Consider the following 63656-nt stretch of genomic DNA (forward strand, 5'->3'; position numbering starts at 1 on the left):
TGAACTCTGATGATTTCTTTTACCACTTTCTTTTGGTCAGAAAGGAAAGCTTTGACACAATAGCACTTCTCTTTCAAAACATGTTTTGATCTGTTACCTTGTAGAGAATTTCAAAGTCCAGTGGATTATAGCACAGCATCATAGCCAAATGGTGAGGAAATGAGAGTTGAGGTGCAGCAATCTAAATGTGAAGTAAAGGCTAGACTGGAGTAAAAATTCTGATTTACATTCTTTGCACTAAATCACAAGAATATAGTTTTGAGGAGTACTTAGAGCAGAGCAGCAAATTCTTATAAATTATTAGGAATAATTAATTTCAAATATTTTGCTGCTCATAGCAACCTTAGAGGACAGAGAGTAGAATGGCTTGTTAGGATATCCAAGCTGTAAATCTTTAGGGAGACGGACCGCCATGAGACTCCCAATACACTGGTGGGCTTTGACTACTGACTTTGGGTTAGCAGTCCAATACTTAAACCATTGTGACACTAGGTTTCCTTACACGTATGACTTGTGCAGGATATTTCTCAATATAAATCATTAACACATTTATTTCATACATTTTCTTATTTGTCTATTTTCTTTTTTTTAAATGTTTTCATTATTATTGCCTTTTATTATCTGTATCTTTTTTTTAATTTTAACAATTTATTGGGGCTCATACAATTCTTTTCACAGTTCATACATATACATACATCAATTGTATAAAGCACATCTGTACAGTCTTTGCCCTAATCATTTTTTTCTCTTTTCTTCTTTTACATTTTATTAGGGACTCATACAACTCTTACCACAATCCATACATATACATACATCAATTGTATAAAACACATCCATACATTCTCTGCCCCAATCATTCTCAAGGCATTTGCTCTCCACTTAAGCCCCTTGCATCAGGTCCTCTTTTTTTTTTCCCCTCCCTCCCCATTCCCCCCTCTATTTGTCTATTTTCACTGTGACTGTGTTTTCACTATGACTATTTCAATAAAAACAGTGAGAGCAGCAAAATTTTTTTTTCACAAAGAAAGGATGAATTCTATAATTCTACTGAGGCATAATACCCACATGATGGTTGACAATGTATATTGATAGGGTATTTGAATATATATATATATATATCCTATATTTCCTGATAAATTATATATATATGAATCATGATTCATTTAAATTGCAGGTGCCTACAAACTTCTCCGGATCATGGAAAACAGGAACAACCTCACGGAATTTATTCTCTTGGGACTTTCTCAGCAAAAAGAAGTTGAAATTCTCTGTTTTTTACTGTTTTTACTTTGTTACATCGCAATCTTGGCAGGAAACCTCCTTATCATGATTGCGATCACCTGTAGTCAACTTATAAACCAACCCATGTATTTCTTCCTGAGTTTTCTCTCACTCTCAGACCTTTGCTACACCTCCACTGTGACACCCAAGCTAATCATTGACTTGCTGGCAGACAAGAAGACAATTTCCTATCATGGCTGTATGACACAGCTCTTTAGCATGCATTTCTTTGGGGGGATTGAGGTCTTCATCCTCACAGGGATGGCCTATGACCGCTACGTGGCCATCTGCCAGCCGCTGCACTACACCGTCATCATGAGCAGACGGAGGTGTGATGCAATGGTGGCAGCTTCCTGCGCTGGAGGTTTCCTGCACTCTTTTGGTCAGTTTCTGCTCACCATCTTCTTACCCTACTGTGGCCCCAACGAGATAGACCACTACTTCTGTGATATCTATCCCCTGCTGAAACTGGCCTGCACGGACACCAGCAGAATTGGCCTTTTGGTCATTGCCAATTCTGGTGTGATGGGTCTAGTGACCTTTGTTGTCTTGTTGATGTCTTATGCTGTGATCCTGTACACTGTCAGGTCCTACTCCAAAGAGAATCGCCACAAAGCTCTTTCCACCTGCACTTCCCACATCACTGTGGTGGTCCTGTTTTTCGCTCCCTTACTCTTTATTTATATTCGACCAGCAACTACTTTACCAGAAGATAAGGTGTTTGCTCTTTTTTACACTATTATTGCTCCCATGCTCAACCCTCTGATCTACACGTTAAGGAACATGGAGATGAAGAATGCTATAAAGAAACTATGGTCCCATATTTTGAGATGAAGAATAGATTGAAAGCCATTCTGGCTTCTCACCACAGAATTGACTGCACACATCTACTCCTCTCTCATGAAATATCTCTTTAGTTAATATTTGACATTTAAACTAGTGTGTTAGTTCTATTTTATGTCAACTTGTACTGGATAAAAATGCAGGGGTTGAGTCTAACCTATTCATCAGGTCACAGCCTAGTGATGCCTTCTTGGTGGTGGGAGGAGGTGTTCTTTCAAATAAGAGAAACTGTGTGTGTGTGCATGTGCGTGTGCGTGTGTGTGTATGTGAGAGAGAGAGAGAGAGACAGACAGAGAGAGAGAGAGAGAGAGAGTAATATAGGTGGGAAATTTTCATGTCTATGGGAGAGGTGACCATGGGAGAGGACAGGCTTCAGGCTTCAAAAGCAACTGTATACAAGGTCAGGAGGTAAGGGCCAGGCTAATAATGATCTGAAGAGGTGGAAGGCAATACAGCAAATCAGACTCACATCTAAAGAACTGGATTCAAACTCAGCTAGAAACAAGAACTAGTTCCACATTGTCCACATACTTGCGGAGATCTCATTACAGGGGGATTACTCCTTCTTACTTCCAGACCACTGAAAATCATGGCCCAGCCATGATGGACATAACATTTTAGCTATCCCAGGGTGCTTATAATTAATACAGCAGATAATAAATGAACATCTACTACAGGAATTATGTGTCTTCCTACACTTAAGTTCTGAAACCAATGAGAATAAAATGTAATATTAATGATTTTTAAAAGTACTAGATAAGAAAAATCTGAGCATACAGATCTAACACCTAAAAATGTTACTGAGATAAAAGAAAATCTGAAAAATAGATCCACCCATAAATACTTATTGAATGTCCAAAGCAGTTTCAATGATAAATAATAAAATGTATGACAATGTTTCAGGCAGATAATAAAGATAACGTAACTTTCTAAAAATCTAAACTCATCACTTAAGCTGTTTGAAGATAGATTGATAGTATAGCCAAGATATAAACATCTACACAATAGAAAAAATTAAAGATTCATTCTTTTATTAAGTTCTTATGTGCTAAAATGAATAACCCAAGATGCCCTATTTTTTAATTTTATTTTAAATATACTATTAAATATGCCTCAGGAAGAGGAGGGGAGGCACTCAAGAAAATGGACTGATGCCGTGGCTGCCATCCTGGGCTCATAAAGAACAGCAATCGTGTGGATGGCACAGAAGGTGCCAGTGTCTTGTTCTGTAGTGCACAGGGTCACGATGAGTTGCAACTGTCTAAATGCCACCTAAAGAAGCAATAACCATTTACAAGTTTATGTTTGGTTATGGACGTGCTCATCATCTGTCTCATCTGCAGCCTCCTTACGGAAACAGACCATCTTTTTTCCATTGAGTTTTACTCAGTGCAGATGTTAGCAGCTGGAAGTGCTGCCTTCAAGGGATTTCACCAAGATAATAAACATTTTAAACAAATGAATGATTAAGACAAAATTCAAATTTGTTATATTCTACATTTTACTTAGCACCTATACATGAAATTTAATCATAGTTTTAGGAATGAATTTTTATATCATGATAAAGTAGTAACTGCGAACCTCAAAAAGAAACCTATAGGAAAAGGTGGTCTTCTGGATAGGGCAGTTGTAAAGAAAAGGGATTGTTTGGTTTTGTGTGTGTGTGTGTGTGTGTTTAGCCTAAAACATTACTCATATAATTATATCATCAATGAAGCAATACATTTAAATGATCAAAAATCCAAACTCTGTAAGTGTTGTTGCTGTTCGTTGCCATGGATTCAGAAAGAGCTATTGCCAGGTTTTGTGCCATTATCACAACACTTGGATATCTTTAGGTCCATTGTGGTAGCTGTTGCATCTACTTCAATGCATTGTAAAACACCAACATTACTAAATATGAAGTCCTTCCCTACTGGTTGACCTCTCTTGATGATGTATACAAGGTGATCAAACTAAAGTCCCGTAGGATCGATATAGATAATTCCCAGAATCTAGAGATATGTATATCTGGACATATTTTTAAATGTATACTCATTAGCTTGAGTAAGTGTTACAATATAGATATGCTGTAGTAGTATGGTCTTTGCGCTGCTAACTACAACACCAGCAGTTTGAAACCACCGGCAGCTCCACAAGAGAAAGATGAGGCTTTCTACTCCTGTATGTTGGAAACCCAAAAGAGCAAGTCTACCCTTTTATCTGGAGTCTCTATGAGTTAGGATTGACTTGATGGCAGTGAGTTTGTTTGTTTGCTTGAGCAATATTAAAATCACATAAAATTATGTACATAAAATGAGAATTGACTATGGCTAAAGTCACCCAACATCACAAAGCTCGTGAATGATAAAGATGTGATTCAACTAGCCAAACTGCAAGATATTAGAGATGTCTGACATCTGAACCCATAGAGGAGAGGGCAGAGAACCATTTCACATCTTATGCAGACTTCATCATTAGTGTAAACTTGGGTGAGGCACGATTCCAACCTCCCCCCCCAAGATGTAAACCCTTTCTCCTTTATCTCTTTGGTCTACTATTTTCCCCAAGACATACACTTCCATTCCTTACAAGTGCAATATGCCTATAAAGTGGGTCTGCTCTTCTGCTTGGTTTGTCATGATGCTGCTACTCTGACTGGCGTGGCATTCAATATCTAAGATCAGCGAAGGAAACACACTGTCTTTGCCACACAGAGAATGGGAACTAACCCACCAGCATGAATGATATTTTAATTAAAAGTATTCTCCTAATATAAGTTGTTTTTAAAAAAAGACAGGAAAGGAAAATAAATAATTTTTTTAAAAGTATTCTATAACTTATTGTGTCTTTGTTTTTGTTGAGAATACACCCACCAGATCCTACTCTGATTCAACAATTTCTGCACATTCAGTTCAGTGACACTGATTCCATCCATTAAACTGTACAGTCATCCACCCCCTCTTTTACTGAGCAATCCACCCACTAACATAAATTCACTGCCCTCTACATTTACTAGCAAATATTTCAAGTTGCTGTTGACACTTTTATCCTATATAAAGAGATGTTAATGGATTACCATGATCAAGACAGGGTTGTTTAAAAATTTAAACCAAATATATCTCACCTACTATCTAAATCTGATTTTAAGATATTGTGGGATAATATTTGACAAAATATACAGCATACATTTGGCGATGGGGAATCTATGAACTAAACATTTTTATACAGAAATATAAGATGAACTATCTGTTTTTTTTCCTTTACTTAACTATTTAATTGCCTCCTCAGTTTTTTCCTTTGTTTTTTTTTCATCGTATTATTAGGAGTTCATACAACTCTTATCATAATCCATACATACATCAATTGTGTAAAGCACATTCGTACATTCATTACCCTCATAATTCTCAAAACATTTGCTCTCCACCTAAGTCCCTGGCATCAGCTCCTCATTTTCCCCTCCCTACTTTTCAATGTGATGCTAAAAGTTTAAAACTTTCAAAATAAAGTTTACTCATAAGTAAAATAAGCAAATGATTAAAATAAGCATTTCAAAACTGTAGTTCATGTAGTTTTTCTCTAGGACAAAAAGATTCTCACAAAAAATATGTTTTGATGATTGAAATAAATTATTATGATATTATAGTGTAAGGTTACTTTAATGTGTATGAAGATCAGTTACACAACTTCTATGCTTATGTACATTTATATTTCTTTTGTTATTAAATATTTTAAAGTATAAAGTAAATGCAAACAAAAAAGTTTTGTTCAAGATCTTTATTGTTTTATTATAGTAAATTTATAGATATTTCTACTAACAACAATAATAAACCAATTTTAAGCAATTTATTTTCTATGCACAATACTTATTTCATAATATCGTCACAACTATTTTATTTTTCCATATAGGTATTTCCTATGCAAATGATATTTATTGCTTAGACCCCGTGGACTATTTTTCTTTTTCTTGCTTTTTTATAGTGACTAGGAAAGAATGAGCTGAGTGTAAAAAAAAAAAAAAGACTCAAAATTTCTGGCTCTATAAGAACAACCAAAGCCATTGCCACTGTCTTGATTCTGATTCAGAATGACGTTATAGGACATGGTGGAACTTACATATAGGGTTTCCAAAGCTGTCATCTTGATGGGAAAAAGTATCTCATCTTTATTTCATGGAAAGACTGGTCAGTTAGAACTACCGATGTTCTGTGTTGTAGCTGAGCATTTAGGCGCTCAGCCAGTAGGCTCCACAGTCCCTTTAAATCTGAGGTGATAGATACCAACAGAGTTTATGTAAACTTGGAGATTCATAAATGAATACAAAACATAGTAAGGTTAATAGTCTTCCTCTGATTAGCTGCTTATGAGTAAAATCCAAAGAAAGACACACCAAAGAGGTTTATAATAGTTAAACAAGGGAATGACGCTTCTAAGTACCAGGGGACAATATAAATAAGACACACAGATCAATACAGGACAAAGAAAATAGCTCCAAGTAAATGATAATATTAATGAGCTGATTCATGCTTTAAAACACTGACAATTGGGCAAACTCACTTGAGCAGGGAGCTCACGAAGAGGAGCTGTGCCTCTCATGCCAATTGCCTTCCAATCACAAATGGATTCTGGCACCAAACTTTCCTCATGGCGTTCTTCATCTCCAGGTTTCTCAGGGTGTAGATCAAAGGGTTGAACATGGGGGCAATGATGGTATAAAAAAGAGCAAACACTTTATCTTCTGGAAAAGTGGTGGCTGGCCTAATGTAAATGAAGAGGACAGGCACAAAAAACAGAGCGACGACTGTTATATGGGAGCTGCAGGTGGAGAGAGCTTTGCTCCGGCTGTCAGCTGGGTACGCCCTGACGGTGTATAATATCAAAATGTAAGACAGCACCAAGACCACAAACGTCACCAAGCCCATCATGCCTGAATTGGCAACCACTAAAATGCCTACTGTGTATGTGTCAGTGCAGGCCAGTTTCAGCAAAGGATACACATCACAGAAGTAGTGATCTAGCTCACTGGGGCCACAGAAGGGGAGGGTGATGGTGAGGAGGCACTGCACGAATGAATGTAGAAATGCCCCCGTACAGCAAGTAAAGACCAGCGCATCACATTTCCTTCTGCTCATGATGATGGCATAGTGCAGCGGCTTGCAGATGGCCACGTAGCGGTCATAGGCCATTACAGTGAGAATTAAGACTTCAATTCCCCCAAAGAAATGCATAGCAAACAGCTGTGTCATGCAGCTAGTATAGGAAATCGTGTTTCTTTCTGCCAATAAGTCAGTGACTAGCTTGGGAGTCACTGTTGATGTGTAACACAGGTCTGAGAGAGCCAGGTAATTAAGAAAGAAGTACATAGGCTGGTCTATTAGCTGACTGCACACGATGGAAATGATTATCAGCAAGTTTCCAACCCAAATAGTTATGTAACAAGTTAAGAATAATAGGAAACAGAAATTTTTTATTTTCTTGTTCTGGGAAAGTCCCAGCAGAATAAATTCAGTGACGTTATTGTTATTTTCCATGGTCAAATGCAGCTAATTCTCAGAAGTTGTAACTGGAAAATACACAGGTAAGACAGCAAAATATTGATGAAGCATGGTGTTATTCAGAGTGAGCAGGGTAGAAACAAATTTATTCAACCACCCATTATGTATTTTATTTAAAGTCATTAATTCCACACCTTGTATTGGTCGGCTTACCATATGATTTCACTTTCCAATCAGGTTATTTCTGAAAGTAAAAAGGAATGCTAGTAACAGTTATGATATCTCAAGGCTTGTTAAGATGTACAGTCATCTTCTATATGAGATAAAAAACGAACTTAGAGGCGGTACATTTCTTGTCAAGGAATATATTTTCCTTCTGATAGTTTGAAAGAAGACCCAAATAGAGAGTGTATTTGTAGGTTCAAAATAGGTCTTAATTCACCGTTTTTACATTCTGTTTGTTGTGAATGTTTGTATCATTATTTTTTAAAAATCTCATTCGATATTACTTATCTTGATTATTGAGATGCATCCAATGTAAGTACCTCATTTGACTCATGCACAGGTCAACCCACTATTAAAAGCTTAATATGCATCAACAATATTATGGAGAAAAACAAAGAAAAAGAAATTTCAAGTTCTGGAGGCAGGGATAGCTCTACACTTGGGATTTTTCTAGGGGCTTTCATGTTATTCCTTCCATCACTTGTCTTTTTATTAAAAATATGTCAAAACAGGGATTAAATTTTCTCCACAGTTTTTATGTTTCCTTCTGTTACTATTATAAATTTTCCACTCAAGTGAATCTTTCTTTTTGTGATATATTGGCCTATCCTCTTTTCTGCCTTAAATTTATTTCACATTGGTATATAAGAGCCTCTAATATTAAAACATAAAATCATACATTTCATACACTTAATTGACCAGCTTATACTTCTCATGCAGAGAGCAGCAAAGGTAAAAGTAGTGATGAACTTCCACTTTAGTGTGTCCCTTATTATTATTTAAATTTGTGCCTCTTTTCCTCTAAATTTATCTTTCCTCCTTTACCTAAAATTTAAGTTGTTGACTTCAATGATTATGTAATAAACATCCTATATAATACTGAATCCTATAATTATTTCCTACAAAATTTTTCAATACAAGATCAAATAAAACTGTTTTATTTTCAAAGCTAAAGGACAGGACACTACTCATTCAATTTATTTTACTTAAGTAATGAGAAATTGATATTTTTAATGCTTCTGAAAGCATGAAGGAAAGGAGACATGCACATTTTAAATGGATTAAAATCTGCATTATTAGAGGGGTTAATGTAGTTTATATTACATACATATGTGTATAAATTAAAATTATTTTGTTTGCAAGCAATATTTAACTTCCTATAGTTTGGGTGAATTTTCACTTACCAGCTGATTTGCTCATAGATTAATCCCTTTTAGTTCCGGGAGTCAAAGGCAGCAATCCGGGCTCAGAAGTCAGTCCTAACAAATGCTTCTCTCTATTCCAAGTATTAACACATTTTATCACCCAATCCACCTCTGCTGTTCCCAAGTTTGCTACTTTCCTGTATTCCCTGAAGAGAGGAACATTCTCTCCTGATTTCTGACACTAATAGAATTTAAAGGTCATCACTGACAATTACATTGTAAATGCACCCTTCTGCTCCCAACCAAAAGTTATTTCCATTTTGGCCTTAGGGAGTATAATTATATATAAGCTTTCTATTTAATATCCAAGTGGAATTCAAAGTGAATTAACCGAGACATATTTATCGCATTCCGTAGTTTCACTTTATTTTCATAAGATGAGATGTCTCTTAAAAGAATTGGTGACAAAATCCTTGACTCAAACAATGGTTCCATGCTTTTCAAGTTCTGAGCACAAAGTTATGTTAAGGTTCCTGATGTTTTCGCTGTTGTTAGGAGCTGTGGGGTTAGTTCAGACTGAGAACAACCCTATGACAACAGGACAAAACACTTCCAACTCCTGTGCCTGTCCCAATCGAGGCTATTTGGGACCCCTTTGATGCTGCCACTGTGTCAACCCATCTCATTAAAGGGTTTCCTCTTTTGCATTGATCTTCTATGACATCAAGCATAATGTCTTTCTGCTTGTCTCTCCTAACTGCATATTCAAAGAAAGAAAGATAAAGTTTCTGCACTCTTACTCCTAAAACACATCCTAGCAGTATAGTCCATGGTATACCCAATATTCTCTGGTCTTCCTTATGCATTTTCTAGGTTTAAAGACAGTATATTTGTCCAATACAATGTATCTTTTAATTTCTTGGTTGCTGCTACCATGGCTGTTGATTGTGGATGCAAGTAAAATGAAGTGGCTAACAACTTCAATCTCGTCTCCATTTATCATAATGCTGCTTGCTGGACCAGCTCTCGGGATTTTGTCAAGTGAATAGTTCTATATACTTTGTGAATTCTGATCACAAACCAAGGGTCAACATGGAATGTAAAATTCGGAATAGTGTTGACTATTTTTATGTAGTAACACATTCTAAAAAACCAGTTGGGCGTAAGGTCTGAGCACAGGCCAAGTGGAAATGACAAAGAAGTCTTCCCCAAACCAAACTCGCTGCCATTGAGTCAATTCTGACTCATAACAACCCTGTGGGACAGATTCTGGCCCTGTGGGTTTCCAAGTCTGTAACTGTTCACAGGAGTGCATGAAGGTTTCAAACTCCTGACCTTTGGGCACCAGGGTTCCTAGAAATAATAATGTCCAGATGTCACATCTCCATCCATCTGGTTCCTGTTCATTAGTGCTCAATGTGTCAAATCTATTCTTGGGTTAGCCTTGAACTTCAGGTAGGATTTACTCAAAAGCATAATCTGGGTCTGGGGTGCTGTTTTAATCTTCAGCTTCATATTGAAGTTGCATATGAGAAAATTATGGCCTATTCCATAATAGGCCACTGGCTTGGTTCTGACTTATGAAATTGAGCTTCGTAATTTTATCTTTCCAAAGATGTATTTAATTTGATTCCTTTGTATTCCATCTAGTGGGCCCACATGTATAATAATTATTCATGTAATTGAAAAACAGAATGTACCAAAAATAAATCACTGATCTTAAACATTCTTTCATGTAATTTTCTATGTAATTTCTATCATCAAGTTTATATTTCCAATTATAAAACCTCTTGTTTTTCCCCAACTTTTGTATTATTATAACTAGTCACTGTCAATACTTCTTGATTATATTCATGTTTGACCAATTTTAGGCTGACAAAGTGGGTAAAAACATTAGTTTCTTCATCTTTGGCATTAATGGTTTCTGTGTACATTTGAATAAAAGACATACTAACTGATCTTCTTTGGGAGTATATGAATATCAGCCTATCACTGGCAGTATTACACTTCAACATATAATCTGAAATGTTCTTTTTGAAGATTAATTCAATGCCATTCCATTCAATTTGTCATTCTGGCAAATAATAATAGTCAACATTAACTCACGAGACCCACTGTGTGGCAGATTGAAATGATCTTTATACTCATTAGAATGTTGTGTCCAGTGTTACAGGTAGGGCAATCCATCTCACTGACATATTTTTTCATTCCCATTGACAGTCTGCTTTATCAAACTTGAAGTCCTTTTTAGCAATTGGTCTTTCCTGATAATGAGTCAAAGTTAAATAAGACAAAGTTTCTTTATATTCATTTCTGGTTGTATTTCTTCTAAGATTGATTTTGTTTTTGTCACAACTCACAGTGTATGAAATATTCGTCATAAACACTACATTTAGCTCATCAACATTTCTTTTGTATTCCTATTTCTTTGGCAGGATTTCTCATGCATGTGTAGGAATTGGAAAGATCATGGCTTGGATCATGCTCACCTTAGTTATCAAAATGGCATATTTACTTTTTAATACTTAAAAGTTTTTTTTCTGTTACTGATTTTCCCAGTGCAATATATGATTAAAACATTGCTATTGCTTCCATGAAGTTTCTATGGTTTAACATATGTATAAAATAATCACTGAAAAATAAACTGAAGGCTTATTGTGACCAGTTTTTCTATATATTCCATCTACTGCCATCAAGTCAATTATAACTCAAAGTGACCCTATAAAGAGTTTCTGAGGATGTAAATAGTAAACTCCTTAGTGGAGCAAATACCTCATCTTCATTCTGTGCAGTAGCTGGTAAGTTTGAATTGCTGACTGGTCATTAGCAGTTCAATGCTTTTGAGTACCATTTACACTCCTATATTTCTATAGGAAGGCTATTTTGATCCCAGAAAAAAAGCAAATGGCTTGAAAAACCTGAGTATAATTCAGGATAAAGAGCTGAGGAGGGACAATCAACTATTAGTTAATTTTAATATCAGTGATTGAACCCTGCCTTCCCCTTTGACAAAATCAACTGACAGATTACTTCTGGCTTAGCTGCAACATTTTGGCCCTTCACCCACCCGAAGCCAAGAGATATTTTGGGATTTATATAAAGGAGTAATGGCTTGCTGAATATTGTTAATTACCAAAATAAGATTAATTTACATTAAAGTAGAGCAGTTTCTGGAAGACTTTCGCATAATTAGTATTCAGTTTCATAGGAAAATTTTAAAGTCAAAGTAAAATGGCCATTATTAATTTTTCTCTTAACACTGGAAAGGCTAGCAGCCTGACCCCACCCAGAGCCTCCTTTGAAGAAAGACCCAGTGATTGGTTGATAAAAAGAAAACCAAGGCTTTAAAATTCCTATGGAGTATAGTTCTATGCTGCGATGCTCGGGTCTCGATGGTAAAAAGTTTGGCCTTTGTTTTTTGACTTCCATGGACATAGGTTGTTGATCTAAACAGAATTAAATCATTGACCAGATCGATTTATGATGATGGTATTTATCAATCCAATTGTGAGTATTTTTAATCATTTTAATATTCATGTGTGTGTGATCCTGCTATATTTCCTATCAATCTTTCCCTATCTATTTTAATGGAGTCATCATCATCACATCCAACCAGCAGTGCAGTACTTATGCTCTCAGATGTCGGTGAAAACAAATATAAAATTCTATCTAAGGGTCTGCTTTCTAGGGCCACTTCTGGCACCAGAAATTTTAGGATGAGTTTCTTAAGAAATATAAACCAATCACAATCTTTTCAGCTAAAGATCAGGAATGATATGGAAAAATTGAGGCAGGTATTTGGAGAGAATATTGTGGGAATATAATACAAAAAAAGTCAAAATTACCCAAACTGGAAGAGGCCTGTGAAAATGCTGAAAATACTAAGCTCTGACCTATGACTATCTTTTGCATGCTCTTGTGTACATTTTGCAGTTCATGATCCATTCATTTTAAGGCTTATTATGGAGTTTTAAAGCAAAGTTTAAAATAGTTTCAAGGCAAGCTACCTTCCTTCCCAACACAATTGATAGCGTCATGGCTTCCTCGTGAGGGTAGCCATCTCCATATTTCTAAGCCTGGAGATCAGAGAACCGAGCATGGGGCAGTGCTAGTGTAGCAAAGATCAAAAACTTTATCTCATGGTTGAGTTGCAGCTGGCGTAATGTAAATGAGGAGGCTAGGCACAAAGAACGAGATACATACAGTAGAACCCCAGTATTTGACTGCATCAGTACTCAGCATAATGGGATTTTGACGTGAAATGTCGAGAAGATTTTGCATCAGAGCTTGACCAAAACTTCGGAAATTGACCCGAAGCATGCGATTTTTGTAAACAAAAGCATTTCGCATTTCGGTCACTCGGCAGAAGTTGGCGCTGTCATGTGTTGTTTAAACCATTTGCAGCTGCGTCCCAAGTGTTTTGCTATAATGCTCTTAGGGTTTGTGGCTTTTTGCACTATACTGTAGTTAAGAATTTTTCAACGTTGTGTTTCTTTAAAATTAATATTATTTTGATATTATTTTAGCAGTATTTAAATTATATTATTTAACTCTGAACAAATTTGCTTTGACATTTCCGTAATATTTTGTATGAAAAGGGAAGGTTAGGGTAAAAACTTGGTGGTCGAGAACGGATTAATCCATTTTCAGTTATTTCTTATGGGAAAAATTGATTCAGAACTCGACTACATCACATCTCGGAACTCCTCGATTGGATTAGCATCTATGTCTGGGGTCCTACTGTCAAACTGTTAGGTGAGAACTGTGCACAGAAAGAGTTTTGGTCTGACTCTCTGTGGAGGTATATAAGGCACCATCAAAATGATAATGGCTTGATTTGATAACAAAACAAACAGACGTGAATTGGCAATTACCCAGAGACCAACGCTGTGTGTATTGGTGCAAGTCCGTTTCAGGCCCGGAAACACATCGCAAAGTAGTGACCTCTCTCATGAGGGTAAGAAGATGGTGAGAAAAAACTGACTGTCAGGGTGCATAAATCCCCATGGACAACAAACTTTGACAATTGTGTCACCTCCCTGTCTGTTCCTGATGTCAGTGTAGTTCAAAACTTGTGCATGGCCACATAACATGCCGAGGCCATTGCTGGTGGACTGAAGGACTTGATATCTCCAAGGAATTACAGCGTAAAAAGCTGTGCCATGCAACTATTAAAGGAAATCGTCTTTCTTTCTGCCAGTAGGTCAGATATTAATTTGGGTGTGACTTTGGGTGTAGCAAAGGTCCGAAGCAAGGGAAGGAATGAAGAAAGAAATAGACGGAGTTGGTACAACAGGTAACTGAAAATGATGGAAATTAATATGATTAAGCTTATTATCCAAAGGACAATGTAACAAAATAAGAATAATCAAAAACAGAGAATTTAAAGGTTTTGTTTTGGGAAAGCCCCAAGAGAATAAACGCAATGACTTCTTTTCTTTTTTTTCCCCTTGGACAGTGCAGAGTAGTCACCTGAAAAGACATACTTGGCAAGATATTGTCAGAAATATTTATAATATCAATAATATACAAGCATTATAAAAATTGGGTTTAATTGAATTGATTACAGTGCTTCAAATATTAAAAATCTAATATTGTATTCTATTATTTTCTATGGGCCATCTCATGAAGACAGAATTGTTTGGGCAGCCATGGTACTTTCAATATTCTTCACCAGAACCATCATTCAAATGCATCGTTTCTTCTGTCATCCTTATTCAGTGTCCAGCTTTCACGTGCATAGGAGGTGACTGAAGAAAACATGGCTCTGGTCAGGCACACCTTATTCCTCAGAGCAACCTCTTTGCTTTTCAAGACTTTAAAGAGGACTTGTGCAACAGATTTACTCAATGCAATGTGACCTTTGCACTCTTGGCTGCTTTTTCCACGAGTATTGACTCTGTAGCCAAGCAAACTGAAGTCCTTTACAAGCTCAAATTTTTCTGCATTTATCATGATGTTACCTAATGATCCAGTTGTGATAATTTCTTTGTTTACATTGATTTCTAATCCATACTGAAAGTGCAATCCTTGAACTTCATCAGTAGGTACTTCAAGTTCTCCTCGCTTTCCATTAGCAAGGTTGTACAATCTGCACATCACAGGTTGTTAAAAAGACTTCCTCTATTTATGACACTAAATTCTTCTTCGTATAATCCAGCTTCTCTAATTATTTTTTTCAGTATTCAGACTGAAATGAATATGGTGAGACGATATAACCCGGAGACATACCTTCCCTGATTTTAAACCATGTAGTATTCCCTTGTTCTCTTTCCACTACTGTCCCTTGATCCATATACAGGTTCCATATGAGCACAGATCCAAAGTGTGTCATTATGTTGTTGTTGGAGGCTATGGAGTCACTCACACGATTGTCTCGTGATCCATATAAAGATTACATGTGAGCACCAAATCCATAGTTTGTTATTATTATGTTGTTGTGAGGCACTATAAAGTCAGCTCTGACCCATAGTGACTGTGGATGACACAACGAAACATTGCATGGTCCTCTGTCGTCCTCAACAAAATCCACTGGAGATCAACATATCCCTTGTTCCTTGTCTCCTTCTGAATCAGCAGCCTTAATTTCTTACAGCTCACTGTCAAGGTAAGGCTGAATCCACTCATCAAAGTTTTACTTGCATGGCGCTCTTCTGTAATTTGTGCATTCTTTTGAGTCACCTTTATTTGGAATAGGTACAAATATGAATTTCTTCCAATCATTTGGCCAAATAACTGTCTTTCAAATGTCTGTCATAGGCGAGTAAGTGCTTTCACTGCTTCATCTTCGTGTTGAAACACTTCAATTTGTATTCTATCAATTCCTGGATTTTTTGACTAATGCCTTCAGTGAATCTGTACTGCTTCCTTCAGTACTATTGCTTCTAGATCATTTGCTGTTTGAAATTGAGCAACATGCAATCAATATGCATGTTGCATTTCAATGCATACGAACGTGAAATGCTTGGATGTTGACTAGTTCTTCTTGGTGTAATGCACCTGAGTCATCTTCCTATCTCCTTTTGATGATTCTTGTATCAGTCAATATTTTACCCATAAAATATTTTAATACTACAACTCAGTGCTTGAATTTTTTCTTTATATCTTTCAGTTTTAAAAATGCTGAGCATGTTACTCCTTTTTGATTATAATACTGTTTTCTAGAATTTCTCTGTGAGATTTTCTATTCAGGTATTTTAATTCATCATTTCTTCCATTTGCTTTAGCTAATCTAGTCTCTTCTGATATCTATTTTTATCTTTTCTCCTTTTTCCTGTCTTTTTAGTTACTTTTTGCTTTCTCCATGCATGATGCTGTCGAAGTGTTCAATGTCTCAAATCTGTTCGTGAGGTGCTCTCAAATTAAAGTGGAATAAGTTCAAGTTCATACTGTGGCTCTCAAAGACTTGTTTTATTTTTTTCATCATTAGCCAAAAATTATATCTAAGCAAGTGATGATATTTCACATTTGGCTTTCTGGCCTGGTTTTAACCGCTGATATTGAGCTTCTTCATTTTCTCTTTGCAGTTGTAGTCAATTTTATTTCTGGGTATCCCATCTAGAGAAGTCTACATGTATATCTATAATTTGTGTTAGTGACAAAAAGGTATTTCTGAGATAATTCATTTAACTTGAAAAATTCTATAATGTGATTTCTAGCTTCATTTCTATGACCAAGACAATATTTCCCAACTACTGTTCCTGCCTCTTATTTCCAACTTTTGCTTTCCAATTGCCAATAATTATCAATGCTTCTTGATTGTATGTTTGATCAATTTTAGACTAAAGACATTAGTAAAATTCTTCAATTTCTATGTCACTAACTTTATTGGTTGGTCCATACATTTGAATAGTGTTTGTCTTGACAGGAATTCCTTGTATGCTGATAGATATTATGCTATCACAGAAACAATATACTTCAAGATAATTCTTGAAGTGTCCCTTTTGGCAATGAATGAGGCAGTGTTCCTCTGTGAAAATGTCATTCCTGGTATAGTAAACCATTTGACTGATTCCAAATGGCCAACCACAGCCCACTTTAACTCATGAATGTCTACAAACTTGATTCATTTCATTTTTGATGACTTCCAGTTTTATTAGATGGGAGAAATACAGGGCTTTCTACTTCCACAAACAGTAACAGCCTCAGCAACCCAGACGGTCGCTGTGAGCCATCATTTAATCCAAGGCATTGGGAATTTTCTTTGACGTATATATTGTATATTTAAGTTCCAATTATTAATTGATGTTTGCAGCTGTTTCTTCTTATTTTGAATTATGCCCCACACCAAATGCAGGTCCTGAAGACTTTACTCCGTCCAGTCCCTGTCCTGCTATGGAGACACTCAGAGAGCTGAAAGAGACTCGTGGAAACCCATGCCAATGTTGAGATTCTTCTACTGCCACTGGATCCACAAGATCTTCTACCCACTGGCCTGTGATTATCCTGCATTCGGCATCATTACATGTGCTGCATGAGTCTAAAGAGGAATTTATGAACTAGTATCAGACACATGGGCTAATATTGGATTTATGGACTTAATCTGGACTAGGCTGGGATATTTACTGAATATACAATTGATCTTTTGTTTAAAGTTCTTTCCTATACACATACGAGTGTCTATGAATTTGTTTCTCTAGTCAACCTGGACTAACACAATCACTATATGAGGGGGTCCCTCCCAAAACAAACCAACAAACTGGGAGAACAGCTCTACTGGGTGGAGCTTTAATAGTAGCATCAAACAACTTGCTCTGAGTTAGTGAACCCAGTGACATAGCCTGGGAAGGTTCTCTCTGGTCACAGTGATATTTTTGTATGTGAAAGCAGCTTTGATCGAATCTCATTTTTTTGTGTGATGGCCAATTTAAGAGAGCAGCATGCAGCTGTGAAATTTTGTTTCCTGCTTGGGAAAAATACCAGAGAAACTGTTGTAATTTTGAATACAGCTTACAAGGACAATACTATGAGGAAATCTCAAGTGTACAAGAGGTTTTCTCATTTAAAAATAGGTGAAATGTCGATTGATGACAAACCTCATTCTGGACATCTGTCAAGTTCCCAAATGTACAAAAATGTAGACTCATAGTGCATTTGGAGTTTGTTTTACCAGGTCAGAATGTTAATAAAGCTTTCTATTTAGAGGTTCTGAAAAGACAGTATAACAGTGTTCAACAAGAAAGTCCTGATTTGTGGCAGATAGGGACTGGTTTTGTCACAATGACAATGTATCTGCTCACGCAGCGATATCAGCGTGCCAGTTTTTGGCAAAAACCTAGCATGCTTCTCTTGCCCTATGCACCTTACTCACCTGATGTTGCTCCATGTACTCCTTTTTTGTTACCGCTAATGAAGAGGGACATAAAAAGACAGTGATTTGACAGCATAGACAAGGTGGAGGAAAACGAGGGAGGTGCTGTCAGCCATCCAAACAGATGTCAGAAAAATGTTTCCAAGAATGAAATCACAGATTTGGCAAATGTATTAAGTGTAGTGGAGAGTACTTTGAAAGTGATAAGGTTGTTTTGTAATAAGTAAGCAAGTAAATAATTAAATAGCTTTGGAAAAAGTAAATCCTGTTTTCCTTGCGGGGGTACTCCCTCGAGTAGGGGAAAAAGGACCGGAGACACAATAAATCGAGGTAAGATAAACAGAGATTCTAGTTTTGAGATAAATCTCTGTGAGTTTTAGTGACCTCCTTGGGCCTCAGTTTCAGTTTTACATTTTGTTAGTTGAAGGGGAGGAGCAAGTGTGTTTATTGGTTGTTGAAGTCAGCTTATTTGTCCTTTTAGTTTGGGTTTATTTACTCTAATAACTTGTATTTTTTACTGTGTTTACTTGCTACAACCAATACTAATAATGATTACTTCTTGTTTTTAAATTTCTTATCCAAAATAGAAACATTTCTTTGACAAAGACTTTCTGTTTGTCCTTTGAAAACATCACAGTACACCTTCAATGAACAATAATTTCAACTTATTGCTGTCTTGTGCTGAAAAAACACTCGTCCATTGTGAACACCCATGTTCATTGAAAAATGATTTTCAGTAGCTAAATAAAAAAAGGCAGAAGAAAAGAAGTAACCTCAATGCCCATCGAGGGAAGAATGAGTAGACGCTGTGGTCCCTGCACACCATGACTGCTGTGCAATGTGAGAGAGTAATGTGGTACATTTTAAAGGCTTCATCACCTGGCTGAACCTGGAGGGAAGTATGCTGAGTGAAATTGGCCAATCACAAAAGCACAAATATCATATGAGCCCACTGTTTAAAAAAGTCAGAATAGATTTTCTTACTAAAAGAAACATATTCTGATGGTCACCAGTGGTAAAAGGGGAAGGAAGGTTAAATTACTGGACAGAGGGCATTAGAAAATATTTAAAAGCAACAAAAACATATAAGATGGTACGCTTATGACCACCGATATTAAATTTTAATGTAGGTGTCAAAAGTACTCTACGCAATTCAGAGGGGATGGCTGTCTTTGGGACTCAATCAACCCTGGAGGGCCAATTAGAACTGCTCCGTGGGTTTCAGAGATGGTAGCTCTTTACAGAAGGAGAACGTTTCATCCTTCTTTCTCAGAGTGGGCGGTGGTTTTGAACTTCTGTTCTTACAGTCAGCAGCACAAGGAGTAACTAATCTGCCACCTGGGCTCTTTTAACTTTGGCAGGTCATCTGTTGTGTCAAATTTGGAGTCATAGCTGCATTGAACAGACAGCTCTCATGTAGGCAGCATGCAAGGGAGGGAGGAGAAATAACTCAGCACAGGTTCTTCTGCTTCAATTGTGAATCTGTGCTTTCTCTCTTTCCCCTGGGAAAGGCTCATCATTATCCCAGTAGATAACATTTTTCCACTTAAGCTTCTTGAATTCACAGTTTCTTCCTCACAATCCATTCACTATGATTGTGGTGAAGGGGGATTCATTCCATTATAGAAACACATGATACACGTAATCCAATCAAGCCATGTGTTCCAAAAAGCAGTTCCCAAATCAAAAGAAAACTCATTCCCATTGAGTCAGTATTTATTCATCATCATCTTGCAGTACAGAGTAGCTCTCGGGCAGGTTTCAGAGACTGTCACTGCTACAGGAATTGCTGACCTTGGGGCTGGTAATTCAACGTGTAACCACTATGCCACCAGCCAGGGCCACTGGTTCAAAGGCAAGTGGGATACTTTGAACAACCAATCAGGTCAAATCATAATCTCCGTTTCCATCACTAACATTGTTCCTGTTTTACGCAGACTCTCATGATTAACTAAATGGAAATTCTAAAGCTGGATTGCTGTCTTTATTTTGACGTGTTAGAACCCTTTGCATGCTGATTGGACTTACCTTCTCGAGTGTCAGGTTCCTCAGGTGGATTTCCTTTAGGTCACCATTACTGAACCCGGTGCACAGCTGGAAAGACATGGTTTATAATGGGTGTGCGAGGTAGAATTAACTCAGCCGCCTGTGACTCAGCAGCCTTGGTCATTACACATTCCCCTGGGTCACATGACTTGTTTTGTAGATAAAGACTTGTGATGTAAACAAGTTTGATGGACATTTGCTCTGAGGGCCTTTTTTATTTCCATAATTTCTATAAAATGAAGGTATTAATATTGCAAAAATATGTTCTTGCATTTTCTCCTGATTCTTGTGAAGAACTGTTCTTTGCACATAGAAATCTACTGGGAACACAATCAATAACAGATATGTTTTATTCAGGTGCCACTTGCAATGTCATTCTGTTTCTTTTCTTTCATACTAAATGGAAGCATTTTTGCACAAAAAGAATTATGCGAAAAACAATTCTTTTCCCCTCTTCCTGGGCTCTATTCCTTGCCCACAGGAGGATTATTATATTTATACCTCCACCATTCATCTCAGGATAAGTTAATATGTGTTCTTTTTTGTTTAAATTTCCCCCAAATCAGATGTAGCCATTCAAAGATTACCATTTATCATATTGGGCGGGGCTGAAATCTACCAACTTTTTCAACATTCTATTATCTAAACTCAGGTGATATAGCAATCACTATAAGTAAATGTTAACAATTACTATGGTTGTCATTGTTAGGGCCAACTATACACACAGAATGGCCCTATGTACACAGAATGGCCCTATGCACACAGACTGACCCTATGCAAACAGAATTGCCCTATGCACACAGAATGACCCTATGCACACAGAATGGAACACGGCAATCGTGGGCAGTCCTCACAAACCGTGTCATGGTCAAGCTCAGCATCGCAGCCACTTTATCAGATCCTCTTGTTGAGCCTTTTCCTCGTTCTTGCTGACTTTTCTCACACTGTTACTAGGCCATTACAAGTTCTGCTCCTGCTTAGCGTACTTCCAGGTGTTAGCTGGAGAGTGGGGCTAATGAAGAAGAGTCCCCAGGTCTACAAGCATGAATATTTAATCCCCCCTTCGCTCTTCACTTTAAAAGGAACCAAACATTGTAGACACCCTTACATAATGTATTTTAGTGTCATCATATGATTTAGTTAAATATTCTACCAGCAAAACCAAGAATAACTTTCGGTTTTTGTTTTACATTTTGGCCCCTCTGTCTCTACACAATGTCAAAAAGTTGGCTGGCTTCCACGTATAAAGTTCACAAATAAAGGATGGTAAAAACTCAAGTTCAGCTTCAGGATGATCAACCATGTATGGTACAGCCTTTATTATTTTACTGAAGACCTTCTCACACAGGCGTGCTCCTCCCTTATCTCAGTCCCACAGTGAAACTCTCTCCCTCCATTCCTAAGCGCTATAAAATGATAAAGTTGATTTTATTTATTTTAAAGCTACCAGAGCTCCTTGATTTCACTCCCAATGCATAAAGCTTTTATTTTTACTTTTTTGATTTTATATGGTATCCAATGCATAAAGCTTTCAGTATTATATATTTTATATGACAGATCAATTATGTTTTTCTCTTGAAAAATACCTTTTGACACCAAACTATTGTCATGGCCTTTTTCATCTCAGTATTTCTCAGAGTATAAATTAAGGGATTGAGCATGGGAGCAAAAATAGTATAAAAGAGAGAAAATATTTTATCCTCTGGGTAAGTAGTAGGAGGTCGAAGGTAGGCAAAGATTGAAGGCCCGAAAAATAAGACGACCACAGTGATGTGAGAGCCACAGGTAGACAGAGCTTTGAGTCTTCCTTCAGCTGAGTGATTTCTTAAGGTGAATAATATAATGACATAAGACCCAAATAAGAGAACAAAGGTTACTAAGGCCACCATCCCTGAATTAGCAACTATAAGGAAACCAATGATGTAGGTATCAGTACAGGCAACTTTCAGCAAAGGGAAAATAGCACAATAGTAGTGGTCAATTTCATTGGGGCCACAGAAAGGTAACCAGATTATCATAGAGATTTGGGAAAACGAATGGACAGCCCCGCCAGTCCAAGCAGCCAAGACTAAAAGATTGCATCTTGTCCTGTTCATGATTGCCATGTAGTGGAGCGGTTTGCAGATGGCAACACACCGGTCAAACGCCATCACTGTAAGGATGAAGACTTCAATCATTCCAAAGAAATGCATGGAAAAAACTTGTAACATGCAGCTGTCATAGGAGATGGTTTTTGTCGTCACTAACAGGTCACCAATGAGTTTGGGTGTCACGCAGGAGGTATAGCAGATGTCCACGGTTGATAAGTGGCTGAGAAAATAGTACATTGGTTGGTGAATAAGGAAGCTGCATTGAATAGAGACAAGGACCAGAAGGTTTCCCATCAAGAGGACAACATAACAGAGTAAGAGGAGCCCAAAGCAAAAGAACTGTACATGGTGGTCATAAGAAAGTCCCGTGAGAATGAATTCTGATATATTTCTCTGACTCTCCATGTAGAAGCAGTATTTAGAAAAGGGATGCCTGACTTACAGACAAGTCCTTATTTGCCTTTTAATAGTCTATAAAGCCTCCCCTCCTTTGAAGTCATTGAAATGAACCAACCCCTCACCCAGAATAAATTCTTTATCACAGTAACTTTCAGTGGCTGACTGTGCAGCTTTTAAATGATGGAAAAGGCGCTTGGTGTTTTCGTCTATGAAAGGAACGCTGAATAAGAAGTGTATCCACTGTTGGCACACACCTACAAACTCCACTTACAGACAGATAAGGAAAGAACTTGTAAGCAATCTGGGAAGACCTGTATGAAATGTATATATGCAATGCACGAATAATAAGGCATCTGAAAGACAAGAGGACAAACATGTGGATGTAAACATGAGCAGTGTGGTCACAATCACATAAAAATCCTCACCAAATCATGCAAGCTAATTCACAAATTATGTTTATTCTTGGAAATCATACTTGTGTTCGCTTAGATGTTCCCTCGTATCCCACTACATTTCATGTGCCAAAATAGACATTTTCTACAGATTTATCAAGCTTTAAATAGAAATATTTCTAACATGGACTATGTTCTACATCATTATTTATAATATTTAGATAAAAATAACAAGCAGGAAATTATGTCTGTGGAAAGTTTTGGTTGTGTGTGGTTTTCACACACACCATTTGTCTATTGATAAGTTTTGACGGCGGGTATCATTCACAGACACTTAAATTCATTGTGTGTTTTAACTTTTATCAGGTTTCCATCCTCTAGTATGACAGGGCCACCTCCAAGAACTGTTTGTATTTAACTTTTTAAAAATCCAGCTGCCATTAAAAAGCATTTATTAACTTACAAGCTACTTGACTTGACATATGGGTAATGTTAAAAAAAGAGTGGGGGGTTCCAGTGGAGTAGAAATATTGCAGTTGGGAAAACAATTTTACTGGGTATGTTACAAAACCAAAAATATTTGGAGCAGCTGCAGTAAAATGGAGTTTTTGTCAATCTGTGACTCTGAAAAAAATGGAACTAATTAAATCAAATAGTTCTCAAAATAGATGTCTACATCCCTAATCAGATCTCATAATGGAAAGCACAAAAATAAAACTGCAGCATAGATTTTAGGGGGGAGGGGATCGGGACATATTTTCATGTGGATAATATGTTGGTGACAAAATTGAATTCAGCTAAGTGACCTGATGATACTATTGATTATGAAGACACGGTTTGAAATCAGTAATCTATATTTTTCGTGGGAGTATAATTCTGTTGGAAAGTCAGTTGCTATCTTTTGTAGTATTGTTAAGTAATCCTGTTGGACTCTTAGATTGCAAATTACTATGTAAAAATGGATTCTATTATTGGGGGGGATTACAAGAAGCATGTGGGAAAAGAGCTATAATAATTCAATTCCATTTTTCCACAGTTTTTGAAACCCTCGTAGAGAAGTCCGCTCGGGTTGTTGCTAAATATTCATCCACATGGTTTCCCTTTGTGGGATTAGCGCACGACTTTCTAGAAACTTAGCAGATGCTGATGAACCTCAATGATTATAAGAAGGACCTTTGGAAAGGTGGATTTTCCTTCAAAGATTAAAGGCTGGCAGGACACTGACAACCTGAAAATTTCATTCATTTTAAATACATTTCCCCAGAGCCAAGGCCTATTTTTGACATAAAACCAAATAAACATTACACAATAATATTTTTGCTATTTTCAGATTATGATATGCACATCACAATTTATAGCCTCAAAATAATGGAGCGCCTTAAAAAACAAGGATAATAAAGGTGACTCTCTGCACATCTCTTCTAAATGATCTTCATTAGCTTTGAATTAGGCAAATGACTGACACTCACCGACCCCACAACTAATGACCTTATTAACTTGAAAATCTGAAAAAAGGTATCAAATCCCGAACAGATGAGTTAAGCAAATCTAAGTCAATTATTTTAAAACGTGTTTTGCATTGCTTACCTTTCATTCATCAGAGAAAACCACTTTTGTCTTGCAAGGAGCTTGATGATACAGTTACCCGGGAAACTACCCTGGATTCATCGAGAAGTGTATTGTAGTCATCCCAAAAGAAAGGGGGTTTTAAAATGCTGAATCCACTCTCTGACATGAGCTGGACCTCAAAAGAAAACAGGAGCATTTTGAAATATCTGCCGAAGCACTGCCATGTATATTTATCTAAGATACATCTCCTTTATGCCCGATCCTTAAGGGAATTTTATTTGGAAGGGCCAAATACAAACCGAGGAAAGAACATATCTTATTGGACTTTTACTAAAACAAATAAAAATCTGTTTGCCCCAATGCATTGCTTAAATCATCTGCACCAGAGAACAATAACCAATGTTATATAGTTCAGCCTCCTGGGAATTTTCCTTTCTTACGATGTTTATTTCAGGCTGCAAATTGACTTCCCACTTCTGCAGGTACCACACTCTGGACACTGTCTCTAGAGGTCAGGGCTTTTATTCAGACACAAAGAAAGTCAGGAAATTCTGGCAGCTCTGGCTAATCTTTCCTCCAAAGGACAGGAGAGAAACTTGTGCAGCCCTAAGGGAACAATGTGTTTTGCACGGGGGCCAGTCTATTTCTGGGGAGGAGACGCACAAAATATTCAAGAGAAAGATATGGAATCCTAATGCAAGTAAGGCTGTGCCATCTGCATATCACATATTGTTAATGAGTCTCCCTTTAATCGTGATGCTGTGTTCTGCTTCATATACTCCAGTTTTTCATATTATTTCCCCAACACACACAGCAAATAAGGATGAGAAACGATACAGTGCGGACACAGGCCTTTCCAGATTTCAGTGCATGTAGCATCTTCCTGTTCTGTTTGAACGGTCTATGTACAGATTCAACATGAACAGAACATTTAGTGTTCTCGATTTCCCATTTGCAATGTTATCTATAATTTCTTAAATCCCATACCACTGAATAACGTTATACTGTCCAAGAAATACAAGTAGCTATTTGTATAATTCTCAGCCATCTCTTCTCTGACATCAGCAATGAATCTTTCATGTTACCACCTTTTCTGAAACTGGTTTGAATTTCTGGTAGTTTTATAAACACGAATTACAGAAACTTAAAAAGATGTATATCTTCAGTAAAATTATTCCATCATGTGATATGATGATTTTCTTTAATGTGTTCTACACTCTGTCGGATCAGCTTTCTCCATGCCCCCCTTAAGCCAAAATGTTATTTATTTAATATATTCATCACAAGGGTGCAGATGGAAAAAAACTTTTAAAAAGAAACAAAACAAAAATAACACCGCGACTTAAGAGACAGAGGTCTACACAGAAGTCAATGGGCGGAAGGACAGGCCAGGGGAGAGAAGACAACGCAAAGATAGGGCAGTCAGGGCTCCTGGCTTGGTTTGAGGAGGTTTTCTGCAGGTATTTCTTATAAGACTGTGAAGTTCCCCCCCCCCCCCCCCAAGAACTCAGCAGCGTGTGTGTTCAAAGGAGTGTTGATGTGGGGCATTCTCAGCAGCTCTGAAAGGAGAGAATAGTCCTGATATCAGAGAGGGTGGACCAGTTGTCCTTCAGGATGTCCAGGCAGATGGTACCAAGAGTGTCCACGAAGGGGTGGTAGCAGGGAGGGGTGAGGAACTTCTCTGTGGGCACATTCTGACGGTAGCCACTGGGGAACTTCAAGAGAGAGCTTGTCCCTCAGGTCTTCATGGACGGTGCCAGCTTCTCCGTGGATGGTCCCTACCCACTTGTAAAGGTTGTCTGATTCTGGGAAAACAGAGATTCCTTTGTTGTCAGATAGGAGGAGAGTCATTAGCTCGTATGGTAGCCTCTTGCCCATAAAACTCGGGGTGGCGCCCCTGCTGGGCTTGGCCCCATTTGGGACTGCTAGGACTCCCACTGCAGCTGGGTCACGGTTCTGGTAGGTCATTTGCTTGATGCTGTGAGAGACAGAAACTCAGAAGACTGGACAAGGATCACCTTTCTTTGGAATGTGTGCTCTTTAATTGATATAGGTCCAGCATTGGACATGTTGTCAGGTACTGAAAGCCTCATCATTGTCAGAGATGGTGTCAGAAGATGAGCCCCTCAGGTCAGAAGGCACTCAGAATATGACTGAGGAAGAGCTGTCTTCTCAAAGTAGAGTCCACCATAAGATGCCAGTGGAGGAAAAGCCTGGGAGCTTCCTTGACTGGTATGGAAAAAAAACATCTGCAAACATCTCTTAATAATGGAAACTTTAAATTTATGAAATATGAATCTGGGAAAATTGGAAGTCATCAAAAATGAAGTGGAACACATAAAAATCAATATTTTAGGAATTAGGTAACTGACATAGTAGGTATTTGCCTTCTAAAATTAGAAAATCATATTATTTACTCAGCTGTAACTGACAGATGAACAGGAATGACTTCACATTCATCATTAAAAAGGTTATTCCAAGATCAACTTAAAGAACAATTATGAGTGTGGTAGGATAGTATCTATCTGAATTAAAGGAAATCCAGATTATGCAAATTTTATTTAAATTTCTATACCTATCCCAAAAGCTGGTGATGCAGACATTAAAGAAATTTACAAATATCTTCTGTCTGATATCAGTCAAACACACAAGATGCATTAACAAGCATCAGTGATTGGAAAATGAAAAATGGAAACTAAGAAGGAACAGGGGTTGGACAATATTGGCTTGGTGAAAGACAACAAGCTGGGTATCACATGATAGACTTTGCAAGACTAATGACTTTTTCAATACAAATAGCCTTTTTCAACAATACAAAAGGTGAGACTATGCACATGGATTTCCCCAAATGAAATACACAGAAGTCAACTGGAATGCATCCTGGGGGAAAGACAATGGAGAAGTTTACAAAATCAGCATCTATAATGAGGGCCATAAGCAATGGTAGGAGAGCTAATCAAATAAGTTCTATCAAATAAGTTCAGCTTCCAACTCTTGGTCCTTGTCCATTTCAGAGTTTAGAAAAAAAAAAGCAGAACACACTCAGCATATCTTACACCAAAAAAAAAAAAAAAAAAACTAAAGAAAAAACTCAAGCTACAATATGGAAAGATTCCATGAGTGAACTATCGAATGATTCAGGAAGCATCAAAGAAGCTGGAAAGGACATACCGAGTCATTGGGCCCAAAGACAGGCAGCATCCAGTCATCTCAGGAGGGAGAACGTGGACAAGAATGAAGAGTAATGAGGAAGGACGCTCGAGGAGCACAGTCATCATCAGCCTCAAAGAAGGAATCACATGGAAATGCTTCAACAAGCTGATGAAGCACTGGAAACACTTAAGAGTATGTGTGACCGGAAATTTTGGTAAAAATAAGCAAAAAACAGATGCAGTACATTGACAGAGAGAGATCAGCGGTCCAAGCAGGGATCAGAAAGGACATGGGACAAGAGATATCATAGCTAATAGCTGGTAAAACTAGAGTTTACCAGAAAGATGTTCACTTACTTGTGTTTCATTGATTATGCAAAAGCATGTGATTGTGTAGATCATAACAAATTATAGATAGCATGATAAGAATTGGAATTCCAGAGCACTGTATCGTGCTCATGTGCAGCTTGTACATCGATCAAGAGGCGGTTGTGGCAAGGGAGCAATCGAATGCTGCACGGTTTTACATCAGGGAAGGTGTGGGTCAGGGTTGTAGCCTCTTGTTATACTTGTGGGACTACGTGCGCACTGAGCAAACAACCAGAGAAATTGGATTATATGAAGAAGAGTGTAGCATGAGGATTGGAGGAAGGTTTATTAACCATCTTCCATATGTGGATGATACACCTTGCTTGCTCAAAGTGAGGATGACAGGAAGTACTTGCTGATGCAGATCAAGGATACATCCTCCACTACGGATTACAACTCCATGTAAATAAACCAAGACATCAAACTATATGCTGCTTTGGGTAAATTTTATGCATAAGATTTCTTTAAAGTATTGAAAAAGATGAAGATCATTTTGAGGACTAAGATATGCCTCACCCTAAACACTGTATTTTCAATTGCCTCCTAAGTATGTGAAAGGTGGACACTGAGTACGGAAGACAGAAGAAGAACTGATGAGTTTGAATTATGATGCTGGTGCAGACAATTGAAAGTACCAGGGACTGCCAAAAGAGCAAGCACATCTTTCTTGGCAGATGCTCCCTAAAGACAAGAAAGGTGAGACAACATGTCAAGTATTTGGACATGTTGTCAGGAGAGTCCAATTCCAGGAGAACGAATCTTGGTAAAGTAGAGGGATAGTGATGAAGGTGAAGGCCCTCCACAAGAAGGACTGACACAGTGATGGCAACAATGGGCTCAAGTGGAGGCACAAGGTCAAGGATCATACAGGACAAGGTAGTGAGTTGTCCCATTGTGCACAGGGCCACTATGGGGCAGAACCAACTTGATGGCAGCTACAAGAACAAGAAGGATGAAATTTAGTTCAAGGTAAATTTAAAGTTTCGGATAACTTGGTTAATTGACTTTTTATAATTCCATTGATTTTCCCTAATAAACCAGAAGATTAATAAAGATAGGGCCAGGATAGCATCTGTTAAATAGGAAATATAATCTTTCCAATAAGGTGAACTCCTTGGTAATGACAAAGGGCAAAATATTCTCATATTATTTCTTTTCTGTAAAAGTTATGGTGTCTTGGTGATCAAGAGAAAATTTTTACCCAATGTAAGAAGTAGCAAATGCTATAAAGAACATGGTAATATGATTTGACACTCTATCAGGGGACCAAGTGGATATGGATCTTTTCCAGGTGAGGGTTTAAGAGACTTGTCTGGGTTTCCGGAAGTACAGATGGAGCCATGAGAACTGATGTGTTCTACTGCCTCAAAGAATTTGCCTCACCAATATTTATTTAAATTTTCCATCATTTTATCTTCTCCAAGATGTTAGCCTTCATGTAAAGCTTGTACCACAAGAACGTGTCACAGTTTGGGCAAAACTAACTGTCCATTGGACCCAGACCAACATTTGGTATCCGGGTCTTGGTGCCCTCCTTTTCACATTCAATATTCTCTTTCCTGGGCTTTGCAGCATTGAAAAAATTCAATATTAAATCACAATACTGATTTTTTTTCACAATTTTTTTTTAATTTCAGGAGGATGGGTGTCAATTTTAGCCATAAAAAGGCATGGTATTTCGAAACATGCTCTGCGATAGAAGAATTTTGAAAACAGTATGTTAAATGCAATAAAACAGATGTGGAAAGAATCATCTTATGCCTTTACTTAGCTGAAACACAGAAATGGCACATTCATAGGGACACAGCGTAAATTAAAGGGTGGAGGGTGGAGGCACGGGTGATGAAGACCTTTTGCTTAAGCAGTACAGAATTCTGTTTTAAATGCCAGCAATTTCTGACAATAAGTTGTGATCGTAGATAGAAATTATTGTGGTTGAAGCAGTTACACTGAACCATATACTTAAAAATAATTAAACTAGTAAAGGTGGTTTACCATATATATTCAAGTGTAAGCCAACCTGAATATAAGCCGAGACACCTAATTTTACCACAAAACTGCATAAAAATATGCTGAAAATTTCAACTTATACATGAGTATATACGGTATATATATTTTATCATAGTATTTTTGTTTTGTTTTTTAAGGATGCTTGTTTGGCAGTACCAAGGCTGAAGAAAAAAATTCCTAACAAATTCAGCCTTCACCTATCACCAAACTCCAAAACCAAACTCATTACTACTGAAGCATTTCTGACTCATTTCAACCCTCTCAGAAAGGGAAAAACGGTCTCGGTGAGTTTCTGAAGATGTAAATCTTCATGGGAGGAGAAAGCATCATCTTTCTCCCATGGAGTGGATGGTGGTTTTGAACTGTTGACCTTGCAGTTAGCAGCTCAAAGCATAATTCACTATGCCACCAGGGCTCCTTTTTGACCTACCGCAGTCTTCCTTTAAATTGGTACTTTAATCCTCACCTCCATAATACAAGATTCTTAAAACAAGTGAACACGAGCGTGACCTTTTGAACTATATTTCAATTATCCCTGATAGTTGGATAAAATATATTGAGAAGGAATCATTTCCTTTCTATAGCTATATCTTGTCAACAAAGAGTTTAGTCTATCTTACTGTCCTGGTTATAGATAACTTACTTTTCCCTTTCCTCTCAAATCATAAAATAGTCTATGTGAGAAATTATATCACTTTTGGGGGCTTTTTTTAAGATCATTACTTTTTTCTTTGATGTTGATTATTTCTCAAGGTTTCCTATTTTTGCTTCTTTTACCATCAATTCTGGATATTTTACAATTAGGACTTCTGTAAGTATCTCTTCTCATACTTTCCTACATCTGGGAGTATGGCGGATTAACTTGCTCCTTTAACCCATTCCTAAGGTGTCTTAGAGTGAGTTTATTTTCCTATATGTTCTTTCTACTCTGTGCTCTGAATCATTTATTAATCTACAGATTTCAATTTGCTTATCCTTCAGATGGAAATAATCTAGTATATTTATGGCAGGAGAAATACAAAGCTTTCTAATCCTCTAAATAGTTACTGGCTCAGAAACCCACAGGGGCAGCTCTATCTTGTCTCCTGGGTCACAGTGAGTCAGATTCAAGTGGATGGAAGTGAGAGAGTAGATTCTTGAACATTTTAAGATTTAATAACTTTGTAATGTATTTTTAAGTTAATAATTTTGTTTTGTTTTTAACAAACCGAACAACCTTGAGTTTCTTTCCACCCTATATTCTGTTTTTAAAAGTATCTTTTATATAATAGTTATGTTCTTATAATATTATGTTTCTGATAACTCTATATGATCAATTCAGTTTTATTCTACATTCTGTTTCTTGTAGTCTGATCTTGCTCTATACTTTTAAATTATGAAGGCAAAATTTTTAGGACAAAAATAAAATGTTATCCTGTATTTTCAGTTTATTAATTGAACATGGTTATTCTTGAAGTGATTAGAAGTAGTTGCACCAGGAAACAGCTTCTGTTTAATAATGTGTGTCTATGAGAGTTTGTGTGTGTGTGTGTATAAATTCCGTGATAACCTGAATTCTTTGAATCTCTTCTTTATCTTTATCTTCTTCTTTACCACTGCTTTTATTTTGAGACCCGGGAATACAACTTATAGTCTTAGGACAATGCAGACTTTTCTGTTTTATTTATATGCCAAGATACTACATATATTAAAGAATAGATCCTATTTGATAAGATTTCTCAGCAGTGAATTCCTAGGTAGTAAATTTGCTAGAAAGCCCTGATAGTCTATTCGTAGAATTTTTTTACCTATGAGTCCATTGTGTCGACTCCCTTTCTTAGCTCCCTCTTCTCTACCCCCTGCTTCCCTCTGCTTCACTTATTCCTAAACCTTCCTCCCATTCCTCCTAGTAGTTAACTACTGATAATGCTGTCTTTCTTTTCATTTATATTTTACTTTATTAGAGAAAAGTAAATGCAATGAGGCACAGCCTTAATTACAAATGAAAAAACATAATAGAATACATCATTGCCAAAGTAATAGATACACATATTCTTCAAAAACGTTCTTTAACATAGTGACATATAATCTTGTGATGAAATATGTAAACAGCAATACTAGTCATGTATAACAACAAGCCAGTGAATAAATTACTTACCATATATCCATATAGTGAAATCTTATATATCCATGAAAATAAGCAATCTGAATATACACAAATCATCACGAGTCAATCTCATAAAACTAATGACAAAAAGTCAAACACTAAAGAGTACAATTTAAACCACTGCTTTGTCAAAATGTACCAAAACAAAACTAATTTATGATCATAGAAATAAAGATACTAGTTGCATTCGGGAGGTGGCATTTATAAAGATGTCTAAGGACTTCTAACTGATCATTTTTGACTTTTGATCTGGCTTCTAATTACACGATGGAGCTTCACTTGTGACAATTGATGAGATCTGCACATTCTAGTAAAAGCTTTTAAAATTTGAATGCAATGTTTTATATAAGGTTTGAAAATACACCCAGTCTCTCTCACTAAAATGAGAAATAAGTGATGCAACCTTTTGATTTTAAGAAATCAGTTATTTCATGTCATGCGAGCCAAATCTCAGCTATTAACTCAGTAAAGTGTAAAGATTACCATATTGCTAAATCTATTGAGAGTGTTGGAGCTCAAGTGAGGTCCTGGGCTATGACACGGGCTGCTATCCAAAGGTAAATAAGGTAGTTTGAAAGCATCAGCTGTGACGGCACTGCATGTTAAGTTTAGAGAATGTGACATACAGAAACAAAACACAACAGACAGCTTGGGTCTCTTTTTCTCTCTCCAGTGACTGAGAACAGATTCTAGCAAGGGATCCAATTCATAGTGGTGATTCCAAGGCACCTAGCCTAGCCTGAGAAGCAGACGCTTCTGAAAAGTTACTTTCCCTCCAGAAACCTGTGAGCGCGCCATACTTTCCTCATGGCCTGCTTCATCTCCGCGTTTCTCAGGGTGTAGATCAGAGGGTTGAACATGGGAGCAATGATGGTGTAGAAAAGAGCAAAGACTTTATCTTCGGGAAACGTTACAGCCGGCCTAATGTAAATGAACAAAGCCGGCGCAAAAAACAACACCACCACTGTTACGTGGGAACTGCACGTGGACAGAGCTTTGCTGCGGCTCTCTGCAGAGTAGTCTCTGAGGGTGTATAGTATAAAAAAATAAGACAACATCAGGACAACAAAAGTCACCAAAGCAATTAGGCCCGAATTAGCTATTACTAAGAGACCTATCATGTGTGTATTAGTGCAAGCCAGTTTCAGCAAAGGATACACATCACAGAAGTAGTGGTCGATCTCATTGGGGCCACAGAAGGGTAAGAAGATGGTGAGAAGAAACTGGCTGGCAGAGTGTATAAACCCGCCGGTACAACAAGCTACGACAATCGCCTGGCACTTCTGCCTGCTCATGATGATGGTGTAGTGCAGGGGCTTGCAGATGGCCACGTAGCGGTCATAGGCCATCCCCGTGAGGATGAAGATCTCAGTACCGCCGAAGAAATGAGTGGTAAAGAGCTGAGTCATGCAACTGCTATAGGAAATGGTCTTCCTCTCGGCCAGCAAGTCAGCCATTAGCTTCGGTGTCACCGTGGATGTGTAGCAAAGGTCTGAGAGAGAGAGGTAATTTAGGAAGAAATACATGGGTTGCTCCAGTAGCTGACTGCAAGCGATAGAAATCATTATGAGTACATTTCCTACCCAGATAGCAATATAGCAAAATAAAAATAATGCAAAGCAGAACATTTCAGTATTTTTGCTTGGAGAAAGTCCTAAAAGAATAAATACAGTGACATTATTATTTTTCTGCATGGTCCAATGTATTTAGAATACATAAACCACCTGGAAATGATATTCATGAACTCATCTTTAGAAATGTTCCTGCAGAAGAATGACGATCACAATCAATTCAAGGAATTAACCGGGCATAGTTGTCTTCCTTTGAATGTCTTAGAGAATAAAACCCAGATGTTCCATTACGATAGCTCTCTAGTGACACTCTGTGTCTACATGTACTAAGTTGATTTCCATTAAATCTTCCAGGATATTGTGGTCCATGAAAACCTGAGAAGACATGAGTGGCCTTAATAAAGCAACAATATAAAAATAAAGCAACAATATTATCATTTTCATTTAAGGTCATGTCTATATCCAAAAGGGAGATGCTCAGTTTGATGAATTGGTATAGTGGCTGCAACAATGAATGCGAACATAACAGCAATTGTGAGGAAGATGCAGGACCCGTGCATTGTTCTGTGGCACATCAGGCTATCCTGAGTTGAAACTTATCTAACAACAATGTGATACATAAAATACAAGGCAGCTTCAAAAGGTTTGTGGGTAAATTCTATTATCCTTTTATTCCATTTTCTCATGAATATTTTGAAGTTCCCTCATATTTGGAAAGAATAGAACTCTTACCCTCTCTGTCCAAAAAGAAAGAGGAACTAAGCATAAATTAAGTATAGAGTACAAAATAAGCCATTACTTTGAAATTGTGTAAAAGGAAATATGAAATTACAGTTCAACTAATGGAATGCACATTTACCTTAAATCCATTTTCAAATGAGGAAGCATAAAAATGAAATTTATAACCCAAAAAATAAAATTTACTAAGCAAATCAATTAAAAAATTCTAGTGCTTTCTTTATAATGTTCTCAAATATGTCTCTCTCTCTCCAACAGGCAACCAGGTCCTCCTTGAACTTACTGTCCTCTCCATGTAAATCTTAGTCTATAGTATTAACATAAAACTCTTTTGTTAACGTTTGCAATTAGCTGCTCATTAGTGTTAAGACAAAAGTAAAAATATTTAACAATATTTATTTAACTTATAATTCAATTTAATCTATATTTTAATTTAATTTACTATTGTGCCACATAATAAGAATAAAGACATTTACTCACATGTATTCTTCTGCACGTAATTTGTGGTCTCCTTTATACATTTTTCTGCCTTCTCTTGCTATATTCCAGCAATTCTTCTCCTACTTAAATGATTTCCATTCAGCATCTTCACTTGCCAGTTTCCTCAAGACAGTCCTCATTGTTGCACATTAGCCTCACTTTCTATGTCCCAACAATTTATGCAGAGAAAATGCACATTATAAACCAGCATTGGAACCTTTGGTGTAGGGAAACTGCCAGTCCAAAGAAACGATGACAGCTACAAAGAAGAGCTTGAAGGCAGAAGAATTTTCTTCTCTAAAACTAGTCAAACCATGATCTATATCGAGTCTGCATTATAATTGTCAAATTATTTCTGAAGCATTCCAGGCTTAAATGTGAAATAAATTGACAGGGAAATAACCTGTGCCAGATGTGTATTTATTTCTTCTCAATGTATTGTGTATTTCACACAACAGCAAACCAAACCTAGAGCATCTATTGAGTGGATTCCAATTCATAGGCCTGTAAGACAGTATAAAACTGTCCCACAGGGTGCCCAAGGCTTTAAATTATGTAAGCAGACTGCCTCATCTTTCCCACAGAGAGGCTAATGAATTGGAAACGCTGATTTTGAGGTTAACGGCACATCACTTTAACCACTGTGCCACCTGGATTAATTATCTGTCTCCAAGTAACCCACTTACCAATTAGCATCCTTTAAAGTCCAAGTTACCCAAGTGAAAATTCAACTAGATTATGAAGACTCTGCCAACCTATGGGAACTCGACCTCATGTAGTTTGAAACCCCCTTACTACTCTATCCAGTTCTCATGAGATTTGATGCCTGGGATCTGTTTCCTTGCAGTTTGAGCATCTTTTCCCTTCTCTGCAACCTGAGGAATAAACTAAAGTCTGATCCTTATGTCAGGGAATAAGGCTTCACCATTCTTATGTAGTTTATTAGGTTTAGGACAGGGGAATGTGTATTGTATGCTTTATATACTTACATTTTCTCAAAAAATACAAAATTTCAGAACTTTCCTGGATTTTGGGTGATGGGTACAAACAGCTCAGTGGGATAACTGAGCAACTTCTGTTCATTTAGTTTGATGACAATCCTGAGGGGTCTATATAATTGCCAGTAGCATTTCAGAAATGAAGTAACTAGGATATAACACAAGTAAAAGGCAAGAATGTGATTCCACATGTAAAGAGAGAGATCACATAGAGGAAAAGAAAGAAAGTGAGACTTTGAAAGATTTTGGGGATGCTATTTCTTGTCCTCATGGGGTTGTATGAATGCTAAATGTATTATTGATCATCATTGTATATCTTAATATTATATTATTTAACAATTAAAAGGTTAGCACAATAAAATTATGAAATAAACATTTAAGGATTGGCTATGGCCAAAAAAAATGAGTCTTAACTGCTGTACTTCAGATTGTGTCTTTGTTTGGAAAAATTTTTTTTAAATTTATTGTCGGTTTCACTGTGGCTCATATTTCAGTCAAGCAATTCCATTGTCATTTAGTATATTCCAGCTCAAAGCAATCATAAATAGGGGTTCAGAAGCTGTAACTTTTACAGAAACATAGAGCCTCATCGTTTTCCCTAGGTAAGGCGTGTAGGGGCCAAACTGAAAGCAGGTTTATAACGGGAACAATAACAATAATGAGAAAAGCAAACCTTAGAATAACCAAGCATGTGAGGTCAAAAGAGCAGTATTTACCTAAGACAAGGTTCAGAAAAGTTAAGTAAGAAGGAGAATTATGAACAGGAAACACGGGATTAAGTGGGAGAAATTATGTGAGTGACATTGAGGAGAATTCAATGAATAAGATGAAACAAAATGTATATAAATTGGTGAATACAAAATGAATGATCTGTTGTTAAACTTCACCCAATTAACAAGATACATTTTATTATTTTTATTACTATTTTAAAATTTATTATTAATTGGGGGTTAATTCTGTAGCCCAATCGTGGCAAACAGAATTGTACAATTACTATGACAATCAGTTTCCAACCTTCCTTTTATTCCTGGACTCCTTGACATTATCTCCCTTTACCCTCCCACCACCACTCTACCCACCACTTGCTGTCCCTATAAAACCCTTATTCTACTTGCTGTCCCTATAGTTTCATAAATCACAGGTTTCATATAACAAAACACATAAAATGCATAACACAACTTCATAAGACTGACGTGCAATGACATAAAACCTCTGAGATACACCCTAATATAAATAAACAAAAAAATCTATTCAAAAAATACAGAAAATGTTGAAAACCAGAGGGAATCAACTGAGAAAGTCTTAACTGCACAACATACATTTTTAAAAACGATCCTGTTAAGTTAAAGAATTTATATTATACCAGTCTTCATCCCTTCTGAGTGTCATTTTAACAAAGAAAGCATGGGTAGAAAAGGCAAACTGAAGTAGGACACACAGAAAGTGGTGATGTATGTAAAAGGCAAGGAACAAGGGAAGCTGGGAGGATGTGAAAGTTCTTCTGGATTAGAGGCAGGTAGCATGGTCCTTGTAATGCCCTGAATTCACATAACTAGTCTTCAGAACAGAGACACAATATGGTTTCTGTTCTTCAAAGCCACCAGTTTTGTAAGATTTAGTTATGGTAGCCCTAAGAAACTAAGACATTATCTTAAGGCCAAAGTCCAAGGCACTGGAAATGAACACAGATTATAAATGCCGTACCTTCAAAGGACCAGTTACCAAAGGATAAAGCAAGAGCTACACATAATCAGGCTAATCTTCCTATTACCTACAATCCAATTGAACTTTTAATTTTTCAAAATTTCCCTCTTTTCCTGTCTAATGCTTCCCCAAATCTTGAGTTAGACAGCTCCTTCTTAACTTATAATTTTCCCCATAACATCCCACATAGTTTCCTGCTGTTTTCTAACAGATTTATGTTTTCTATCTATAGTCATTTATTGTAAAATTTTATCAATTCAATGGAATCTCTTTTCCATACACATAAAATGTTTATATATATGGCTAGATATACACAGATACAGTTATACATAGATATAGATAGATGAGAGAGAGCAAGAGAGAGCAAGAAAGAGAGAGAGAGAGAGAGAGAGAGAGAGAGAGAGAGAGAGAGAGAGAGAGAGAGAGAGAGAAAGAGAGAGAGATTTACAGATTTCTTCAGAAAAACCTTGAAATAGTATCTTAAGGTTATAGTTTAGGTTCAGATGAAGTTTTCTATGCCACAGCATTGAGAGTCTCAGAAACTCACAGGGGTATGATTCAGCATTGCCTTGATGGCAGTGTTTGTTTTTTTACTTCTTTTGTGGGAAGCGTGTATCTAGATATGTTTACTTTTTGAATTTGGATATCCAATTGTTCTAACACACTATGGGGAAAAGGCTAAGATCTTCTATCATATTTACATCTTTGTCATAAATCTATATGGACTGTATCACTTCTTTCTGGGTGTTCTATTAATTATTGATAATTACAATTTCATATTGAGGCTTTAAACTGGACGATATAGGTTCTGAAATTTGTTTTAATGTTTTACATTTTTTTGCTATTTCATTTTTTTTGTCTTTTAATATAAATCAAAGAACCGTCCTGTTGACATCTTAGTAAATGCTTGTTGAGATTTTGATTCCCTTATGCTGAACATGATTAAATATTGAAATGGATGCTTTGTAATTTGTATGTATGTGAAATAGTTAAAAGTAGACAAACTAATTCGAAAAAGTTTTTCATTATGTCTTCTCAGTGTGACACCATACTGAGACCAAAAGTCATTTAATGCAATTCACTCTTGCTGCACCACGTTAAAATGGGAATAGCCCAAAAGTCATTTAGTGCAATTCACTCTTGCTACACCACCTTAATGCCTCCCCCAATCAAATGTTTCATACTCACTTTCACATAGATTAGTATTCATTAATGTTCTTCTAACTTCATTTCATTTGAATTAGTTAATCCGTTCATGATAGTAAATGGAAAGATAAACTTTGACATGTTTTATAATATTTTATTTTATAATTAGACATTTTATTAAGGAATTTAGCTGTTAGAAATCTTGAAATTAATTACATGCTTCTTTTGAAAATAATCTTGACACCAAACATTTCTCATGGCATTTTTCATCTCTGTATTTCGCAGGGTATAGATTAAAGGATTGAACATAGGAGCAATGAAGGTATAAAACAGTGCAAATATTTTATCCTCAGGGAATGTGGTAGGAGGTCTAAGGTAGACAAATATTGCTGGAGCAAAAAATAAGAGCACCACCGTGACATGAGAGCCACAGGTAGACAGGGCTTTGCGCCTGCCCTCTGCTGAGTGATTCCTTAAGGTGAATAATATAATCACGTAAGAACCAACTAGGACAACAAACGTTACTAAGGCCACCAGCCCTGAATTGGCAACCACAAGAACCCCTATGATATAGGTATCAGTACAGGCAACTTTTAACAAAGGGAGGACGTCACAAAAATAATGATCGACTTCATTAGAACCACAAAAGGGTAATGAGATTGCCATAAACAATTGTGGAAAGGCATGGGCAGCCCCACCAGCCCAGGCAGCTAAGACAAGAAGATGGCACCTTGTTCTGTTCATGATGATCATGTAGTGGAGAGGTTTGCAGATGGCAACATAGCGATCAAAGGCCATGGCGGTAAGAATGAAGATCTCAATGCCGCCAAAGAAGTGCATGGTAAAGACCTGTAACATGCAATTTCCATAAGAGATGGATTTTTTCTCTACCAGTAGGTCACCAATCAATTTGGGTGTGACACTTGAAGTATAGCAGATGTCCATGGAAGACAAATGGCTAAGGAAATAGTACATTGGTTGGTGGAAAAGGGAACTGCATCGAATGGAAAGAAGTATCAAAAAGTTTCCTACAAGGATGGATAAATAACAGAATAAAAATAGCACACAAAAAGACAGCTGTATATTTGAATCATAAGAAAATCCCAAAAGAATGAATTCTGAGATGTTTCCTTGGTGTACTATGTTTGTTTCCATTTGGTTTAAATTATAAACAAGTTGAGTATCTGAAAATAAGGCAAACATGAGCATGAATCAAGATTTAGCAGTTTAGTAATAATTATATAAAATATACAAGAACAGCGTGCAATGATAGTAGTATCCATTATTGTGTATATCTTTAAAATGAAGCTATTTATCAACTTAATCTTATTTTAAAAATATATTATGATAAATATTATAGTTGGAATAACTGTTTTATGCAATTTTGTAGTAAGCTTTAATAATATTTTAAATGTATTTATGAAAAACACCTATAAGTTACATGATTTTTATAAGAAATAATTAATTCATTTAAGATCTCCTTTCCTTCTTAAAGCTTGAGCTGGACCACCTCTCCTGAAATATCTGGGAATATTTGCTCAAGAAATATCCTGAAACTCTTTACCTTAAGTATGTTTAATATGTAGTCTTTACACATTTACATATGAACATAAGATGTTTAATGTGTAGTCTTGCTTGTCATTTGAGCAAATATGACCAATGTGTATTTCACTACACATAAAAGTATCCATGGACAAAGAATTTTAATTCATGATTGGAATCCATAAAGATAAATAGCAAATTAATTTATTTCTACTATTAATAGTTCACAGATTTAAAAATACTTTCCACATACTTCCATTCAGTCCAGAAGCCAAAGGAAAATAAAGGAATTGAATTATTCAAGTATGCTTCAATCTTGCATATTTTAGTGGTTCTGCTACAATCTAATGATATTGTGTACACCCTAGGCAAGAAATGCCAACACAAGGTGATCCAAATAGAACGAAGACAAACTTTATTGTCTTTTATGCTTTTTGTTACATAAATAATACATGAAAATATCATGAATCTCATATAGCTTTTAATCAATCTAAAGCGGTAGTTCTCAACCTTCCTAATCTGTGACCCTTTAATACAGTTCCTCATATGGTGGTGACCCCCCAACCATAAAATTATTTTCATTGCTACTTCATAATTGTAATTTTGCAACTGTTATGATTCTGGCGACCCCTGTGAAAGGGTTGTTTGCCCCCCAAAGGGGTTGCAACCCACAGGTTGAGAACCACTGATCTAAAGAGATTTACACTGGGGAAAATAGAATGCAGAATGGAAGCAATGCATTTCTAATGGCTATTTTATTCAGTCATGAGAAATTATAACGTAGCCATTGGAACTACAAAACTTATGGCATCCCTTGTATTTTAGGAACTGATTTAATAGAAAATTGACCCTCCAGATGTTACAAGATTGAGTTTTTGTAGAACGGTTATTTAGAATGCATCAGATCCTGTGAAAAATATATTCTGATATGTTTGCCTATAGTTTTTAAAGTGTTTATGGCAAACAGCTAACAATCGGTACATTGCTAATAAAAAGAGCAATAGTGTAGGAAAACCAATTGTATTTTTAATTGATATTCAAAAGTTCCTTTCATACAGGAGAAAGTCTCAGTTTTCTATTATGAATTCAGTTTAACACTTCTGTATCTATATATATATGTATATATATATACACACACACAGTTTTTGTTTTTCATTGCTTTTTCAATTTTTTCTTTTTCCTCTAAAATTAGGTGGGAGTTCACATTTTGGATCATAATTTTATTGGCCCATAATCCACATAATGTATATATAGCTACATATCTATCTATCTATCTATATAAATTATACATTATTTCTCAGGCTGAAAATGTTCATCTCTTAAAAGTAATTAAACATGCATGAGCCACCAATAAAATGTTTAAAAAGAAAATAATTAAACAAATTTAATGTTTTGGCAATAAGTAACCTATTTTTATTTTGAAAATTAATGTTGATTTTTAAAATTTATAAGATGATATGTTTAATTTTCAAACATATATATTTATCAGAAGCAATTATTTTAAAGATAATTATTATACAAGTAGGGTGATTAATCATTTAAAAGCAGACATTACAAAATTTACTCAAACCCTGTCTTTTTGTTTTCAAGAAAAGCAAGGTGATCAAAAGACTCTTAAGTGATTTCTTAGGATTAGAAAATATGATTCTGTGGATCGTCAAACTCCAAATCAAACTCATTTCCATTGTGTAGGACTCATAGCAACCCTATCGTACAGAGTAGAATTGACCTGGTGGGTTTCCAAGACTGTACATCTTTAAAGGAGTAGGAGCAGTTGGTGGTTTTGAACTGCTGAAATTAAGATGAGCAGCCCAGGGCATAACCCACTCCCCCACTCAGCTTCCTGAACTAGAAGCCTGCTATCCCATTTCTCACTTGCATGGTGCTGCATCCATGATTAAGAGCAGAGTATGAAGGAGTGAGGGACATGAGTGTCATGTAATATGAATGCTAATGTGTTCTATGTTCACCCAAATAGACTTGATCATATTTCTGATTTTAAGTCATTGTGAAATAATCACCAAAATGAAAATTCGGTAGGTCAAGATACATTCCCATTTTCTACATCATATTTTATGTAAAATGGCTCTTAAACTATTGTTCCCTATGAGGCATGTTTATTGATCACTACTGTTATCAAAGACAGGTGGAAGTATTAATAAAGTCAGATGAGAAATAACTGTTTCCATAAAAATAAGGAATATTTGTTCTTATTGTATGAAAGAAAAGAAATCTTAGGAGAAGAATGAAATGAAAATTGATTATTGGAAAGAAGTATTGTGTAGCTAATTTGTAACAAAAGAAAGACATGTGTAGACAGAAACAGGTAGGACCATTGAGAGTTGTAAATAAATTGACCAGATCTGAATCCTGGTTTGAGATAGAAGAGGCTGTCTCCTCCTGTAAGCATGCACATGCTCAGAAACCCCATGACTAAGAATCAACTTGAGGGTTTGGGCTTTCAATCATAGGTACACACAATTTCATGTTTACTGCCATTCAAATTGGTAGTCCATTAATTAAAAGATTTTCGAAATCTGTGTGTAATGGCAGGATGACTATTTTAAAGTATCTTTTCACTATAAATATTAACATGAGTTTGTAGAGTTTTTTTTTATAATTTTCTTGCAAGAAACATATAGTCAAGTGATCGTTTCTGTGATAGAATAGAGCAAATGATGTGTATCCTTTTCCGTATGTTCCCAGTTTAATGAGAACAGATGTTGTTATAGTTCAATTACAGTTTCCTCCACAAATTCAAGTTTTTTCATACAAGATTGAGAATGTGTCATGCTAAACACGTACTAAAATTTATACAGATGACGGTAGTCTATTTTGGGGTGAAATGGCTACTGAAATTTGGGGACATCATTATTATAGCTACTCAAGCATAAAGAAGATTCTTCCATTAGAATTATGATAGAACACTTATTACTACTAGACTGATTCTCAGGACAGGTAGCTTACAAATGAAGATATAATTAATTTTAGCAACTGTTCTCAGCAGGAATTCTGTTTGTGTACACTTAGGCTAAAGTGTGTTCTACTATTTTAAACTATATATATATAATCATAGAAGGCAAGAAAATGGACATCTTTAAGCAAGAAATAAATAAAACATAGACAAATAGCAAATCCTCCATGTACAAGCAGTTGATGGGCTGTCCAAACCAAGGAACATTCACTGATCATTAAATACCCATTTGGGAAGCATTAAACCTCAAGACGAAGTGCCTCTTCAGATACTCACTGCGCTACCTCTTCTGCAGCAGCTAATCCTGAAAAAAAAGGAAAATAATTATAAACAAATCATTCCAAATCAACTAGGCTACTTTTATAATAATAAAAATCTATAACATCTCAAACCCCTTAGAACTTCCTGCAGGTTTGTGAGGGTCGTGGACTTTACGCATCTGCTAAAGCATCAGGCATGCACAGACACCCATCATTCTTGCCATTGAGTGGATTTCAACTCCTAGTCACCAAAAAAGGACGGAGCAGAACTGCCCAGTGGAGTTTCCCAGGCTGTTCTCTTTTCAGAAGGAGACACACACCGTGCTTTCCCAGCCACCAGCTGGTGGATGCGACCTACCAACCTTGTAGTTTCCAGCTGAGTGCTTTAGCTGCTGTGACACTAGTACTCTTTATGCGAAGAAAAGTAGATCTTCATTCCACAGAAATGCCAAGCTGGGATTTATTCAATACAGATTTAAAATCTTAAAAATTAAACACAATGAGTTTGAAGCTCCAAAGAAACAACAATAAAAGAATTAGCACAAAGTACAGTCCTAGAAGTCATCCCTGCCTGTGTCAGAGGCAATCGCACGAGAGGAGCAGAATATAAACTGAGGAGGCGGCATGAGAATGAACAGCTCTTTGGTCGCTGGAAGTAATCCTATTCCCAGAAGCTTTTCTGAACATGTCCTTGCCAAACGGCACTGCCTGGCTCGTCCACCATATTGGTGATGATACCTCTGGGCATTTTCTAGTCCTTACTTTATTTCTACCTTTGCATTAGCCTGGCTGGGGGAGTACTGTTTCTCTTGAGCTCTCTAAATCGTATATTGAGACAGATAACAGTTCTGGACATCTTGCTGATTCTGTATATTCTGTATTCAACAAATGTATTTGAGAAAGGGAGGAGAAAAAAACAAACAAGAATTTAGAGTCCAGTACTTACTCTCTCATTATTAATTTAGGTGTTCAGGAATAGACCATTAAAACGACTGACCCACAGATCCTGATTTGTGGCCAAGGCCTACCATCGCTGAAATAGGGGCATGGGGCACCATTGAAAAAAAACCTAAAGAACTCAAGAGTAATTCATTTTCCCCACATTTTTACAAGAGGAAACTATTAATTATTAACTATAAGAAAAATTGAAGAAATGGAGAAATTCGTCGCTCCCATATGTCAGAAATGGCCGTTCTCTTTCCTCTGTCATTGAATAGTTGCATGAGGTATAGGCTCGTTTCAATAAATGGATGCGTTTCAACAAACTTAAGTGTTAAATATTTTCTCACACATATAAAATGTAAATAAATCAATTTTAGTATAACTTTTCCAGTTCAGATAAATCTGAGAAAAATTTGAGCATCTTTTCCCTTCTCTACAACTGAGGAATAGACTAAAGTCTGATCCTAATGTCAAGGAATAAGCTTTCACCATTCTTAAGTAGTTTATTAGGTTTAGGACAGGAGTATGTGTATTGTATACTCTATACATTTACATTTTCTCAAAAAATACAAAATTCAGAACTTTCCTGTCTTTGGGGTGATGGGTACAAAAAGCTCAGTAGGATGACGGAGCAACTTCTGTTCATTTAGTTTTACAACATTCCTGTGGCTCAATTTTAGGTCAAGCAATTCCATTGTCATTTAGTATATTCCAACTCAAAGCAATCATAAATAGGGGTTCAGAATCTGTAACCTTTACAGGAGCATAGAGCCTCATCGTTCTCCCTAGGTAAGGCGTGTAGGGGCCAAACTGAAAGCAGGTCTATAACGGGAACAATAACACTAATGAGAAAAGCAAACCTTAGCATCACCAAGCATGAGAGGTCAAAGGGGCAGTATGTACCTAAGACAAGGTTCAGAAAAGTTAGGAAAGAAGGAGAATTATGAACAGGAAGCACGGGATTAAGTGGGGCAAAGGATGTGAGTGACATTGAGGAGAATTTGATGAATAAGATGAAACAAAATGTATATAAATTGGTGAATACAAAATGAATGATCTGTTGTTAACCTTCACCCAATTAACAAGATAAACTTTATTATTTTTACTAAAATTATAAAATTTATTATTAAGTGGGAGTGAGTGTATATCATTCTATAGCCCAATCGTGGCAAACAGAATTGTACAATTGCTCCCACAATCAGTTTCCAACCTTCTTTTTATTCCTGGACTCCTTGACATCGTCTCCCTTTACCCTCCCTCCACCACTGTACTCACACCCCCAAACCCGTATTCTATTTGATGTCCCTATAGTTTCATAAATCATGGGTTTCATATAACAAAACATATAAAAATATGTAACACAACTTCATGAGAGTGATATGCAATGATATAAAACCTCAGAGATATACCCTAATATAAAGAAACAAAAACAAAACAATTCAAAATTACAGAAAATGTTGAAAACCAGGTGGAATTAATTGGGAAAGTTTTAACTGCACAACGGACATTTTTAAAAAAGATGTTGTAAGTTAAATAAATTATATTAGACCAGTCTTCATCCCTTCTGAGTGTCATTTTACCAAACAAAGGACAGATAGAAAAGTCAAACTGAAGCAGGAGACACAGAAAGTTGAGAGGATCAAAGCCCAATGGAAGAAGCACACCAGCCTGTCTGATCATGAGGTGTTTAAGGGACTTGTTATCAGACAACAAAGAACTAAAAATCATATCAGTTGGTGCCCACCTCTTAATACAATCACTGAAGACAAATATGTGCATAAGCAAATGTGGTCAAGAAAGCTGATGGTGCCTAGCTATCAAAAAATAAGGCTTGGAGATAAGCAAGCAGCCATCTAGCTCAGAATAAACAATGCCCACATGGAAGAACTACATCAACCTGTGTGACCACGAGCTGTCGAAGGGATCCGATATCAAAGCCCATTGGCAGCAAACCAGACACCCCCTTACTGAAGGGTTGTAGGGAGGAGATGAGCAGTCAGTGTGAATAGTAGCAATGATGGAACATATAACTTTCCTCTAGTTCTTAAATGTTTCCTCTCCCTCACTATCATGATCCTAACTCTACCTTACAAAACTGGCTAAATGAGGGGATGTATATTGATACATATAGCAACTGCAAACACAGGGAATCCAGGAGAGATGACTCCTTCAGGGCCATTGGTGAGAGTGGCGATGCCTGGAGCATGGTGGGAATGTGGCGTGGAAAGTGGCAACTGATTACAAGAATCTACATATAGCCTCCTCCCTGGGGGTTGGACACCAGAGAAGAGGGTGGGGAGATACAACAGGGAGTATAAGATATGACAAAATAACAATAATTTATGAATTATGAAAGGTTCATGAGGAAGGAGGGAGGGGGGAGTGAGGACAGAGGGGGGAAACGAGCAGCCAATATTAAGGGCTCAAGTAGAAGGTAAATGTTTTGAGAATGATGATGGCAACAAATGTACATATGTGCTTGACACAATGGATGGATGGATGAATTGTTATAAGAATTGCACAAGTCCCCCCAAAAGGAATTTTTTTAAAGGCAAGGAACAAGGGAAGCTGGGAAGGATGTGAAGGTTCTTCTGGAGCAGACGTAGATAACATGGTCCTTCTGATGCCCTGAATTCACATAACTAGTCTCCAGAACTGTGAGACAATACATAATGTGTTCTTCAAAGTCACAATATTTGTAAGATTTACTTATGGCAGCCCTAGGAAACTAAGACATTAATTTAAGACCAAAGTCCAAGGCACTGGAAATGAACACAGACTATAAATGCCCTGCCATCAAAGGACTAGTTGCCAAAGGCTAAAGGAAGATCTACACATAATCAGTCTATTACCTACAATCCAATTGAACTTTTAATTTTTCAAAATTTCCCTATTTTCCTGTCAAATGCTTCCCCAAATCTTGAGGTAGGTGTCTCCTTCTTAAATTATATTTTTCCCCATAACATTCCACTCCTTTGCCTGCTATTTTCTAACAGATTGATGTTTTCTAGCTATAGTCATTTATTCAAAAATTTCATCTACTCAATGGCATCTCTTTTCCCTACACATAAAGTATTTATAGATAGATAGATAGATAGATAGATAGATATAAAGATATACTTCTAGATAAATAAATCATAGATGTTAGATAGAAAAAATAGACAGATTATTTTACTGATATCTTTAGAAAACGCTTGTATTAGTCCCTTAGGGTTATAGTTTACGTTCAGAGGAAGCTTTCTATGCCATAGACTTTGAGTCTCAGAAACTCACAGGAGCAATTCTACTCTGTCCTATCAGATCAGTATGAATCAGAATTGACTGACGGCAATGAGTTTGTTTGTTTACTGCTTTTCTTTTTTGATAAGTGGTTGGCATGTATCTAGATATGTTTACTTTTTGTATTTGTATATCTAATTGTTCTAACACACTATGGGGAAAGGGCTAAGCTCTTCTATCATATTTATATACTTGTCATGAATACAGATGGACGGTGTCATTTCTTTCTGGGTTTTCTATTAATTATTGATAATTGCCACTTCATATTACGGCTTTCAAATGGATGATATGGGTTCTGAAATTTGTTTTAAGGTTTTACATTTTTGTTATTCTAGTTTCTTTGTCTTTTCATGTAAATCAAAGAACCAACTTGTTGACATCTTAGTAAAAGCTTGTTGAGATTTTGATTACATTATGCTGAACATGAATAAAATATTGAAATGGATGCAACGTAATTTGTATGTCTGTGAAATAGTTAAAAGTAGACAAACTAATTTGAAAGAGATTTTTCGTTATGTCTTCTCAGTATAACACCGTATTAATGGAAATAGCACAAAAGTCATTTAATACCATTCACTCTTGCTACACCACCTAATGCCTCCCCCAAGCAAATGTTTCATACTCACTTTCACATAGATTAGAATTCATTAATGTTCTTCTAAGTTCATTTCATTTGAATTAGTTAATCCGTTCATGATAGAAATGGAAAGATAAACTTTGACATGTTTTATAATATTTTATTTTATAATTAGACATTTATTAAGGAATTTAGCTGTTAGAATTCTTTAAATTATTTACATGCTTCTTTTGAAAATAACCTTGACACCAAACTTTTCTCATGGCATTTTTCATCTCTGTATTTCTCAGAGTATAAATTAAAGGATTGAACATAGGAGCGATAATAGTGTAAAACAGTGCAAATATTTTATCCTCAGGGAATGTGGTAGGAGGTCTAAGGTAGGAAAATATTGCTGGAGCAAAAAATAAGAGCACCACCGTGACATGAGAGCCACAAGTAGACAGGGCTTTGCGCCTGCCCTCTGCTGAGTGATTCCTTAAGGTGAATAATATAACCACATAAGATCCAACTAGGACAACAAACGTTACTAAGGCCACAATCCCTGAATTGGCAACCACAAGAACCCCTATGATATAGGTATCAGTACAGGCAACTTTTAACAAAGGGAAAATGTCACAATAGTAATGATCAATTTCATTAGGACCACAAAAGGGTAACGAGATTGCCATAAACAATTGTGGCAAGCCATGGGCAGCCCCACCGGCACAGGCAGCTAAGACAAGAAGATGGCACCTTGTTCTGTTCATGATGTTCATGTAGTGGAGAGGTTTGCAGATGGCAACATAGCGATCAAAGGCCATGGCAGTAAGAATGAAGACCTCAATGCCGCCAAAGAAGTGCATGGTAAAGACCTGCAACAAGCAATTTCCATAAGAGATGGATTTTTTCTCTAATGGTAGGTCACCAATCAATTTGGGTGTGACACTTGAAGTATAGCAGATGTCCACAGAAGACAAGTGGCTAAGGAAATAGTACATTGGTTGGTGGAAAAGGGAACTGCATCGAATGGAAAGAAGTATCAAAAGGTTCCCTACCAAGATGCATATGTAACAGAATAAAAAGAGCACACAAAACAATATTTGTGTACTTGAATCATAAGAAAATCCCAAAAGAATAAATTCTGAGAAGTTTCTTTGGCTTTCCATATTTGTTTTCATTTGGTTTAAATTGTAAACAAGTAAGTTGAGTTCCTGAAAATAAAGAAAACAGGAGCATGAATCAAGATTTAGTAGTATAGTAACAATGATATAAAATAGCATGCAATAATTTTAGTATAGATTTCTATGTGCATATGTACAATTAAGCTGTTTGTCAACTTAATCTTAATTTTAAATACATTATGAAAAATATTACAATAGGAATAAATATTTTATGCAATTTAGTAGTAAATTTCAATATTTTAAATATATTTAATTATAAAAAACCCTATAAGTTACATACTTTTAAAAGAAAGAATTAATACATCTAAAAACTATATTTGGCATGTTTTTAGATGCTTTGTACATTATCTTTAAGATCTGCTTTGCTTCTTAAAGCCTGAGCTGGAATATTCTCCTGAATTACCTTGGAATATTTGCTCAAGAAATATACTGAAACTCTTCAACTTAAGTATGATTAATATGAAAGTTTTACACATTTACACATGAACTTTAAGATGATTAATGTGTAGTCTTGCTTGTCATGTGAAAAATTATGACCGATGATTGTTTGGTTACACATAAAAGTATCCATGGACAAAGAATTTCAATTCATGATAGGAATCCAGAAAGACAAATAGAAATTAATTTATTTCTACTATGTATAGTTCACCGATTAAAAAATACTTTCAGTATACTGCCATTCAGTTCGGGAAGTCAAAGGAATGATAAAACAGTTGAATTACTCAAGTATTATTGAATTTTGCCTATTTTAGTGGTTCTGCTACAATCTAATGTTATGGTGTACATCCTATGCATGAAATGCCAACACAAGGTGTTACCAAAAGACCGAAGACAAGTTTCATTGAGTGCTATGCTTTTTGTTCCATAAATAATACATGAAAATTTCATGAATTTCATATAGTTTTTGATATATCTAAAGTGATTTACACTGGGGAAAGTAGAACGCAGAATGGAAACAATGCATTTCTAGTGGCCATTTTACTTAGTTATGAGAAAGTATAACGTACCCAATGGAACTATAAAAATCATGGAATCCCTTGTATTTTAGGAAATGATTTAATAGTCAATTGACTTTACAGATGTTACAATGTTGAGTTTTTGTACAAAGGTTATTTAGAATGCGACACATTCTGTGAAAAATATATCCTTAATCTCTTTCCCTATGTATTTTAAAGTTTTTATGGCAAAAAGCTAGCAACTTGTACATTTCTAATAAAAAGAACAATATTGTAGGAAAACCAATTATACTTTTAATTCATATTCAAAATTCCTTTCATAGAGCAGAAAGTCTCAGTTTTCTGCTATGTTAAATTCAGTTTTAGGCTTCTGTATGATCATATACATATATATTTTTTGTTTGTTTTTCACTGCTTTTTCTATTTTTAGTATTTACTCTAAAATTAGGTAGTAGTTAACATATTGGATCATAATTTTTTAAAATGTTTAATTGGCACATATTCCACATATTATATATATATATTAACAGAATAAAATTATTTTTATTTATTAAATTGTATATTTAATTTTCAAATATATATATATCAGAAGCAATGACAGATTATTATTATACAAGTAGGAAAATTAATCATTTCAAAGTAGGCATTACCAAATTAAGTTAAACCCTTTTTTTTGTTTTGGTTTTCTTTTTCAAGAAAAGCAATACAATCAAGAGGCTCTAAGTAATTTCTTAGGATTAGAAAATAAGATTCTGTGGATCATTAAACTCCAAATCAAACTTATTTTCATTGTGTAGCACTCATAGCAACCCAATAGTACAAAGTAGAATTGGCCTGGTGGGTTTCCAAACTGGACATCTTTACAGGAGTAGAAGAAGTTGGTGGTTTAGAACTGCTGAACTTAAGATGAGCAGCCCAGGGCATAACCCACTCCCCCATTCAGGTTCCTGAACTAGAAACCTGCTATCCCATTTCTCACTTTGCATGGTGCTGCATCCATGATTAAGAGCAGAGTATGAATGAGCATGGGACATGATTGTCATGTAATATGCATGCTAAAATGTTCTATGTTCACCCAAATAGACTTGGTCATATTTCTGATTTTAAGTCATTGTGAAATAATTTTCTTAGTTTCACCAAAGTGAAAATTCAGTAGGTCAAGGTACTTTCCTGTTTTCCACATAGAATTTAAGGTAAACTAGCTCTTAAAATATTCCTCTATGAGGCATGTTTAATGATCACTACTGGTATCAAAGGTAGGTGGAACTATGGATACAGTCACATAAAAAATAACTATTTGCACAAAATTAAATATTTTTCTTGTTTTATGAAGGGAAATAAACCCTTAGGGGAAGAATGAAATGAAAATTGATGAAAGGAAAGAAATACTGTGCATCTACTTTGTAAGAGAAAAAAGACATGTTCACACAGAGGCAGGTAGAAGCATTGAAAGCTATAAGTAAAATGATCAGTTCTGAATCGTGGGCGGAATTAGAAGAGGCTGTCTCCTCCTGTAAAGATGTGTATGCTTAGGAGCCCAATAACTAATAATCAACTTGATGGCTGTGCAGTTTCAATCACAGGTACATACAATTGCATGTTTACTACCACTGAAATTGTCAGCCCATTAATTAAAAAGTATTTGGAAATCTGTGTCTAGTGGCATAATGACTATTTTAGAGTATCCCTTCGCTATAAACACTAACATGAGTGCTGTGTAATTTTTCATTTCCTTGAAAGAAAAATGTAATCAAGTGATCATTTCTGTGGTAGAATAGAACAGATTATGTGTATCTTTTTCCTAATGTTCCCAGTATAATGAGAACTTATGTTGTTATAGTTCAAGTCCAGTTTTCTAAACAAATTCAAGTTTTTTCATACAAGTGGAGAATATGTCATGCTAACCATGTACTAAAATTTATATGAATGTTACTAGTCTATTTTGGGGTGAAATGACCATTGAAATTTGGGGAGATCAATATTACAGCTACTCAAGCATAATTAAGATTATTCCATAGTAAATATGATAGAAGACTTAGTACTAGACTAATGCTCAGGCCAGTTAGCTTACAACTGAAGATTTATTTAACTTTAGCAACTATTCTCAGCAGGAATTCTGTTTGTGTACACTTAGGCTAAAGTGTGTCCTGTTATTTTTAAACCATATATGTTTGTGTATATATATATATATATATATTCATAGAATGCAAGAAAATGGACATTTTTAAGCAAGAAATAGATAAAACATAGACAAATAGCAAATCCTCCATGTACATGCAGTTGATGGGTTGTCCCCAAATCAAGCAACATTCACTGATCATAAAGACCCATTTAGGAAGCCTTAAGTCTCAGGATGAAGTGTTTCTTCATATACTCACTGTGCTAACTCTTCTGCAGCATCTAATTCTGAAAAAAAGGCAAAGAATTATAAACAAATCATTCAAAATCAACTAGGCTATTTTATAATAATAATTAAAAAAGTATAACATCCCAAAACCCTTAGAATGTCCTCCAGGTTTGCGGGCTCATGGACGTTATACATCTGCTAAAGCATCAGGCATGCACAGACACCCGTCATTCTTGCTGTTAAGTGGATTTCAACTCCCAGTCACCAGAAAGGACAGAGCAGAACTTCCCAGTGGAGTTTCCCAGGCTGTTCTCTTTTCAGAAAGAGACACACACCGTGCTTTCCCAGCCACCAGCTGGTGGTTTTGAGCTGCCAACCTTGTGATTTCCAGCTCAGTGCTTTAGCTGCTCTGACATTAGTACTCTTTAGGCAAAGAAAAGTGGATCTTAATTCCACCGAAATGCCAAGCTCAGATTTTTTCAATACAGATTTAACATCTTAACAATTAAACACTAGGAGTTTGAAGCTCAAAAAAAAAAAAGAAAAGAAAGAAAGAAAACCCAACAACAGTAAAATACTTACACGTAGAATAAGTCCTGAACGTCATCCCTGCCTGTGTCAGAGGCAATCACACGAGAGGAGCAGAATATAAACTGAGGAGGCGGCATGAGAATGAACAGCTCTTTGGTCGCTGGAAGTAATCCTATTCCCAGAAGCTTTTCTAACCATGTCCTTGCCAAACGGCACTGCCTGGCTCGTCCACCATAATGGCGCTGATACCTGTGAGCATTGCCTGGACCTAACTTTCCTGTGTCTGTGCATCAGCCTGCCTAGGGGAGGCACTGTTTCTCTGGAGGCCTCGAAGATTTATCGTCAGACACGCAATAATTCTGGAAGCCTTTCTGATCCTGTATCCAACTAACGTATTGGAGAACGGGAGGAAAACACTGCGGATTAACGTTAGGTCAGTCACAGCTTGGATAGAAGAAACCAGACAAGAATTTAGAGTCCAGTGTTTATCACGCTTAAGATTAACCGAGATGTTTTGAAATAGACAGATAAAATCACTGACCCACAGATAATGATTTGTGACAAGGGCTTAGCATTGCTGAAATACGGGCATAGCAAATCATTGACAAGTGAAAACTAAGGAAAACATAAATAATTCATTTGGCCCACATTTTTGACAAGAGGAAACTTAATTATTAAGCATAAGAAAAATTGAAGAAATGGAGAAAATCATCACCCAAATGTAGGAATTTCCAGTTCTTTTTATTCTGTTATTTAATATTTATATGAGGTATATGCTAATTCCAATATATGCATAATTTTCAACAAATTCAAGCAATAAATATTTTTTCACACATATAAAACTTTAATAAATCCATTTTAGCATAACTTTTCCAGTTCAGATCAATATGAGAAAAATTTAAAAACTATCATAAGAATATCTTAAGTAAATATTTATTGCTTTAAATGTGTAACATAATTTTGTATGCATAACATAATTTAGGATTCATATTTTGACATAGTAATTACTAAGACTGGTGTGCAAATAAGGGCAGTTGTGTCTCAAACAAGACTGTCTGCTTTTCTAGTTCTTTCTCCCACAGCAGTCTATTGTTTTAGTGTCTATGATTAATTGCAATAGCCACACAAAATTTACACACAGTACTCATGATTTGGGAGTTTATTATGACAGTTAAAAAGCTGTAATCCAGAAGGAAATGCTTAAGATAGAGCTGTTCAGCCAAGACATATTATAAAGATCTTTTGGGGCTCATAAGAAGTGCTGGAAGGCATACTGTCCTGCTGTAACCTCAACCTGAAGTCACTCACTCCATGAGTCAGTGACCCCAGCTCCTTGAATAAAGTGACAGAGGCACCCAATTCTAGTTAGTCTCCACCAAAATGCATTCAGCTTAAGCTCTCTTTCAGCAAGCCCAGCTTCCCCAATTAATTGCCCAGGCAGCCTCCTCCACTAGCCAGTCTCACTCCAGGAAGCACACAGCTTCACTTCTCTGCTGGCTAGGGCATCCACTCCTCTGTCTTCCAGCTCTGCTTCCGGGTTCTGCTATTGCTGCTCATTGATCACACCTTCGGTGGCAACACTCTTTTCCCTAGCTCAAGGGCCTTCATTGGGCAGGATCTCGGGGTTCACAGCACACGCTCTGCTCCTGACTCTTGCTACTAACAAAATCCCCCTGTGCTTCTCTCAGAGGGCCCATTTTATATGTGGAAAGATGAAAATCAAGAAATCTGTATTTGTGCACATTCCAAAGAAAGGTGACCCCAAAGAAAGCTCAAAGTATAAAACAATATAAGTGATATCACATTCATGCAAAAATTTGCTGAAGTTTATTGCAGCAGTACATTGCAGCAAAACATTGACAGGAAGCTGCCAGAGCTTCAGGCTGGATTTGGGAGAGCACATGGGTCAAAGGATAACATGGGAAACATCAGATGGATCTTGGCTGAAAGGAGAGAATACCAGAAAATGTTTACTGTGTTGGGTTGACTGTGCCAAGGCATTCAACTGAGAGGATCATAACAAAGTATGGACAGCTTTGAATAGAATGAGAATTCTAGAATACTTTAAGGAAAGCAAAAGATAAATTGATGAATTTTCATTATGGTGCTAGTGAAGAATTCTCTATACCACGGCCTGCCAAATGAACCAACAAAACTGCCTTGCAAAAAGTACTGCTGAACATTTCCAAAGAAGCAAAGATGTAAAGACTTGGCCTCATGTAATTTGAACATGTTTTCAACAGAGTCCATCCAGCCCCTGGAAAAGGACATCTTGCTTGCTAAAGTAGAAGGGCATTGAAAGACACTAAGTCCCTCAACAAGGAGTTACACAGTCACTGCGGTGGTGGTCATAATTTATATCAACTTGAATTTGTAGGAAAGTGTAGGCGTGCGGGTCCAACCTGTCAGTCAGGTCAAAGCCTGATGATGCCTATTGGGAGATTTTGCCTGTTTCACAAGGAGACACTGAGGCCTGCTCCCCTCTTTCGTGGTCCCTTCACATTTCTCATGCTGGGCTTCTGGGCCTGTCTCCAAGGGCAGTTTCATGTGGCTGCCTCACCCTTACACTGTCAGCACCCTGACATGTTCACACCCACCTGGGACCCATGGCTCTCTGCATCCCCTAGCATGTGATCCTCCTGCATGCAGATTTACCTTGTTTCCCCATAGGCTTGCAGCTACACGAGTACAAAGGGAGCTCCAGCCACACTGGACCTATGAACTGAAGTTGAGCTAAGCCAGGATGCCTTAGTTATAGAAGAGTCCTTCCTGATATAAAGCTCTGTCTTAGACTTATGTGTTTGTGAGGATGGTGCTCTGTGTTGATGTTTGTAGGGCCGCAGTGTGTCAGAACTGACACAATGGCACCTAACAACCAAAACAGAATCATTTAAAAAGTATGTGCCCATTGTAGGGACACAATTATTTGTCCTGTATATGTATTTGGTAGTCTAAGTGGTAAATCTTAGTCTCTCCATGTCTGAAGGAAATATAATTGACATAATTAAAGACACATTGAAACTATTAGTCCAACAGTCTAATGGAGTAAGCCAAAGTAATTCCCCTTGGTTCTTTGTTACCATCACCAAGTTCTAGGGGGAATAGAAATCTTATTAGAAGGAACTCTATGGGAATGAACATGAGAATTCTGGTGGTTGGATGGACCTGTCAGCAATAAATAAATATAGGATCATATAATATACTGAGTATTCGGGGGTGTGGGGTGGTAGAGTCGGGGAGGCAGAAGTCAAAAGGGATAAAGGGGACCTGATATCAAGGATTTCAAGAATAAAAGAAAATTTATTGAAAATGGTGATGATAGCAATTCTTGAATTATGCTTGATCTAATGGAATTATTGATTGTAATATGTGTAGTAATTCCCAATAAAATGTTAAATAAATCAATAATAAAGGCTACTATGGTTTTTTTATAAACGAAGTCATGGATAGATTAGGGAAACAATGTTGAACAAACGGCAATATCATTTTCCCACCAGAAATAGCTTTATTAGGGGAGCTCTGAACAGGGTTCCGTGACCTAGGCCAATAGTTCAGGGAAGTCGTGCGCATCCCCCACTGACCCATATCCCTCCAGGGGACAACACTGCAGAAACAGTGTAGAAATTGCACCCGGTCTGACCCCACCACACCGAGGCTAAACACTAAGGGTGTGCAGCAGAAACGCAAGGGGACCAGAGCAAGGTATTCTGGAAGGAGTATGACAAAATATAGACTTTGAGGCCATGTGGCTCACATCACACTCAATCGTGAGACACTCCTAAAGGTCAACAAACAGACCTTTAGCTATTTACAGGCTTTTCTGGGATTTTTCCGTCATAGTTTATGGTTGTCATTTTTGTCTTGCTCTGTCTTCTTTTGAGGTGTATATTATTATCTCTGCAGGAATATCTAGATAAAATAGGTTGGATTAACAATCTGGAGCAGAAAACAACAGGACCAATGGGTCCAAGGAGACATGGCGAGGGGGAAGTTGGGGGAAAGATGTGGTGTTAACCAACCCAGGGACAAGGGAACAACTAGTTATCCAAATCAGTTGTGAGGGGGGTGTAAGAGGCCTGGTAGGGATTGATCAAGGGCGATATAACCAAGAGGAATTAGTGAAACCCAAATGAAGGCTGAGCATGATCGTGGGACAAGAAGAAAATAAAAGGAAATAACTAGGAGTTAAAGGGTATTTATAGAGGTCCAAACTTAGGCATGTACATATGTAAATATATTTACATATAATGGTGGGTAAATAGATCTAAGTGTATATCTTTATAGGTTTAGTATTAAGGTAGCAGATAGACATTGGGCCTCCACACAAATACTCCCTCAATGCAAGAACACTTGGTTCTATTAAACTGGCATTGCATGATGCTCACCTTCCCAACAGAATCACTGAAGACAAATGTGTGCACAAGCAAATGTGAAGAAAGCTGATGGTGCCCATCTATAGAATCTGGGATTAAAGACTTAAAGGGAAACAATTGGCCATCTAACTCAGAAGAAATAAAACCCACATGGAAGAAGCACACCAGTCTTTGTGATCATGAGGTGTTGAAGGAATCAGATGTCAGGCATCAAAGAACAAAAAATCATATCATTCTGAATGAAGGGGAGTGCAGATTGGGGGTCCAATGCCCATCTGTAGGCAACTGCACATCCCCTAACAGAAAGGTCACAAGGAGGAGATGAGCCAGTCAGGGTACACTGTAGCAAGGATGAAACATACAGCTTTCTGTAGTTCTTAAATGTTTCTCCGACCTCCCTCCCCAATATGATCCCAATTCTACCTTACAAATCCAGCTAGATCAGAGAATGTACACTTGTACAGATATTAACTGGAAACAGAGACTCCAGGAGAGATGATTCCTTCAGGACCATTGATGAGAGTGGCAATACATGGAGGGTGGAGGGAAGGTGGGGTAGTAAGTGGGAACCGATTACAAGGATCTACATATAACCCCCCCCCCTCTGGTGAACAGACAACAGAAAATTGGGTGAATGGAGATGTCGGACACTGTACAATATGACAAAATAATTATAATTTATATATTATTAAGGGCTCATGAGGGAAGGGAGCAGTGAGGGAGGGGAAAAATGAGGAGCTGATACCAAGGGCTCAAGTAGAAAGCAAATATTTTGAGAATGATGAGGGCAACAAATGTACAAATGTGCTTGACACACAATGTATGCATGTATGTATGGATTGTGATAAGAGATGTATAAACCCCCAATGCAATTATTTAAACAACAAAACACAAAATTATGGAACGACCAGGTTATTTGTTGATAGAGACTGGCAGACTCAACAATACTGTGGGCCTTAGCCACCTTTGGGGCCTAGATATGAATTCTCTCAGTTATTTTTCAGTCAAACAATAAACATTCTATATTAAGAACAATAGCCCTAGGGAAATATGTACCACTCAGAATATTCTAATATTTCAGATTAAAACTGCCTCTTGCAGTTAACGGTTGAACACATACCAAACAATTCCAGCAGGGTAAAAACACACACCCCCACACACATGCATACCTCAGCGTTATGTGTATACACATATGCGTATGAGCACATAAAGAGATATATACACACTGCGAGCTTCAGAGAATTCATGGAAAAATGTAGGCTTTCTCTCTCCTGGTATAATAGCATAATGGGATATGCAAAAACTTAAATATTAGCAGTTAGAACTAATACATGATCTATGGAATAAGATAAAGCTATCTGCTTCCTGAAAGATTGTAGCCTCGAAAACTCATGTATGGTTTCAATGAGTCAGTATCAACTCTGAGACAGTAGGAATACATTAACACACACACATGTTGTGTGTTACATGTAATCACTGGTTCTGGTTCTACAGAATACTGATGGAAGTTATACTGAGCCTATTACTTTTTAAAGGGTGATCATAATGATAAAGGGCCATGGTTGTCTCATTAAATGAAGGGTGCATACTATCAATATGAGGCATTGCTCTGGACGTTAACTTTGAACACCTGAGAGAGGGAGTTTACCAGGTTGTTCCACTACAGTCACTATGTGAACTCCATTTCCATAGCACCATGTACAGCCTACACTCAGGGTAGAAACTACGCTCTGCCTCCCAGAGGACGGAGTAGCTAATAGAGCACGGCAGTTTTAGAAAGAAACTTTGATTGTTATATTCCATCACTCATTTCCATCAGCTTGGACTTAAGAATATTCATTTCCTGCATACTCAAAAATCACTGCCATTAACTCAGTGCCAATTAACAGAGACCCTATAGACAGGGGAGAACTACCCGTGAGTGTTTCTAAGATCATAACTCGTTATAGGAATAGAAAGTCCTGTCTTTCTCCCTCAAAGTATTGGTGGGTTGAAACTTCTGACCTTGCAGTTTGCAGGCCAATATGTAAACACTAAGCCAGTGGGGCATCTCTTGATATCCTATTAATAACAAAGAGAAGTCAACCCCTTGCCATGGGGTTTACAGTTACGATAGCAACTGTGGTTGACATTGACTCACAGAGTAGAACTGCCTCTGTGCGTTTTTGAAACAGTCATTTTAATAGGAGTTGAAAGTGCCGTCTTTCTCCCTCAGAGCCGGGGATGTTCCCTGTAGTGTGGCTGTCCTTCACTACTCTGTTATTGCCTGACTTGTCTAAAGCTTTCCAATGACAACCAATAGTTCCTTCCAGTAGTTCCTCTATCTCGCTGCCCTTTAACATTCTGATTTATTTATTTGTTTTTTTGTTTGTTTGTTTTGCCCTTTGACATTCTTATCACAGTGAATAAAAGAAGTATTTATTTTAAATCATAAAAAGCAACCCAACCATTTCTCTAAGATTTATGGTTCTTATAAGTGAATGGGGTTGGGAACCAAGATAGAGATTCCTGAAATCCATCATTTTAATAAAAATTAACAACTCATTTGTGACCAAAGTACATTTCATTTTAATATTAAGACACATGCCACACCCAAACCCTACATAATCTAAAGAGACAAACTATAGATAAGTTCTGTATCACACCTGGCTCATGCTTCTTAATTGGGAGGAAAGGGACACTTAGGGAATGATCTTCCCCAGATGCCTATATTTTGCATCATTCAGGTTAAATACCCCTCCAGGGAAGACAAAAGAGCAGCATTTCACAGTCAATTTCTTGCGTGTGGTTGGGTTTCAGAGCGTGTGGGATGACATTGTGACCAATTTAGATTGGCTGCTCTTGACCAGATGAGAACATAGGCATCTGAGATTTTAAAAAAAAAGAAAAAGAAAAAAAGGTCTAGAATAATCCAAAGTTTAGAAGCTCATCTTTTTTTCTTTTTATTATTCTTCCTCATTATGGTGTGTGGTTTCAACGTGAATATGGCAAGAAAAGGAGCAACTGTGCATTGCACCCTCTACATGAAGTCTGGTGAGGTTTTACTGTAGAACTATTTAGTTGTGTTTACTACTTGGAGAAAACCCATCTGTCCCATGGCATTACAATAACTCTACAGTACGTAGAAGGTGCATTTGGAAGGACAACAGTGCAGGGACTTTACTAGAAGGGATTCACAATCTAAAGTAGCAGGTGGAAATAAAAGATGGCATGATTCTTCCATTTTACTATAAACCTTTGTGCCAATCAGAAAACATGAGGGGGAACAAGGCGTGGGCACTACAAGGTAAGGGCTACTGGTAGATGGAGGTGAAGTAGAAACAAATACAAGATTTGAGTGTTCAGAAGCACTGCAAACGGGATGATTTTGTAATGGGTAAAGTAGGCTACAGGCTTTGCATCCCAAGGCAACTGAGCGCACTATCTTGTGGTCCTCAGTAGAATTGTATGTGTGGCAAATGCCTCTGAATTCTTTTACTCATTCAATACATTTTAATAAATATATTTAGTGCTCGCTTTGGCAGCACATAAAATAAGTGCATATTCATTAACAACTACTGTTTTCTGGGCAAGCAGTTTCTTTATGAGCAGACAAAAATCACTGTTTTGTGTTGTTTTATTTAATGTATATCATTTGGGTAGACATCAGCTACATTAATTAGGAAATATGTGTGCATCTCCTAACCTGTGTGCTCATATATTGCTGTTTAGGTTGCTAGTTCCCATTGGATCGATTCCTACCAGTGCATTCACATACGTACAGATTAGAACTGTGTTCCACACAGTTTGCAAGGCTAGCATTAGAGTGATTAGTGCTTAACCCTCGTCGCTACCCAATGACCTATTTACATATGGCAAGTTATCAAGGATTTCATTTCACTGAGCTTCATAATTAACGCTTGTGTATGGAAGCATCAGTCAAGGCATCAGCCAGTGTATTGCATGGGAAAATCTGCTGCACGAGACCACTAGATAAAAAAATTGTAAAATACGCCAACGTGTCTCTTAAGAACTGAAATATGCCTGCCCGATGGCGTTGCATTTTCAATTGCTGAAAATGAATAAAGAAGAATTGGTGTCTTTTGAATTATGTCGAATTACGAAGAATCCTGAAGGTAGCAGAAGATGAAAGTAATCTGTCTTGGGAAAGACTAGCCACTGCTCTCCTTATAGGCTTAGAAGTAAGGATGGCAAGACTTGGGCTCAAGATTTTGGACATTATGAGAAGAGATCAGCCCCTGGAAAAATATATCATCTCTGATACAGTACGGAGCCAGCAAATCAGAAGAAGGTGCTGGGCTAGATGGATGAACAGCTGCAACAATGTGCTCAAACATACTGTGAGGATGTGCAGGATGGGCCAGTGCTTTGTCTTGTACCTAAGGTAACTGGGAGTTTGAACTTGCTCAAAAGCACCAAAGAATAACTCATATATAGCTCATCTCACTGCAGTTAACTCCCCCTTTCAATCATATCAACACTATAGAGGATTTCTGAACCTATACATCTTTACTGCATTGAACAGCCTCATGTTTCTGCAGCAGAGAGGCTGGTGGGTAGGAACTCCCAGCCAGCAGTTAGCAGTCTGTTTATGAGAGTGCCAGGGAGTTATTTATGTATACGTGTACGAGGCACTTGAAAAGTTTGCAGAAATATATAATAAAAAATAATGGGACTTTTCCATAAAATACTGGAAGCCCCCTCCTCTGTGTGTGTGGGGGGGGGGTGTGGAAGCCCCCGTGTGTGTGTGTGTGTGTGTGTGTGTGTAAGAAGCACGTGTGGGGCAAGCATTAAGACCTTGGCTATTCACTGAAAAGTAGAGTTTGGAATCAACCAAACTTCTCTGAATTAGAAAAGACTGGGTCACCTTCCCCCTAAAGTTGACTGACTGCCTAGAAATCCCCATGGGAGAGTTCCGGTCTACCTTTACTCCTAAGATGGCTATGAATGGAATACATGTGAGGGTATATAAGAACAACGTATATAAGATATGCCTATAGAGAGATATACGTACAAATATTAGATAATATATATAACATACAGTGACATATACATTACATATGGAAAGGCATAGTCTTATTTTTATCTCTTAACTGATAGAACCTACAAACATATCTAATTTCTGCCTACTTCAGAAGAGTTAGTGCTGAGTGATTTGCAATTCTAAATAAATTAATAACACTATTTCCTATGGTAGAATTTTCAAAATCTTTCTTCTTTAATGTCAAACATACTTAAGACATATTTTCAATTATCACCAAAAGATATATCTTTAGAATTAACTCTACTTCTCATACTGATGTCTAGAATACAATTTCTTTTTGTAGAACCAACAACTACTATTTCTTGACACTCTTGGAAATAATTTACAAGACATTGTCCTTATTCCAAAGTGGATATTTTTTCTAAGATTATGCATATGCCTTCTGACAGTTTGTTTTACACTATATTTTAAGGATACTTGCCTATATATCTGCTTTTTAAAAACTCTACATTCCAGGAAAGTACTAGGCTTACTTCATTCATCAGCCTTCTAATGAGCATTTATGTTCTTCTCATCTTTGACTAGCATAGAAAAGGCCATGATACTCTTTGTATTTAGAAGTAAATATAAAGGAAATTGA

The 63656-nt window shown here is 36.8% G+C and overlaps 6 protein-coding genes across 6 annotated transcripts; 1 reads left to right on the plus strand and 5 right to left on the minus strand.

Moving 5' to 3' along the window:
- Positions 1-1197: 1197 nt before the first annotated feature.
- On the plus strand, positions 1198-2115 carry LOC142446490 (olfactory receptor 4P4-like). The gene has a single exon (XM_075548237.1). It carries the CDS (start codon positions 1198-1200, stop codon positions 2113-2115), a length of 918 nt encoding a protein of 305 aa, XP_075404352.1.
- Positions 2116-6695: 4580 nt separating this feature from the next.
- LOC142445730 (olfactory receptor 4P4-like) lies at positions 6696-7670 on the minus strand. Its single transcript, XM_075547659.1, has one exon. The coding sequence runs from the start codon at positions 7632-7634 to the stop codon at positions 6696-6698; it is 939 nt and encodes a 312-aa protein (XP_075403774.1). The 5' UTR covers positions 7635-7670.
- Positions 7671-21886: 14216 nt separating this feature from the next.
- LOC142446491 (olfactory receptor 4P4-like) lies at positions 21887-22819 on the minus strand. The gene has a single exon (XM_075548238.1). It carries the CDS (start codon positions 22817-22819, stop codon positions 21887-21889), a length of 933 nt encoding a protein of 310 aa, XP_075404353.1.
- A 10396-nt stretch (positions 22820-33215) lies between these two features.
- On the minus strand, positions 33216-34145 carry LOC142446492 (olfactory receptor 4P4). The gene has a single exon (XM_075548240.1). It carries the CDS (start codon positions 34143-34145, stop codon positions 33216-33218), a length of 930 nt encoding a protein of 309 aa, XP_075404355.1.
- Positions 34146-39274: 5129 nt separating this feature from the next.
- Positions 39275-40243, minus strand: LOC142445731 (olfactory receptor 4P4-like). The gene has a single exon (XM_075547660.1). The coding sequence runs from the start codon at positions 40241-40243 to the stop codon at positions 39275-39277; it is 969 nt and encodes a 322-aa protein (XP_075403775.1).
- An 8610-nt stretch (positions 40244-48853) lies between these two features.
- Positions 48854-49810, minus strand: LOC142446493 (olfactory receptor 4P4-like). The gene has a single exon (XM_075548241.1). It carries the CDS (start codon positions 49808-49810, stop codon positions 48854-48856), a length of 957 nt encoding a protein of 318 aa, XP_075404356.1.
- Between the last annotated feature and the right edge of the window lie 13846 nt (positions 49811-63656).

The sequence above is a fragment of the Tenrec ecaudatus genome, chromosome 4 (genome assembly GCF_050624435.1).
Source record: "Tenrec ecaudatus isolate mTenEca1 chromosome 4, mTenEca1.hap1, whole genome shotgun sequence".
NCBI classification, from domain to species: domain Eukaryota; kingdom Metazoa; phylum Chordata; class Mammalia; order Afrosoricida; family Tenrecidae; genus Tenrec; species Tenrec ecaudatus.

Bases quoted from the DNA above. Each gene is read 5' to 3' on its own strand.
- LOC142446490 (XM_075548237.1), top strand. From the start codon at position 1,198: ATGGAAAACAGGAACAACCTCACGGAATTTATTCTCTTGGGACTTTCT.
- LOC142445730 (XM_075547659.1), bottom strand. From the start codon at position 7,634: ATGGAAAATAACAATAACGTCACTGAATTTATTCTGCTGGGACTTTCC.
- LOC142446491 (XM_075548238.1), bottom strand. From the start codon at position 22,819: ATGGAGAGTCAGAGAAATATATCAGAATTCATTCTCACGGGACTTTCT.
- LOC142446492 (XM_075548240.1), bottom strand. From the start codon at position 34,145: ATGCAGAAAAATAATAATGTCACTGTATTTATTCTTTTAGGACTTTCT.
- LOC142445731 (XM_075547660.1), bottom strand. From the start codon at position 40,243: ATGGAAACAAACATAGTACACCAAGGAAACATCTCAGAATTCATTCTT.
- LOC142446493 (XM_075548241.1), bottom strand. From the start codon at position 49,810: ATGGAAAGCCAAAGAAACTTCTCAGAATTTATTCTTTTGGGATTTTCT.